The sequence below is a fragment of the Quercus suber genome, unplaced genomic scaffold, assembly GCF_002906115.3.
Source record: "Quercus suber isolate HL8 unplaced genomic scaffold, Cork oak 2.0 scaffold_45, whole genome shotgun sequence".
NCBI classification, from domain to species: Eukaryota; Viridiplantae; Streptophyta; class Magnoliopsida; order Fagales; family Fagaceae; genus Quercus; species Quercus suber.
This window is the reverse complement of record NW_027069510.1, coordinates 1129842-1201930: the sequence shown is the minus strand read 5'-3', so window position 1 is coordinate 1201930 and position 72089 is coordinate 1129842. Positions and strand designations below refer to the sequence as shown.

Sequence of the window (72089 nt, the reverse complement as noted above, 5' to 3'; positions counted from 1 at the left end):
ACTAAATGCATTAATTCCTCATCCTCATAAGGAGGTGAACTCCAACTTGAAGTGTAAGTTTCTTTGATGTATATAAAAGTAAGATCTTGTATGGTTAATACTGCAATAAAGTGAGATTTTTGGTAGTACCATGTAGCATTATGGGAATAATATTTTTTAAGATGGAATTCATGATCTTGTTAATAGAAAAGAAAAACTTGTTTGAGATAGATTTAATAGGAAGTGATTATTCAAAGTATCAGGCTTGATCATTTTAGTAAGGAGTTACTAAAATTTATATTATACGAAATTGGATTCCAAGAATGTAAGAATAATTAATCAAGAGATTAAATTGGGGACTCAATGACTTAAGATGTAGTCTTAATACAGTGAAAATAACTATTTAACTTTGTTTCAGGATGAATATTTCATGGAGGGGATAGATATTATTTTAAGTAGTCAAGGAATATCTTGTTTAATTAAGTAAATTTGAAATTGCAATTATGTTTTTATAGTATAATAAAATATAATTAATGATAACTTTAGACTAATTACAAGAATCAAAGGCACATTGAAGCTAGGTTTTATTTATTTATTTATTTTTCTTTGGTCCTGTAGGCCGTAAGGTCCTCAAGTCTCAATTTCAACCCCTTGTACAAGTTGGGGTACATAATCTTAGCACCACTGCCCTGGTCCACCAACACCCTCTTCACATTCTACCCCCTTAATATTGAGTGTGATCACTAAAGCATCATTATGGGGTTGGATGATTCCGATCTTATCCTTACCCGGAAGCCAGAATCGGTTGGATTCCTATTCTAGCCTTCTTTGGCCCCGGACTAGCGCCCTCGGCAGGTAGCCAAGCCATAAACATCACTTTGGAAGGGCAAAAACCGGTCCTCCCTAGAGCAGCAAAGATGTCATTTATCGTTCCCAATGGCAATCTTGAAGAATCGTCTCTTCTAGGTTCTAAGTTTGTCCGGCCCCCCTAACCACTAGAGTGATGCAAGAGTTGTTTTAACTTTCCTTCACAAACGAGCTAGTCAAGATGGTCCTACAGACTTCTGCAATCTTCTGTAGTGTGTCCTGCCTCTTGGTGGTACTGGCAGTAAAGGTTCTAGTTGCATCTTGTAGGGTTTCCTGTCATCTTATTTGACCATTTGAAGAATGGTTCGTGCTTAATCTTCTTCAGAACCTGTTATATCGATTCTTGAAACACAACATTAACCGTCTGAGCATTGGCCGATACTAACTGCCCTGCAAAATCTCTTCACGACCGGTTGTTACTATATCGGTCCGACCTGAAATCCCTCCTCTCCTGAGGGATAACCTTCTCCTTGCCCTTCCCTTGTAGTTGGTCTTCCTCAACTCTTTTATACTTATCAATCTGGTCCATGAGTTGGCACACACTGGTGACGGGTTTGCCAGTCAGGGATTTCCTCAAACCGTGCTCGGCTGGGAGACCAAGCTTAAAAGTACTGATAACCACCTCATCAAAGTCACCATCTATCTCGTTAAACATCTCCCAGTATCTATCAAATATATTTTCAAGGTCTCATACTCTCGCATGCTTAAGGATAGTAGGGAAGCCAAGGGCCGAGGAACCCTGCTATAGGTGATGAAGTGGGAACCAAACACCTGGATGAGCTCCTTGAAGGAACTTATAGAATCTACCCTTAGGCTATCGAACCATCTCATCATAACGAGTCCTAAACTGGATGGGAAAACCTTGCACATCAAGGCTTCGTCTTTGGAATAGACAACCATTCTCTGATTGAAGTGGCTCACATGCTCCACGAGGTCTGTTCTACCTTTGTACATGGTGAACGTTGACTGGTGAAAACTCTGAGGAAGTGTCGCCACTTCAATCTTGTGCGTGAAGGGTGATTTGGAAATTTGGTTTAATGTCTTGCTCATAGCGTCATTTCCTAGACCTTTGCGAGGTGGGCTCCTATGCCTACATTTGTGGTTACGCTCCTCATCATAGAAGAAAGACTCGCTGGGTGGGGTCCTCAACCTTCGTCTATAACTAGCATCCTCTCTATCATCAAAAGAAGCGCTGGAGGTGGTGGGGGTTCATTTTCCCTGTGCAAGGCGCAGCTTTCTCTTCAGCTGGTTAACTTCCAGTTGTAGGGCTCTGGTATCCTCCTCACGAGAGGGATGGCTCTTACCCCCAGGAGTGGCTCTTACCGGATTGGACAGTATGCTCACTCCCCTCCCGGTCTCTTCTACGTTCAAGGTTAACGAAAGGATTTTCACGTTGGGATCCTACGAATTCTCCCTGGTGTGGTCCTGAACCTATCATGATTCAACGTTGCACTCACTATCACCCAAGTATTCTTCCCACAAACGGCGCCAATTGTATGGTCCCAATTTGAACTTTAAGCCTAACAGGGGTGTAGGCTTTAACCCAAAAAGCCCAAAACAATAAATTTGTAGAGGATTAGTTAGAAAACTGGGTTATAGTGAATCAAATAACAAGCTAATAGATTTTGATGATAAGGAAGGAAAGATAATAGCCATTTCTTTAAAGAAAAACATCCTCGGCCAAGTTCGAGGAGATTGATTCTTAGGTATTTCCCTTAAAGCTTTGTTACAAGTCTGGTTCTAGGTTGCTGTAATGTTTCTTTCTTGATTCTCCGATCCCTCTCCTTATGGGGGGTCTCTTACATTATATAACTCCTTTCAAACCATCTTAACCCTATACTTGTTGATCATCTGAGCTCTCACTTGAGTGTCTGTCCCATCAAACACCTCATTTGGCTTTCTGTGAGTTGTGGTAGCCAAAACAGTATTGTTCAGGGTCTTCTTCACATAAATCGGCCAGAAAAGTAGCTGTTATTCATTCAATGCGGTGGTAGCAACTTTACCTTAGATTTCTCTGAGCTTCCATCCCTTTGGCACGATCATATTGCCTGTCTCTTTTAGTAGATCATCCTGGAAGGTTACCTTGAATGATAAGGTATACATTTGATCCATGCCTTGCTTATCCAAGGAGATGATCCTCCTCAGACCAGTTTTCTCAGCCCTTCCATTTGTATTTTCCTTACGGAGTTCTGAACTTGGCACCCTCACGACTGTTTATCCTCCTTAGATAGACAAGGTTCTTGGCTAAGCCCAAGGCCCAGTACATGAATTTGGGTCCTTGTCCCTACAGGTCCCATCTCAAGCTATATATATATATATATATAAGCCCTTATTAAGTTGTTGGCGATGTTCCCTCCTATGTCAGGGACTCGCACCAAATTTAAAAATAAATAAGAAGAAGTGAAGCATGTAGTTTGAAAAGAAAAGAATAAGAAAATGCAGATTGTGTTAAAGTTTTCTAGAAAATGAGTCATTTTTCTAAAACTATTTCATTTTTTTTATGTTTGATAGCAACCTTAATGTGTTAAAAAAACAATTTCCTAACTTGCCTTATTTAACTTGCTATGAGATAGAGTAGTTTTTCAAAAAAAAAATGATGAAAAACAATCTCTAAAAAATAAGCTTCACTTTTATATTGATCAAAGATTGTTTTTCTTTGACTTTTTTTTTTTTTTTATATGCTAATAAGTACTAGAAAATGAGAAAAACTATCTTCACATAAGGTTTTCCATTTAAACAAACAAAGCGTTAGTGTAACTCGAGAGAATAGTGAGAGAGAAACATAATTTCTTATGCAGACCAACCTCTTTGAAGCCAAATTGTAAGGTCATTTCTACTCCAATTTTGATGAAATTTCAATATGTTGTTCCTAACGAAGAGAGCTTCGTGTTGACTTGTTTGAGTGCTTGAAATTCCTCTCCATTTGTTCAAATGATTAGACCCACTTAGTGAGATATTTTCTGTTTGCTATAGTTGAAATCCACCCTTGTGATGAATATTTATAGTGAACTAAGAATGGTGTGTTCTTGATGTTTTGGTAGCTATAGCATTTGGTTCTAGAGAATATTGTTATATACCCATTATTTTATAGAGAAATTTTTTACTGGACTGGATCCCATAGTTTTTCCTTTCTTGTTGAAGGGTTTTCCATGTAAAAATTTGGTCTCCCTTTTTTTTCTTTTTTTTTTCTTTTTCTTTTTTAGAAAGAAATTTGGTTTTCCTGATTGTGGGTTGTTACTGAAAATTTTTGTTTATATTGATTATTGTGCTTGGATAATTTATTTTGGAATATCCATTGAATTTTTATAGAGAGAAGAAAATAATTTCGTTAGGTATTGTATTAAGAACAAAATTTAGTTACAAAATTGGTTGTAGCATAAGGCTACAACCTTATTCAATAAAAGAAACATTACTACATATTTTTAAAATATAACCATTGAATTACATGTTCTTTACGCTTTTAATACACGTGTCAAATTTTGTGTCAATCGGATATTATTTACTAAATGATCTATAATCTTATATTTTATACATAATTTTAAACTACAAAACTTGCAATTTAAACAATTTATTAATGACATAACTATTAATCTTTAATTTTCTAAAAATTTTGCAAGCATGGAGGATATAAGAAGAAAATGTAATCCAACAGTGGATTTGTCAAAATTCACCTCCAATAAAAAGATATTAAGTAAGATTGTAACTTTAAACTATAATCAATTTTGTGGCTAAATTTTGTCATTGTATTATTTGATTAATTTTCCGAAGATAAGGTAGCCAGCAACACACAATAAGTGCGTAGCCAGCAACACACAATAATTGCATGGTCTTACGTAGTAAGTTTTGTTGAGATGAAAATTCTCATTCCATTTCGGCTTCACAAAATAAACAAAAAAATCAGACCTTTTTCATTCTCTCAAGCTTGCAAAGGTCTAGGGATTTTTTAACAAACGAAGAGTCCACTCTCTTGGTCACAGATATAGTCATTGAGGTGAAGATCAATGTGGTACAAGGATTTATTAAAGTTTTTTTTTTTTTTTCTCGGTTTTGAGGTTTAATATTGTTTTAGAGTATAAGATAGCCAAGTGGTGTAAACCCCTCCCCCTTCTCCCCCTCCTAAACCTTTTCATTTTGGGCAACAGAAACACAGATATTCAAGAAAGCAGAACTTTATTATTTCAACCTTATTTATTGCCCAAATTGTGGTTGTAACTTGTAAGTAAGGTCATTCATTGTCTAGTGCTACAGGGGAACACCTTGACTCTCACCCAGCTCCCAAACATCAACATCTTACATCAAAGTGACACTGTTGTGAACAGAACTCACACAATACGCCTCAGACAAAACACGGCTAAATAATTTAACAAAAAGTAAAAGTAGCTATAATCTTAATTGCATGTGTGGAATCTTATTCTGGATAAATAAAAAATAGATACCTTTGTGTTACACTGTTACTTAAGACAAAGATGTTATGGGCTATTGTCTAATTTTTATTGACCACAAAAACCTATGTAGAGCGGATTCCATGTCCAACTTTTGGACACTTTCGGTCCATCTAAAAAGCTAGGTCCATGACTTCTCAAAGTTGGTATCCACACCAATAATTCAAGAAAAGTTACAGAAAGTGTTACCTCTTCTTACCTCTCTCCCCCACCTGCGCTTCTTTCATCTCTTTTTGCTCTCAACAAGTAAAAGAGAGGGAATTTAAACTCGAATTTTTTTTCATGTGAAAGATCGGAGAATATACTACTGAATCACAGAATTCTCGGCAGACCCTTCCATCTCTTTATAACACCCATTTTTGTAGGTGCATACATTGATTTGAGAAATCCAAATTATAAAAATATAAAATAAAATAAAAGACACAACCTTGCATATTTTGAAGTCAATACATATTTGGTTAATTGTAATTCTTCACCATAAATTGTGGGATCATTTACAATGTCCACCCCACCATTCAGACTTCAATGTTAAAATAAAATAAAAATATTAGGGATGGATAGAAATATGATTGGAAGTAATATGTCAATTTAGACATATCAATGCATACCACCACCCCCACCAACCTCTTAAATTGTTAATTTCAAAACTAATTAATTTGAATGTCAAAATGGATTGCATACTATTCTTGAATAAGGACAATTGTAAAAATGTATAGTTTAGGGTACAGATTGCACATAATTACTATAACTTAAAATGAAAAGGATGTATCTTCATCGAAATAGAGCATTTTATCAATGCCTCAACGAGACAGATTTAGTTACCTAGGCTCTTCTATCAGCTTATAATACTTTCACATTGAGCTGTATTTATTATAAGGTGCTTTTGATATGGGTTGGAAACAGTGTGTGGGGGGTCGTAACTTGTAACACTGTATGCTGACATTTTTTGTATACTAGATTCCTTACTAGTAGATTCTCCCTCCCCAACCCCCTCCCACCACCACCAACACACCCCCCCCCTAAAAAAAAAAAAAGGAATTGAAATGCTAAGTAATGAGTTTATTACACAAAGTTCTGCTAAATAGAAATATCATTGTTGATATTAATCATAGTGAGGCTAAAAGGGAATCCATGTTGTAACTGCTGATGTTGACTCAACTGTATAATGGTAATGATTCAGAAAGAAAGTCAGACCATTAAAGGCATTCAGTGTTGCATAGGCCTCAAGCTTCAGAAATTGATGACAGAATGAGGCACAACACTCCACACAACGCCACGAAGCACTAGAGAGTAGAGAGTAGAGACCCATCACAGTTGTCCTCTTTGGTGACGCTTCTCTCATTCATCTTTCCAATCACGTGTTTCCTTTATAGTTCTTTCTGTACAGTAGTCCACTGTGCTCGGATGAACTCAACAAATGATACCCTTGAGAACATAAGAAACAATTTCGCAATGCATGTAACTTCTCTCTCTCTCTCTTTCTCTCTCTCTCTCTCTCTCTCTCTCTCTCTGTGTTCGTCATCTTATTACAGAGCAACATTTTTCATAACAATTGATATAGTCAGTTCTGATATGAAGAACATCATTTTCAACTGGTTTAACCAACCAAGATCTTTAAAAATATACTAATATCACAATAGGTCATGTTAGCAATTGTGGAAGAAAAAATTGTGATAAATGTTGTATTAAAATTATGAAAAATAACTTCTTGCATATTACATCCGACCTTTAACCTTCCAATCTTCATTCTACAACTTATTCATCAAAGCCATACTTCCAAATTAGAAGTCCAACATTTCAAGGAAATTAGACTAAATTATTTGATTTCTATAATACATAACTATTTCCCAAAGAAGGGTTACAAATCGCAGGGCAAAAACCATACATTGTTGTTTTATAGGTAGAGGAACATGAACACCATATCCGCCATTCACAGTATCTAGATTTTAGAGAGAAAAAATGCATATTTTTTTGATATAATGAACTTCTCATTATCTTTCTCCCCTCACATTTTTCTGAATCTAGGGTTCTCTTTTCTCCCCTCACATTCACAAATCTAGACTGCAACTTGCTCATGTATTAGACAACACTAGAAGGTCTAAGCAAATCAGACATCCGATCTATCACATCATTCTTTTTTTCTTTTTCTTTTCTGTTTTATGTAAATATACCTCATAATTCACATTCAAAGTATTAATGCTCCAATCCAAACAAAACCTCGTAGATTTCTGGGGCTGCAAATAACAAATAATAGATATTGCACTTGTTAAGTGGGTTGCTTCTTAAATAGAGTTCACACATCAGTCAGCCCTGAAAAATTATACTTTCACCTTCCTTGAAGCAACGTAATTAGTGTGAAACGCACGCATTACAAAAGCTTGTAACATCGTTGGATCAAATCTTGAAAACAGAACTAAGTAACAGTGATAAATAAAGCATATGTATTAGTTAAATGCATAAAGCAAATCTGATCAGAGTGTAGAACCTAAGCCACAGAGAGAGTATAAGTAGTAACCTTATAAGCATATCTCCAAAGGATCTGGTTGATATGCCCGTCACTTCAGCCATGAAAAAAGCATCAGTTAGTAGAAAAGTAACTAGTTAATCAGAGATAAGGCCAGAAAAAAAATAAAAAAGGGGCGGAGATTACACCGCTCCAACAATCACCCACTATCTCTTGCAGCATAAAAGACAAAGATGTGAAACCAAGAATTATGGCATATATCCGAAATATTAGTATTATAAGCTTGTATGTTTAACCTTATAATAAACTTATATCAAATCCCATTTAAGAAAAAATAACTTGTATATAGATATGATAGAGGAAATGTCAAAATAAGGGGTTTCAAGTTTCATATCATAAGAACTGCATCCAGATATAGAAAAACCCTAAGCAAAAGTAGTGCTTTGGTGTTGAGGCTAGCTAGGAGTGAAAGTGGAAGCTTTAGAAGAAGAAGAAACCAATTATGTAGTAGATCAGGGGAGAAAAGAAACAGACAGAGAAGATTCTTGGAGCCATGATGAAAAAATCCAACCCAATGATGAACCTGAAAGAGTTAAAGACTGACACAGAGAAAAACACAAACAAAACCTGCCTGATCCATGAAATTTAGAGATAAAAATAAAAGAGTAATGATGATCCTTTCCCTCTTTCAGTCAGAAAAAGAGTGATAAAAAGCAGTCAATATGTATAATCATTACACCAATCTGCTCATGCCCAACAACCATAATTTATCTAATGACAAAAAAACCCATGAATAAAAACACTTCCAAAAACCTACAAGCATGCCACATACATATATATAGTAGAACAAAATTTGAAAAAGCAAGAATATTTAGTTACTCACCAACAGATCAAGGCAGATTAAGCAAAACATTGAAGAGAGAATTATCAAAAGGAGATTGTGATGATCAGTGTGAATAGAGGGAAGCAATTATTGGGGGGAATGAAGCCTGGTCCGAGGTCATTAACTTATGATCAAAAATATGATCTTTCTCAACTGGGTATCTCAAAGATCTAATAAACTGGAAAAAAAAAATGTTAAAAATTGAGAAAAAGATCATAGATCTAGTTGGTGGCCTCGAGCCAGACAACATTCCCCTCAAAACAACAAGCCTCCTCTTCTTCCTTGTTCTCTATTTTCACATACCCAATTATCTCTCTATATAGAGAGAGATATATGGTTGTGTGTGAACTGCGATCATAGTGGTGGCTAAGAAATAGAATGAGATGAAGAAGTGGATGAATGAGATTGAGATATAGAGAAGTGAGAAGTGAGAAGGGAAGAGATAGAGGGATAAAAAGGCTAGGGAAAGAGAGATAGAGAGGTGAAAAGGACAAACAAAGTAATAAAAGTAGCTGACCCCTCCTGACCCTACCGACTGGTCTTGGGTTCCAGAAATGACCACGACCCTCTCTCTCCCTCTCTCTCTCTTTCTCTCTCTCTCACTTCTATCACTCATCTTAGTCATCTATCTCATCGTCTCTACTACCATGCAGTATATATAGAATTCAGCTCCCTCTTTCTCTCTCTCTCTTTCTATATATCTCACGCATACTTTTTCTTTTTACACGTTGATATCAAATCCCTTGTCTACCGCGAGAGATCATCATGACCTAATCACACCATCAGCTATAATATTTAGCACTAACTTTTTCTTAACAAACCCACATCAATTCTTTTTATCTCGAATGAAATTTGAAATTAAAAGGGTCAATTTCATAGTTAAGATTTCATTTTTAAAATTTGAAAATATATATATATAAAAAGCTTACATTATTTAAAATTTTAAATAAAATAAATTTCTATATTTTAATCCACTTTAAATGGAAAAGATTCTTTAAAATATCTTACTTACTGAATTCAAACAATATACCTTAGACCATTACTAGGTTTTTGTTTTTTTATCTATGTTACGACTATAAAGTTGATAATGATGACATAATAACCCTAGACACCGCAAAAACATACGATTAGGGAGACACGATGATGATGATGGATGGTGATGAGACACGAAAGAAGTAAACCAAGGAAGAGTCAGAGAATTAGTTGAGCTAATTTACCAACCCAATATTGGAAAATTAGGTTCCTTCTTTTCGTTTCTTTTTCTCTTTTTTTTTACTATTATACAAACTTTTTACATTTTCATAGGTACTGTAAAATTTGGGTAACACTATAAATAATAAACGTGAAAAAGGGAAAACCCCCTCGTTCAGTGCAAATTTTTTTTTTTTTTTCACATCTTTTACTAGGCTTGCGGGGGATTCGAGATTACGACAGAGAGAGTACAGACACATAAAAGAGTAGAGAGTCAGCGTACTGTTCTACTTCTATAGATTTTCAGGTGCTCTACGGTCCACCATTGATATATGGTCTCCTCCCATTTTGATTCCAGGAACTTTTACTTGAGCGCCACCATTAAATTTAGTGCCACTAGTGTATTGTTCTTATAGCTATATAACCATTTTAGAATGAAAACAATTTTATAATCAAGTACTGTTTAGTATTTTGATATGTTAAGTTAAAACAGTCTGTATTTGGGGCTATCCATAAAAAATAAAAATATAGAGTATAGTAGGGGTTATGATGCTCGCTTAAAGTTCTTATTTGATGTGCAAAGTTACTATCAAATGTGATTCTATTATTATTTATTTAAAATAAGTATAAGTTAGAAAATATGGGTTATCATGTGATATGGTGGAATTTACCATCAAATTTGACTTAAGATCTGTTTGGATGTTTAAAAAATGAAGGGGAGGGGAGTAGAAGAATGAAGAGTAATTCAATTACCTTATATGAAGGTTTTTTAAGGAATGAGGGAAAAGGATTTTGAGGGGTTTGTAGGGGTTTCAACTATCTCTAACTTTTCATTTTTAATTCTCCCAAATTGGAGAGATTTGGAGGGAGAGGAGAGTAGATAAATTATTGACCAAATGAATTCCCTAATTTATCCTTTCTAAATTAACAAAATTACAAACCGATTATATAAATAATCTTTGTTTGTTTCCTGAGAAAATTTAAAGTGAATGAAAAAAAAAATTTGAATCTCACTATTTCACTAACACGACCGATTCGAACCACTCCACAATCAGACATATTACAATGAAAATCACACACACACAAATATAAAAACATGTTAGCAACTCATATTCGAACCCAAAGACAGCAAATTTGGGTTCGTCAAGTCAGAGAGAGTGAAGGGAAAAATGGGTAGAGGGGTTAAAGTGCTGGGTTGAGCAGTAGTGGCGGCAACATCGATCCAAACCCAAAACCCATGCAAGCAAGCAAAACCGGGCCTTCACTAAAGCATTGATCTAAACCCAAAACTCACACAGGAAAAACCCACACAGACACACAGAAAAAATCACTATCTACTATCTTCCTCTTCTTCTTCTTCTTCTTCTTCTTCACTATACAACAAACAAAAACCCTAGAAATCTCAGTGCCTCTCTAACAAAAAATTTTCTATCTCCTTTCAAAAATCCAAGCCCGTTGTTTAAACCCATAGTTTACCTATCTATCTATCTATGGTTTCTGCCACGTGGTCATCGAGCTCACTCCAGCTCCGACTAGCTTTGAATTGTAGGAATTGCAGGAAATCCCCTGCAATTCTGGTACGGATGCAACTGGGGAATCTGGGTCGTTGGGTTTAGGTGTTCTGTGTGGCTCAAGACGAAGCTAGAAATGAAAATGGAGTGGAGCGGCATCGTAATGAGGGTTCATTGGTCGGGTCAGATTCTACGGCTGTCGGGTTCTCCGATTGGTCCGAGTCCAACCCTGTTGATTCGTAAAGTAACAAGTGGTTTGGAGGTAATAATAAATTTTATTTTAAAAAAAAAAAATCTCTATTTGGCTTCTCGAAAAATCCGAGGTATTGAAATGAAATGAAAATAAAATGTTCAATATGCATATAGTTGAGTTGTGGTGTTTGTTCTGTTGGAATCTAAAAAATGGGAAAATGTTAGAACTTTAAAAAAAAAAATTTTCTTATTATATCTGGGCACCCAAAACTCAGAAATTCCTGTGGAATGAGAATAATGATTAAATAATTATTTAATCTAACAAACCAATGTTGCAAGTCCATTTTCAAATAGGGGTAAATTTGTCTATTTAAATTATTTCCTCTCATTTCCATCCTAATTTTTTAAAAATCCAAACAAGAGAAAGGGCTAATTACTCCCTTCCTCCTTACTAATTTTAAAAACATCCAAACAAGATAGAGAATAACCATTCCCCTCTACTCTCCTCCCCACTACTCTCCTCTCCTCTACTCCCCTCTACTCTCCTCCCTCTCTAAACTTCCAAACAAGCCATTAGTCACAATTTAACAAGAAAAATTAAAATAAAATAAATACTAGAAACTTTGGAGTTATATTGATTGCTCAACGTAACATGAGTGAGTGACCAATATATGTGACAAAATAATTATCATGTGTAACCCTGTATGCATTAGTAGAGGTGTTATAGTCACAAACAAAAGTGTGGGAATCATAAAATTTCCCCTTAAATCCAATTGATGTGCAAGATATCAATACAATCGGAATAAAGGAAAAACACGAGAAAGTCTAGGAGCATAACAAAAATCTCATAAGAATTTTCACATCCTTGTTTTGAGTTGTGGTAGATTTGGATATAATTTTTTTTTTTTTTTAATTTCTGAACTATGATGAGTTGACACCTCATTTTGTTGTGAGACTTTTTTGTGTCCGTAGAAGAACTCAAAAAGCATCCTACACATAACTCTCTAATTAGGAATCCAAATCCAGGATGAAAAAAATTTATTTCCAAATCGATTTGGAGGAAAATTCCTCAGACCCACTATGTGGCGAATGATAAATCAATCCACATGTACTTTTAGTTACATGACTTATGTATTGGAGGAAAACTCATAGATGGGTTTATGAATCACCACATAATGGGTTGAAGAAAATTCCTCTAAATTGGGTTGGAGGAAAACTTTGTTCATCTAGGATATATACCTCACGACACAACCTCTCTTCATTCTCTATTTGTATCGTCCACCACAAAGTACAATGTTTGCTACAAACTTGGTTGTAGTCAATGGTTGCAACTTTCACTAAAAAAATTAACATTGTTACATATTTTGAAAATCTTACAATTAGATTGCATGTTCTTTATATTCTTAACACACATGTCAAAATTCATGCCAATAGAATATTATTTACTATTCGATCTAAAATATTATTTTTAATGCGAAATTTTAGACTACACAATCTTGAAATTTAAACATTTTATTAATAACATAACTATTAATTTTTTATCTTCTGAAAATTAATATAAGAAAAAAAATGTAATCCAGTGATAGATTTGTTGAAATTCACATCTAATAAAAATATATTGAGCGGGGTTGTAGCCATTAGTTATAATCAATTTTATAGCCAAACTTTTTTCCATCAAAAAACAATCACTAACTCAAGTATCAAGTATTAGGTTGATACCACACTGGTATCGTTCTAAGCTTTCTCTATTTTTATAGGTATCCCATTTGCCAATCGTGTTTCTAACCACTGATTCGATTATCACGAACCATTTCATAGGATATTCAAGGGGAAAAAAATACACTACATAGCGAAATAACATTTTAAAAATATACATGTTGTACTTACCCATTCATATTTCAAATGGCACAAGATCCATGTCACATGTCAATAAGGTGTTGAAATGAAAGCTTATTCTGTGGTTGTGGGATTTGAATGATAAGATATTTAGAATAATTTTAACCATATTGCTTTGTAAAGAAAAGTTTTTGCCATAAAAGAAAAAATCGCATTAAGCAAGCTTGGCCTACTTTTGTGGCACTGTCAATGCCATAAAACATGTGCTAATATGTAAATTGGTTACTTTATTTCTATTTTAGAATAACTTTGTAACTTTTTTTTGATAATCAGAATAAATTTGTAACTAGTAAAAAAGAAAAAAGGAAGATGGAATTGTCAAATCCATGCCAACCACCAATATGATTATGTCATGAAATTAAGCTTTATACTTTTTTTTTCTTTTTTTCTTTTTTTGACTCCGTAAAGCTTTATACTTGAGATGCACTCTAGCTCCTATATTTAAAGTTCATCAGTCAGTTGAATCTTCAATTTTAATGTGAATATGATGCCTATGGACTTGGAAAAAATCAAAGGGTGAGATCGGACTATTCTCTTTATAACATCCAAAATGGAAAGGACAAAAAGTAAATACTACTATAATTTAGAATTTAGAGATATTAAAGATTAAAAGCACTAACTTTTTTTTTTTTTTGAGATAATTTATTGAACCCCAGATCTCTTATTCAATCGTCAAAGATTTTACTAGTTGAGCTAACTGGAACTTACAGCAGTAACTATTTTTAAATGCACAAGAAGTTAAGTATTATTCCCAATATATATTGATAGACAAAATTTAGCTACAAAATTGGTTATAACTTAAGGCTACAACCTTAATCAATATTTTTTTATTGGATTTGAAATTTGACAAATCCACCATTAGATTAAATCTTTTTATTATATCCTCCATGTTTACAAAATTTCTAGAAAATTAAAGATTAATAGCTATGTAATCAATAAATTGTTTAAATTGCAAGTTTTTGTAGTTTAAAATTATGCATAAAATATAATCTTATAGATCATATAGTAAATAATATCTGCTTGTCACAAAATTTAACATTTTATATTAAAAATGTAAAAAACGTGCAATCCAATTATTAGATTTTCAAAATATGTAGTAATGTTAATGATATTAAGTAAGGTTGTAGCATTAGGCTACAACCAATTTTATAGTTAAACTTTGTCTTATATTGAATTAAAGGGATTTCTTAAAAGTCACGTTAATATTCCATTATTCCAATATAGTGAGTGCCCCAGAACCAATTAATTTAGTCAATTCTAACTACTATATATATATATATATATATAAAGCCATTTTCCAATCCAGACACAATTATAAAATTCCAAAATTAGTAGCTAATTTTTGTGCCGTACTATGTGCATTCACAATTATATTAAGGGATTTGAAAGCTAGTGTTTGAATATTTAGAACCCTGAACACTCAAATTGTTTAACTTAATATAATGGCCAAGTAGTTACTTAGGTTTATTATACAGATCTAGGTTAAACAATGATAATCATATCACAATAGCAAAAAAGTAAAGAAGACAAATGATACAATGAGCTAGAAAAACTAATGAAACCATCCAGGTTCAAGGTAAAAAACTTAGGGAGGATTTAACCTAAACAATTTACAAGGCAACAAATTCACTAAATAGAATGGAAGTGTTTACAATAGATTTTTCCCTAAATCTAATTCTACCTCTTGTAGTACTTACATGACCACATGCAACTCCAAATCCATGGACTCTTCTATTTGGATTTGTTGCACACAAACACTCCAGTTTGTGATTTTGAGATCTCACTCAAATGTTTAGATCATCAACAGTAGTTGATCTTATATGCAACAACTTATCTCTACTGATTCATGCAATATCAATCTAATATTCGGTCGATGCTTGTTGAGTTAATTAGAAAGTTACAAAACCTCTCAAATCTCATAGGAATAATTCACAAATCTTGGAAAATGTGTATTAGGGTTTTTCTTTTTTACGTAGCAGTGTTGAACTCAACCCTAAACGTTTCGTGTGTTTTCGAGCTTTTTTTAAAATTTGCAAAAAACGCATCTTAATCGGTCGAAGGTGTCTCTCAATCAATCAAGTAAGGCAGATTTTGACTGTTCTTAAATCTTGAATTGAATTAACTTAAGCAATATCTAAAATTGTTTTAAGACATAAATATCTTATACTAAACATGTTTTTATACTCGGTTTGCCAACTTACATAAAATTAGAGCCTAAACATTTAATCTTAAATATTTAAAACCTAACAGCTAGGAAGCATGAATATTCGATTTTTGCTCAAACACTGGTATCTAATATATATGTATCCATATTGGATACTTCTAAACTTTTTCTCCAAACTATTTTGGAAAGAAACCCTTCAAACTCTTCCTCTATTTTTTTATTAGATGTAAATTTTGAAAATCTAATTATTGGATTACATATTCTTATTATATCCTCCATGCTTGAAAAGTATCAAGAAAATCAAAGATCAAAAGTTATGTCATCAATCAAATGTTTTAATTTCAAGTTTTTGTGGTATAAAATTATGCATAAAAAATAAATTTATTGCTCAAATAATAAATAACATCCGATTTGAACGAAATTTTACATGCATATTAAAAACATAAAGAACATGCAATATAATGGTTAGATTTTCAAAATTCACATCCAATAAAAAGTATACGAGGAGATTAAAGGGTTTCTCTTTAAACTAGTTTGGAAAGAAGCCTTATCCCTTCTAGGATACCACTACATGCATGTCCCAACTAATTTTATTTATTATTATTATTATTATTTTAAAAAGTGCTGATACATTCAGGATATGCTAGTGACACAGCCCTGATATGACCTAGATACAGTCGTAACTCAACCTCCCAATAGTGAGAGATAGGTAGAACTTGTGAGGATTTTTATTTATATTTTTTATATATTGGTTTAAATATTGAACACTTCTCTAGTTATCTTTTATTTACTCTTTTGAATTTTAATTTATATTCTAAACATCATTTAATAGCTATATATTCATTTTATTATTCATTATTGTTATTAAATTGATATATTATGAAAAATGAATTAAACCAAAAATGTGAAAAAATAATGCTAGAGATACAAACTATTTTACAAAAATTTTTACAAACCGCTGATGTAGTGAGTGGTTATTGATAAATGAAAATGTGATATTAATTATGGGTTTAGATGAAAACTAATAAAAGGTTGGCTACATTAACATTTTGTAAAAATGTTGTAAAATAGTTTGTAACTGTAGCATTACTCAAATGTGAAAACTTACTCTGGGGTTCTTGCCCACATGCCCTACGTGTAGAAGTAAATGGCCATGTGAGGAGCCAAACTAATAAAGTTGGAGAATGTTGAACATTTTGAACTTTTTTGTTACCAATCAAACAAGACGAGTCTATGACATTAACATATCATAGAATTAGGCAAGGTCTTGATTGAATTCGTGTATAATATATGCCTCCATTGACCTTGTCACCTTTTTGACCTAAGACATGAAAATATGAAAGCAATAATACTGTTAATTTCTCTTTTTCTAAGGCCCTAATTTCTTCGTGATTGACCTAACCCCACCTTAGGCACCAAACTTTACCTAGATTTGTGTTCTTTCCCAATTCCCACCATACACATATTAACGGCATTGTCTCCTCTTTTTCTTGAAAATTATTACTAATAACAACTTTTTTTAACCCTTAACATATCTATGTTTCTATATGGTTTGACCAATCTCTTGTCACAGCCACATTGTCATCGTTAATTAGCGAACCAATGACTATTTACATATATTTATGACCTCCATTGACCTTTTGCTTTTCTTTGATTCAACCATGATGAGAAAAAATTGTGAATCATTGTTGTCACAGCAAGCTGTGATCCTAAAAGGCCTAAAAAACTAGTACCTCTAAAATAGTGAAAAAAATCTTCTTCAAAGAATTAAAATCCTGTCCTCTTTCTCATGCAAGTAACCTTTAACTCTTTAAGAAATGAATATGCAAGAGTGGTTGAAAAGTGAAAAAGATAAAGACCCTTTTGTGTTAGCTTTTTGGCCACCCAACCCGAGTAGAGGTTGATTGAGAAAAGAAGATTCTTTGTGAACTAGACAACGTAGAAAATAGAACCAAAGCTAGGTGGGTGTTTATTGATGTTTGAAACTTCAAACTCAAAACATACAAGCCACGACACATTGAATTTCGTTTTTAATTTAATTATAATGGAAGAGCAGGTGTTGGAGACTGTTTTTACTGGCAATGTGAAGAGTATTATTATTATTATTATTATTATTAAAGCTTATATTACTATTTTAATTAAAGCTAACAACCAGTCAGCTTTAATTTTGTCTTTAGCAGAAATTTGAACCGATATGCAAGCAAGTCTACTACGCTAGGCCCAAGACTAGGTTAAAAATAAATAAATTGAAACTTGACCTGAAAATTATTCAATGATTAGTCTATGTTAATCATCAATTCATCAATTAAGCAACAAGGTCTAAACCAATAAAATGCGCCCCACCACCCCACCCCCCCCCCCAAAATTGACTCTCTAACATGATGTTTGCGTATTTGGATTAAAGTCCTTTATGCGGATTAAGAAATGATCCATGCATGAACCCAATAGCTTTTAACTGGACACAAAAATATGGAAGTTAGGTCCGTCTTCACTACAAATCACTGCTTTTCTTATTTCGTGCCATCTTGCTAAAGTCATCATATTATTACTGACCATATTTCTTGGCATTCTTGCAATATATTGCACAACTTGTCAACATTGTCTTCAAATCGAAGTAATAAATACCCAAGGGTACCAGTAATATTGGTCAAAATGCTTTTTAGCGGCCAGAAATCTGGTATACTTAACCCTTGAAACATATCAATTTAAATACTAAATAACTTCAGCATGTACATTTGATTGGTTCAAATTCTTGAAGGTTTTTTTTTTTTTTCCTTCTTAAACATAAGAGAATAAATTTCTTTTGATTTCATATAATGAGTATGTTCTTAAAATATGAGTTCGATGTAATAGTACCAAATTGACATATATTTGTGTTAACTAGTACCAAAATATTTTATTCTTCTAATAAAACTGAAATAGTCTCCCAATGCAATACTTATAACTTTGTTCCATCATTATCTTCACCCTATATCCAACCTATGTTGGAAGCCAACAGTAAAAAAAGTTGATGTAAGCATGTATCTTTTTCTTTTGACTTGCCACATGTCAAGAAGGGATTGGGTGTCCCTTGGGCCTGGGTTCAAGATGGTGGAGTCAATTAAGTTCAGAACTCTAAGCTTTACGAGCCTTCGTTCAGCTGCTACCAATGCATCTTGAGCCCAATATGCACACCAGAGACCAAGTTTGAGAAAAAAACAAGAAATCAATTAAAGTAATACTCTAATAAGAATATCTCATATTCAACAAAAGGAAGAATTTTATATTTAGTTGTCGGAAATTTCTATATTTAGCAGAAAAAAATTTATATTCCATTGTGGTGATGCCGAAATACAAGATCAATGACCTCAAAGCAGAGAAATGAAACACCTAAAATGGTAGCATAAGAAATAAGAGAGTATAAGTAGGTGGTGTATGCTTAAATTAATTCGGCATGAAACACTTCTATAGTTGTTTAAGGATGGGAGAGTTTATTTAGATAGTCTTGGGCCAAGCCACCAAGGGCCCAATTTTGCAAAATGCATAGACTTTATGGGTTCTCCTTCAGCCAGGGGTGATCACCCAACTAGTGCACGCCCATGTTGTCCTGGGTTGTATTGGGCTGGCTAGGGGAATCAAGAGCCTAGTCCAAGTTGAAAATCACATTAACTAGTCCATTTATTATTTGGTAAGATCTATATTTATAATCAAATTAGTGAGAGAATGTTTTGGAAAAGATGAAAGCTTTTAGTCTCAGTATTTTTTACAAATAATCTAACTATTAACTTANTCCACCCCCCCCCCCCCCCCCCCCCCCCCAAAAAAAAAAAAAGAGAGGAAAGAAACACCAATACAGCAGACTAAACAATCTCTGGGCTTATGATTAGTAAGTTTCAAATTCGCTTCTTAAGATTAGTCAAAATGTCCATTTCCTGCCTAAGTGTTTAGTGAGCTGCTTAATTAGTTGGTACTCAAGAGTCAAGACCCAAAAAAGAATTGGTGCTATCGTGCCCAAAATTGACTCTCTAACATGATGTTTGCGTATTTGGATTAAAGTCCTTTATGCGGATTAAGAAATGATCCATGCATGAACCCAATAGCTTTTAACTGGACACAAAAATATGGAAGTTAGGTCCGTCTTCACTACAAATCACTGCTTTTCTTATTTCGTGCCATCTTGCTAAAGTCATCATATTATTACTGACCATATTTCTTGGCATTCTTGCAATATATTGCACAACTTGTCAACATTGTCTTCAAATCGAAGTAATAAATACCCAAGGGTACCAGTAATATTGGTCAAAATGCTTTTTAGCGGCCAGAAATCTGGTATACTTAACCCTTGAAACATATCAATTTAAATACTAAATAACTTCAGCATGTACATTTGATTGGTTCAAATTCTTGAAGGTTTTTTTTTTTTTTTCCTTCTTAAACATAAGAGAATAAATTTCTTTTGATTTCATATAATGAGTATGTTCTTAAAATATGAGTTCGATGTAATAGTACCAAATTGACATATATTTGTGTTAACTAGTACCAAAATATTTTATTCTTCTAATAAAACTGAAATAGTCTCCCAATGCAATACTTATAACTTTGTTCCATCATTATCTTCACCCTATATCCAACCTATGTTGGAAGCCAACAGTAAAAAAAGTTGATGTAAGCATGTATCTTTTTCTTTTGACTTGCCACATGTCAAGAAGGGATTGGGTGTCCCTTGGGCCTGGGTTCAAGATGGTGGAGTCAATTAAGTTCAGAACTCTAAGCTTTACGAGCCTTCGTTCAGCTGCTACCAATGCATCTTGAGCCCAATATGCACACCAGAGACCAAGTTTGAGAAAAAAACAAGAAATCAATTAAAGTAATACTCTAATAAGAATATCTCATATTCAACAAAAGGAAGAATTTTATATTTAGTTGTCGGAAATTTCTATATTTAGCAGAAAAAAATTTATATTCCATTGTGGTGATGCCGAAATACAAGATCAATGACCTCAAAGCAGAGAAATGAAACACCTAAAATGGTAGCATAAGAAATAAGAGAGTATAAGTAGGTGGTGTATGCTTAAATTAATTCGGCATGAAACACTTCTATAGTTGTTTAAGGATGGGAGAGTTTATTTAGATAGTCTTGGGCCAAGCCACCAAGGGCCCAATTTTGCAAAATGCATAGACTTTATGGGTTCTCCTTCAGCCAGGGGTGATCACCCAACTAGTGCACGCCCATGTTGTCCTGGGTTGTATTGGGCTGGCTAGGGAATCAAGAGCCTAGTCCAAGTTGAAAATCACATTAACTAGTCCATTTATTATTTGGTAAGATCTATATTTTAAAAAAAAAAAAAAAAAAAAAAAAAAAAGCATTTAGTTTTTTTTTTTTTTTTTTTAACTAATGAATGCTTGAAAACATTAGTTTAAGAAATATTTTTATGAACTTTTTATGAAAAAAGAAAAAAGTAACTGATTTTTTTTTTGGCCATTTTTCAGAATTCTAATAAAGACAATATAAAAACTTTTTTAAAGTAACCTATTAACAAACGTCATAAATCCTAAGTGTACCCATTAACTGAACCATTTGTTTTTTGTCACGCATTTTAACAAAAATAAAAGTTAATAAATGTTATTTCTTTTGATAAGCTATGCAAATAAGTTGTGATACCAAAACAGACAACGAGAATCATTTCCCTTGGTAATTTATGAAAAAATGAGTAGGAAGTAGCTGCAGTCCACTGAAGTGATTTGGTAAACATCGAATCTTCAAGAATCACTTTTTATTCTCCCATGTTTTGATTTGTGTCCAAAATGGGACTTTGGGGCAACATTTTCAAAGGCCAATGTATTTTGTTTAACTCACGTGTCCAAACAAGTCGTAAGCTAAAGTGGTAAACCACAAGGTTGTTGCCACGTTATGACGGAGACATCATATAAAACATCGAAATAAAACCACATGGGTGGACCCAAAGGGTAAGGCCATAAATAGGGGTAGGGTATTGTCAATTTGTCATTGGCTGCTAGGGACATCACACTTTGGCTTTGTCCTAACGCAATCATCTGGTGCTCTAAATATGCATAGCGACTTTAGATCAACGTGGCAACCAAGCATTGCAAGATGATAAAGAATTTTCCTATTTCATATTTTCTTATTCCTCAACTTTTAAAAAATAATAAAGTAATTTGAAAAACATGAACCTAAAAAATAAAAAAATAAATTTAAAAATCTATACTCCAAAAACTTTCCTGCAAAACCAACATATTTCCTGCAAAACCAACTAATTGATGGGTATTATTTCAACAAATTATATAACTCATTAAATAAGTAATGTGAAAAAAAAAATACCCATAAATAGTTTTATCAAACCGATTTGGGGATAAACCTTTTCCTTAAAAAAGAAATATTCATTAACATAAAATTTCACCAACCACAGAATGACAACTATTGAAGTGGCAAGTTATAATTAGTTTCAATAAAAATGTTGTTTATAGTTTGCTCTAATTATAACTTATCACATCAATTGGGGATTTTTTTTTTTTTTTTTTTTTTTATAGTAAGAGTATATATGTAAGGAACTCAGCTGAAAAGTATAAAGAAAAACAAAAATAAAAATTCCAGAACCTTATTAGATACAGAGAACATGGAAGCAGAAAGGGACGTCCCAACCCCTTTACTTGACAAGCGTCCGCATGGAACAGCTAGTGGGATGTTTTCTCTCTAGCAAGTACATTAGAAAATGCTCCTATCAAGACCAGCCTCAGGCCCACACTTTAGATATTCTTTACATCACTTCCCTCATTACATTTCTTTCAGTTCACACTCCTACAAGCAAAGTCTCAAATCTATTACTATAAGGTTATAACTAGTAAATGTTGGCTGAAGTGTGCATTGGTAGCAATAGAGAGTTCACATACTATGGCAAGTAAGAGGAAGAACAAGAACATGCAAAGATTCAGTGATGAACAAATCAAGTTGCTGGAAATTATGTTCGAGGAAGAGTCAAGGCCAGAGACTCGTATAAAACAGAAGCTAGCTAATGAGCTTGGACTACATCCTCGCCAAGTTGCTACTTGGTTCCAAAATAGAAGGGCCAGATTGAAGACTAAGCAGATTGAACGAGAGTACAGCTTATTAAAAGCTAGTTATGACACTCTAGCTTCCAACTTCGAGTCACTTAAAACAGAGAATCAGTTATTACTCCTTCAGGTACCATTATTTTAGTTGCTAACAATTATTAAGAACAGTTTTTTATTAGAATAAGTGGGGGTGGGGAATTTGAATCCAGATTCTCCCTATAGAGAGAACTGGATGTTATCATTAAGTTACAAGGTTTTTGACATGTTAAGAACAGTTAACTACAAGCAGTTCTGATAAGTATTTGTGTTACACAAACAGTTGCAGAAACTGAAAAATATGCTGGATAAGCAACATGGAAAAAATGGAAAGAGTAGTGACAACAACTCAGTGAAAGGAGATTCTACTTCTAAATCAAAAGAGAAGCCCAGCATTCTATCAGAAAGTGTCAACCATAACATCAACATGTTTATAAGTGATGCTAATTGTGAAGATGCTGAGTGTACTGAGGAAGAACCTGGCATGCTGAACATAGCAGAACCAATAGATGGTTCCTTAACATCATCAGAAGATTGGTGCAGTTTTCTTGACCAGTCAAGTGGTAATTCACAATGGTGGGAGTTATAGTTTTGAGCAATTGCACTATCCCTACTATTAGAGTAGCAAGAATATGTATGAAAATAATTTCCTAGAGAGTAAGGTAATATGATCAGCATTGCATTAACACACTGTTCATTTTTGTACAAGCTCGTCCAATACCCATTGGCCACTTCACTCACTTTCGAGTTGGTTAACAAAGATGGAAGGAGTCTACTCAAATATAAGAATTCCAAAGACCTCAAATAACTAAAAAGGATTTACTGACTCCAGATTCCATAAAGTGCATCCACAACTAAAAAATGACCATCAAAAGAATAACTAAATCCAGGACCTCTACAGTTGTCAGTTCTATAAGTTTAGACTCTCCACCTTATATCCATGTAGCATATCTCAGTTTCCTAGAGAGTAAGGTAATATGATCAGCATTGCATTAACACACTGTTCATTTTTGTACAAGCACGCCCAATACCCATTGGTCACTTCACTCACTTTCGAGTTGATTAACAAAGATGGGAGGAGTCTACTCAAATATAAGAATTCCAAAGACCTCAAATAACTAATAAGGATTTATCTGACTCTAGATTCCATAAAGTGCATCCACAACTAAAAAATGACCATCAAAAGAATATCCAGGATCTCTACAGATGTCAGTTCTATAAGTTTAGATTCTCCACCTTATATCCATGTAGCATATCTCAGTTTAGTACAGGTTAAAGAGAAGGGAAATGTTAGGAACATAGCTATTTTCACTTTTTTTTTCCTCACAACTTATTTAGATGGTAAATTATGATTGGAAATTGGAGTGACATCACTTTCAGATCAACCCACTATTGACACCACTTTATTATACCCTAATCACAACATGCCATATTGACAAATGTGAACATTTGCGTCCCAAGACTTATTGTAAGGAGAATTTTTCACTCAGCAAGCTAGCTTCTATTCATGCAAGTGCACACAAACACGCCCATTCGTACATATAAAGTCAAGTTGTTACACAAAGATACAGTAGGAAGAAAGAGGAATATCAGCAGATATGTGTGCTTCCTTGCACATGTTGTGATTTATTTATTTCCTGAATAAGCATTAGTCTTTAATAATACTGAAGCTGAAACAAACATCAATTCGTTAGAATCTGGTGGAAAATTCAAATCATCATATAATTCTCAGAAATATATGCAAGAAAATTCAGGTCCCTTGAAGAACTGAATTTGACTGATAATGAGGAAGTTAGAGCCTTGAAGAACAAAATTTTTATAATGGCCACACTAAATTGCAATCAGTATTTCTTTAAAGGCTAAATTGCATATTTGGTCCTCAACCTTTGACCTTTGTTTCAAAATCGTCCTTATATTTTAAAATATTTCAAAAAGGTCCTCACTGTCATCTAATAGATGGAAAGTACTGCCACAACAAACGAAATTAATAAAACCAAGGTCACTTTGATGACGTTGCATGAATCCTGCTGGCCACATCAACATTTTTCATCCAACAAATGACAATTAGAACATTTTTTTACACAATTTTGAAAGTATAGGGACTAAAGTGAAACATTTTAAAAGTATAAGGACGATTTGCAATAACAGTCGAAAATTGAGGACCAAATATGCAATCTAACCTTCTTTAAATTTGATGTGGCTTTATGGATGGATTTAAGAATGGCCATGCAAGAGTCTGCATATGGACTCTCTTACATGCATATATTACACTGGAACTGTCTATATATCCCCTGAATTAGGACTCCCTTGCTGTGAAACCATATTAATAATTAATGTCATACCACTTAATTTTTCACCCTAACAAAAACACCAAAGATTCGGATATCATGCATTCTATGACTTTTGTCCAAAAAATACACAATCATTACAAATTACATTCGCTCTCAAATAGTAGGCATGAGAGAGAGAGAGAGAGAACAAAAATCTAGGAAATCCAAGTTTATGTTAGTTGAGTAAGAAAACTTCTAACTGCAGTTTATAATTTTTCATCAAACATCAGTTGAACATTTGAATAGTATGCATACTCGTCCACAGAGGATATTATAAAAGCTTAAAAGCCAAAACTTGTCCCATAGCTAAACACTTTAGATAGCGTTGAAATGATCACCACAAATTTCTCTATTAATTACCTTGAATATTTTCAGCCTCATTCAACGTTCTTGGTAGCGTCTTACATTTAAGCCTTAATTTAAGGCAACAACATAGCATATTCTCAATAAAGAAAGTTAACTATAAATAAAAATAGATACTCTATCCTATTATTCCAGTTTTGTAGGTGAAAATTAATACCATAACATGCTTTACAATTTCCACTCTACTGATCCTACTAATATTGAAAACTAAAAATTCCCATGTTAGTATGTCCCATGACAACATACTTGGTCCCATATTTCCTTAGTGTAATGTATCTGAAACAAACCATTAAAATAAAATAAAGGCCAAGCAGACACAATTGGATGAGATGTATACTTTTGTAAAATACATTGAAGTGAAAGGAAAAGTTTCAAGTTATTCAAAGTGTACACATACAACGAATGGTCTGTTTTATATATTTTCCCCCACAAAGATCATTAGAAAAAATTAAGAGAAATGCTAACAAGTGCTCTCAGGGCACTGGTTAATAATCCATTTAAAGAAAGTTTTTTTTTTTATAAGTAAGAATGTTATATATACGAATGGCTACTCTATGCATGAAAACATAGAGCAAACCCAGAAAATATAAGAAGAAGAAAACTGAAAAAATTAAAAAAAACATAAACCAAACAACAGAATAATTACAAAAGAGAGAGAGAGCTTAGAAAAGAGGGGAGAGAACCACTAGTCGTGAGTCCCCATGCCCTAGACCAATCAAACAAAGTCCCACTAAAAGAGGCAACCATCTGAACACCTGAACTATCCAAATCCTCAAAAATCCTCTGATTCCGTTCCTTCCAAATACACCATAGGATGCACAACGGAACTAAATTCTAAATCTAAGACGAATGCTTCCCCAATCAATTCCACCAGCCAAAAAGCAAATCTGGGATCAATCTAGGCATAACCCAAGACAAACCAAAAGTTATGAAGACAAAGCTCCACAACTGATAAGCCATCTCACAATGAAGAAGTAAGTGGTCTACCGTCTCTCCACAATGCCGGCACATAATGCACCAGTCTACAAAATCCAATCCCCTCAATCGTCTCAAGTTACCACCCGTTAGAATCTTATTCCAAGCTACATACCAAACAAAAAAAGAAACTCGCCTAGGAGCCTTTACTCTCCATATTCCTTTCCAAGGAAAGACAATTGAGGGAGAATCCCACAATTTGTTATAATACGATTGGATGTCAAACTCCCCATTAGGCTTCAACTTCCATCTCATCCGGTCTCTAACATCCATTTAAAGAAAGTTTTTATGGGAAATGAAAAAAAAAAGTAATTAATATTTTGACAATTTTTTTCATTTCCCATAAAAGTGGTATCAAAACTTTCTTAAAATGGATTATTAACTAATGCCCTAAGGGCACTCGTTAGCATTTCCCAAAAAAATTAGAAGTGTGCACATGTCCAAATTTTTTTTTATCAGCATGTATTGAAAAGGAAGTAAAGAAAAATAACTCTGCTATAATAAATTAATGTATCCATCTGGAATTTTAACAACAATCACAAAATTACAGAAATGCTAAGAGATGGATATTAACAACCAAAGCAATACTTACATGAACACCTACAGCTCGGATTTGACCTTCATATCTCCATTTGGTAACATGCTTTGTGCCTGCGCAAGCCGCTTTGATTCCTGCATTAGATGTAAAAAGCAAAAAAGCTTAATATGGTAAACACAAAACATAAAAAGAAAAATACGCTAGACTTTTCTCCCAGATAGGCTCCAGCTCGGTTTACTTCTAAAGTAAAAGGTGATTAATTACTTGAATCAAGAATTGACTTCAACGTTGGGTGTTTGAAATTCTCATGCCATACATTCAATTACCAATCTCCATTCAAGTTAATGCACATAACTGTTTTTAGCATTTCATTCTTCATTGAGTAACATAACTCAAGAAACACAATTGCTTGAGGAATGAGATGCACATCCAGAATCTTCTTAAAGAATCTTCTAAGACAAATTCTTCACATTTTATGCAACAGCAGAAATAATAATACAGAACTAACAAATAAAGAGGCACCCTTCACAATTTTTTTTTCCTTGATTAGTAAGTTACATAGGCACTTGGAGGGTTTTGAACCTACAACCTCACCTCCATCTCATTATTAAGGTAGGAGGAAGTGCTAGTTGAACTATAGCTCATGGGCATGAGGTAACTTTTTACAAATGGAGTGGTTTTGATCTTATCCATGGCATTAAACGGAATTGGGGGAGAGCAGGTTGGAAGGAGGTTCTTCACGTAATAATGGCAAAAATAATAATAAATGTTGAATTTAAGTAAATTTATGGAGTGACATCTACAGAGAACCATTATAAGAAATCAGTGCATCAACGCAAATATAACTTACAGCAGCAGAGGCTGCACGTATCTCTCTATAAGATTCAACTTCATCAGGAAATGTTTGTTCAAGTTCTTCCAGAAGATGTTTGCGTAAACCCTGAAAAAAGTATGTAAGGTCAAAATAAAACCACAAATAAACACAAAATCCAATATTAAATCTCAAATTAACATGACGAAATAGAACTGAAAATATATAATTATATTAATATGTCATATCAGGAACAAAAGCAACCTTAAAGGCATCAGTTTTGCCTTTGGTGATCTGATTCTTGGCAATACAGCTGTTTATGACATCCCTTGTGAATTCATCTGGATTCTTTCCATCATCAATCAAACTAAAAGAGAAAATAAAATATCAGCGATCAGAAGTAAAGAAAACCTGAATTTGGTTCTAAAAGAATATTTGCAGTTGAAAAAAAAAGGCTAATCATGGGATAAGACTCACTTTAGCACTTCCATAGGAATTTGAACATTGCACTTCTCAGCTAATTTAACCATGTTGTCAAGCTCTGTAACAAGAGAATTGCTGCAAAACCAAACCCACAGTGGTTTATGTCTTTGAAAAGGAAGTAAAAAATATAAAGAACTAATTGTAATAGATAAGACAAAAGAAACATACAGGCGATGGAGAAGGGGAAGCTGAGAGGCAGCATTGAAGGAAGAGACAGTAAGGTAGAGCTGGTGAAGAAGGCCTAAAGTTTTCTGAATAGAGTTGATGACATGGTTCAGGTTTTGCTTTGGATCGTCCACAGCAGGTGTAGCTGCCGTATCATTGGTTTGAGAGATCATCATCCCATTGCCACCACCACCAGTCCCTGCTGTTACTGCACTCTGTGATGAATCCATTATTGTATTTTACTTCAAAAACCTCACTAAGACTTTCGAAAATGTATCTGTTGCAAAGAAATAAAGAATGTACAATATGAATATAAAGAAATTAAAAGTAGACAATTAATTGTTAAACGATAACTTCCTGCGGATGTCAAAAATTTTAAGGAAACCACAAAAATAATTCAATAAATAAAATAATGAACATGCCTGAATATATATGCAAAAAAAAAAAAAAAAAAAAAAAAAAAAAAAAAAAAAAAAAAAAGAAGAAGAAAGAAGAAGAAGAAGTAGAAGAAGCTGTCTTAAAGGTATATTCAAATGGATTTTTATCCAATCCTCCTCTCATTCAAATTTTCCATTATTTAAGAAGCAATTTTTTTTTTTTTTTTGGGATAGGTAAGAAAAATTATATTAAGAGGAAACTAGTCCGTTAAAGAAATGAAGTAGGCAAAGAAAATATGTACAAGAAGAGAGGGAATCTAAGAACAATATAGATTCCCTAGAAGTAAATCCCCACGCATGTGACCAATCAAACAAGGTTCCAACAAATAAAGCTAGGAACTTGTCCCCAACAAGCAAAAAAATTTTAAGAGAACAAAGTTGACTCAATTAGTGATTTTATAATTATTTTAAAATACCATCATTTATTAAAGGGAAAATTCCAGCACCCTCCCTTGAGGTTTTACAAATACACTACCAAGGAACATTTCATGAAATGATACTCCCCCCTCCTTTAAGGTTTGTATAATTGCAACATTTAAGTTCATACCCTCTCAAACTGTTATTTTATTAACAGGATATTCAATTTTTATAACAGATTCTTACCCAGGCAATGCACAAAATGACAGTCCCCTCCCTTGAGGTTTGTGGATGACTAACGCTCCCCCTTAGGTATGTATAAATTAATAAAAATCTATTTTAAAAATAGAAATATTCCATTAATGAAAACTAAACTTTTACATTTATATAAACCTCATGTCACCACCCAAACCCGAATTCCAGATTTGCAACCATGAGTGGCATGTTAATATCAAGCCTAAACTTGATACACTAAACTTGTATGCAATTTCTTTTTTAACTTCTTACTACTTGCTAGTCAGAGCATCTAACCTTAACCTTTTTCTCCAATGGATAACAAAGCCATCAATTATTTAAAATATCACAAGTTCATAACATAAAATCTCCAATTACATCAAAGGTTCCAGCTCTCAACAGTTGATTTTGATTCTAAGGTACAAAATCTCTACAGAAATAAGCGTAAAAATACCTAAAATAGAAAGCGATACTACATAAACCTAAAACTGGCACAGGCAAAACTCAACTAAGGCTCTTGCTGCTCCTCCATTGCATAAAACATGCTCACTGAGAAGTTTTTAAAAAGAGGTGAGCTGAAAGACTTAGCAAGGGGGGTTAGGAAGCATGAAAATTTAAAAAGAAAACATGAATGCATGTATATCAAAGGCTTTTCTTAACACATGGATATGCTTCAAGATAAAATTCTTTGAACATGCACAAATAATTTTTCATAAACTTCATGAACAAATCTTTTACATAACTTTAAAAAATAACTTGCATACTTTCTTTAAAAAATAAATCTCGTCACATAGAGAAAACACTTTCCTTAGAAAATTATATCTTATTATATAAAGCAACTGTTTTTCCTTAGAAGATTTTTCTTTTTAAATAAGTATTTTTCTCATGAGAAAACTTTTTAAGACCTGATGTGGAAAACTCTTACTTCAAAACTTATTAACATGAAATCTTCATATTTCATGATTTAACATCATATAACACATTTCCTGATCACTTTAAAACATAATTGCTGATAATTAAATAATTAATAATTTCCTTTACCATAGCATAAAACATAATTATTTAAAATTTAACTTTGGTCAATCTGTCAAGTAAGCATGTAAAGCATGAGGCATCCAACCCTCTTGGGCCAGGCATCCAATAGTCCCTAAAGTGTCGGGTATTCCCAAGTATACACATACTCATATCATCAATCACAAATGGCCTTGGCCCCTCATGATGATCCTTCATCAATTGCAGAGATGATTAGCGTCCACCCAGGTTGGTCATGACCAAACAAAGGTCGGCTACTTCACTCATCTCACAATTTGGCCTAGGCCACATTCCATGGAAAGCCAGTACCGTTATCCCTACCGGAGAAGTTCAAATCATGTCATGACCTTCCAAATATTTTAAAACATAGTTTCCCTAACCTCAGAGCAGAAGAAACGCAGGCCTAAACTTGAAGGAGCTCAATCCCGGGTACTAGGAACACCTAATCCAAAGAATAAAGCTTAATATTCTTAGTTCATTAATTTAAGGAAAATCAACATATAACTCTTAACCTAAAACACTCATGCAACTCAAGAAAATCCTACCCACCTAAAGGAGGTTCCCCAAAAAAGCAAGTTACATACATCAAACAATTTAACGTCCTACTTCAAAACATGCAGTTAACAAAGCAGTATCACACATCATTCATGAAATTGAGAATTATTAAAAATAGAGGTAGTAAAGCTTGTGCCTTTCCTTTGGGAACTAAAACTAAACAAAACAAAGGAGTAATAAAATTCAACTAAGTAGTAACTGAATCACATAAGGTAAATACAAACAAGAAACTACAAGTCTTTTAACTTACATCAACGGCATAAGATTATACAATCTGGGAGGCTTTATCAATAGCTCACATTACAAAAATAAAAATAAAAATAAATAATAATAATAATAATAAAAGACTTCTTTTAGACCCATTGGCATTACGTTTGATAGTAAAGGCCTCAAATTCAACATGTAAACCTTTGTCTCCTATTTAATCATGCTCCAGAGCTAATCTGATCTCAAGTGTCAAGGCTCCAATAATCATTTATAAACTTAAGCCACAATAGTCTAAAATTCATCTTACTTTAGAAAATACTCCTTTATCTTTCACAATATTTTTCCTGCTAACGAATACAATGACCCTCCAATGAAGAAATATAAAGAAAACACATCATAAACATTTCTCTGGACAGGTTAACAATTCACTACTCTTAGTTCAACTTTAGGAGGTCCAAAACACGTGGAAGAAAACTTATATCTAAACTACACATTATTTCCTGTCCATGAAATGAAGATGAATACCCTTTACTCACTGTCAAACAAGAGTGGCAGTGTAGTTATAAATTAAAATAAACCTACATACAAATTCAAATTTGAAAAGTGAATATGAAACCAAATTCATATAAAAAAATAAATACCTAACTTTGGCACCAAAGCAACCCCTAATCAATTTCATACACTTCCAAATAGCACCCTAGTGCTGATTTTCTATTATAAGGACATAGTCAAGTTTTCACTTTTCAGTGTAACTTAGCTACATTGTTAAGTTGGTTCCTACCAATCTCCTTGTTTCCCATTCCTTTAGCAACTCCAACATACCAACTAAAAATCTTTGAAAACTCATTCAATTACTAAACTCTAAAAGCATCAAGTCATTAACACCGAGGGATCTAAATAAATAAATATATATATAAAACTAGCCATATCTATCGACAAACAAGACAATAATTAGCAAGAACCTATTGTCTATCATCTCATAACATATTATTTCAATAGACAGAGGTTCTGGCCTTGACACAGTTACATAATGACATTTGCCAACACGGAGATTTAGTTCATAGGCCAATAATGCCTTTTGGGTGTTGCAAAGAAACTGAATATATATATATATATATATATATATATAATATATAAAACAAAGCAAAACAAAACAAAACAAAACAAAAACTAATCTAATCATATTTGGGCAAATTTTAAGTTTCTTGACATTACCTCAATCAATGGAAATTCACAGATTCAGTAGAAGATGATTAGGAGTTCTATCTTACAAAGAAATTGATGTTTCAGTTTTATGATACAACCCACAATTTGAAAATAGTTAATAACATTAAAGAGTTGAAAACCAGGGCAACTTGGGAGTTCCGACCATCACTAGATCTACAAAATTCAAAATTGGATCTTAAGAACAATAAACCCAAGTCTTGAAGGCATAGTTTTATGGTCTATTTGGTTGGAGGGGTGAAAAAAGGGGAAGGGATAGAAAATTGAGAGGATAGAAGAGATTTAGTTCTCTCATATGTGTTTGGTAGGGAGGATGGAAAATGAAGTTGGTATATATTTACAATTACGTTCCTATTAAATAAAACAAAAAGTAATACATTTTTTTAAATTAATAATTGTGTATGGACACTTCAATTTTATTTTTTATTTTTTAAAAATGACCACAAGACAAAGGATCCAAAATAGATGAGAAGAAAAAACAAAAACAAAAACGAAAACAAAAAAACAAATGAGAATGTAAGAAACGGATAAAGCAAAAGGAAGAAAAAGACAAAAAGTGGAACCAAAAAAAAAAAAACCAAAACCAGTGAACAATGATAATAGGAAAAAAAAATAATAAAAATAAAAATAAAAAGAAAAAAAAAGAGAAGGGAAAAGATTAAAAAGTTGCTAGTTGTTGGGGGAAGGAAAACTATGTCCAAAACACACTTCCCCCTTTTCTCTTGCATTTTCTCTCCATTTTGTAGAGATTAAGTGATGCGGGAGACACAAGAAGATTATTATTTAGTATTATTTATGTTTGCAAGTCCATTGTATTTTTATGTTTTAGGTCCTATTAGTTTATTGGGCTTTTAGTATTTTAATTTAGAATGTTATTTTTGTAATAAGGCAATTAGGGTTTCCTAACCAATTAGAACTAGGGTTTAGCAATCCTTTATAAGCAACCTATTGTACTCCTTGAGGAGATAGCTGATATTTTTTATGAATGAAAACAATGGCCGTTTGGTCTTTCTTTGGTCTGGTGCTGACTCCTAGTGGTTTTCCCGCTTGGTGCTGACTCCAAGCAAGGCCTAGGTGCTGACTCCTAGGTCATATCCCTTTATTTTTCTATTGTCTAGTTTTTGTTCTGGTTGTCCTGCGTCATATTTGGTATCAGAGCAAACACCGATCCGTTGAAGCATCACCGCAGGAAAGAGCCAGAAAATCTCACCCATAAAAAAAAAAATTAAAAAAATAAAAAAAAAAGAGGCAACCCATGCAAGCCCATCAGCCACCAACCGCCGGAACCCACAAATCAACAGCCACCGCCCCAAAACCCAACAGCCACCAGCTGCCAAACCCATTACCACACTTGACCACCGCTGTTGAGGACGTCGACCACCGCCGTTGAGGACACCGACCCACTCCGATGCCAAGGCCCGAGACAGCAGCCGCCACTCCCCATGCTTCATGCCGCCGTTGTCTTCCTCGACGTTGCACCGCCACTAGTCGTCGATCCCTAGCACCAGTCAAGTCCATCGCAGAGAAATTGTTTTCCAATTTTGAGTCCGTAGCTTGTTTCTTTAGTTTCTATAGTGTCTTTCTAAGTCTGTAGATTCTTTCAAGTTTTAAGTCCGTGTACTGTATTTTGTTATTTTTTCATTTAAAAAGAAAAAAGAAAAAAGAAAAGAAAAGAAAAGTCAAAAGGAAGGAAAAAAGGTAACGTGTTCTGCTGCCAGCCCAATGCATGTGTTGGGCCCTTAAGTTGCTTATCGCAGATCTATTTTGTGCAACCAGACCCACTCACTTGAGGAGCCAAGCCTCTGACTGTAGTGCAGCAAGTTGGCCACTGACAAGGAGAAAATCACAGCAGCTATTTGTTGAAGCATTATTTTAGAGAATCATGGTAATATCTGACGCGCCTTATTTTAATGGTGATGATACTTATCCATGAGATTTTGTCAACTGGATAAATGGGATGGAGCAATTCTTTGAGCAAGCAAATTGGGCAAATAATAAAAAGGTTAGGTATGCCAAGTTGAAGTTAAGAGGTCACGCACAAAGGTTTTGGAAGAAGCTTGAATATTTCCGCTATGTGGATTATGAACCTGCCATCAGTGTGTGGGAAGATATGAAAGAAAAGCTTTGTGATGAGTATTTGTCACCATACTATCGAGCTAAGTACCTACCCCAATCTCAGTGTGGTATTTTTCAAGTTAAAGCAAATACGATGAATCCTCATCCTCATCCTATTTCATGTCCTCGGCGCACTTTTGAACAATCTACCAAGGAATTATCTAACAGGGGAGTAACAGACTTAACTGTAAAGCTCATGGAAGATATTCAAGACAAGATTGCTCAATACAAGAAGACTCAATCCGATTCAATTGGAAAACTAAGGACACTAGATCACAATGAACTTCTTGCTGCCCCAATAGAGGACAACATTGATGATGATATCTTGGTCATTGAGAATCCTCCAGCAACACCAAAGCCTAATGTTGACAAAGACGTACATGCCTCAACAAATGTTGCTTTAACATGCATGCAAGGAAATGAATCTATTGAAGAGCAGCAAGGTGAAGAGATGGTGCCTAAAGAGAGTATTACATTAGAGGGTGCACATGATGTGAAAGTTGAAGTTGTTGAATGTGCTTCTGATCAACCCTCCACAATCCTTGAAGATCTACATCTTGGTGAAGTCGAAGAGGTTAAAACTACAGTGCTTCCTATGGTTGATAAGGTTCAAGACGAGATTATACTGATTCCACACATTGATTTTGTTATTCCAAATGAGTTTGATGTGGTAGAATTCAAGGTTTTTCTTTTCCCTGTGCTTCCTAAGGTGATTCTAGATTTGAAGCAAGTGTTACTTGTCAGCATCCTAATCCTTCAACACTTTAGAACTCGAGGTCGAGTTTTCTCCAACCAGAGGAGAATGATGCGGGAGACACAAGAAGATTATTATTTAGTATTATTTATGTTTGCAAGCCCATTGTATTTTTATGTTTTAGGTCCTATTAGTTTATTGGGCTTTTAGTATTTTAATTTAGAAGGTTATTTTTGTAATAAGGCAATTAGGGTTTCCTAGCCAATTAGAACTAGGGTTTAGCAATCCTTTATAAGCAACCTATTGTACTCCTTGAGGAGATAGCTGATATTTTTGATGAATGAAAACAATGGCCGTTTGGTCTTTCTTTGGTCTGGTGCTGACTCCAGGTCTACCCTAGGTGCTGACTCCTAGTGGTTTTCCCGCTTGGTGCTGACTCCAAGCAAGGCCTAGGTGCTGACTCCTAGGTCATATCCCTTTATTTTTCTATTGTTTAGTTTTTGTTCTGGTTGTCCTGCGTCATTAAGTTTTGGTGGGTTTGAGGGAAAATAGCCAAGCCCTGCCAATTTTCTCTCCTCCTCCCCCTCCCAAACAAATACCCCTCCCACCAATTTTCTCTCCTTTTTCCATCCTCCCCAAAATCATCCCAACCAAACATACCCTTACATCCTCAATATAACCCAAGAAGAAATCAAATTTATTTCATAACTAATATGAAGAAAAGAGCTTTTACCTTGTCTTCGTAAAGGACCAAAAATAACATGGCCTGGTGGTTATTGCTTTTAGAGGGGATAATAGATGATGGTGGATTTGTTTGAAATTGAGATGGAGGGGAATTGGGGCTGAAATTGAAATTGAGATGGAGAGAGAGAAGAAAGAAAGAAAGACATAAGCAAGAAGATCGGGATGTTACACCTCAAGGGGGCAATGTTATTTCATGAAATATTTGGGAGGAGTGTCATTTAATAAAACCTCATGGGAGGTTGGTGTAATTTATTCTTTATTAAATGAATCCCATTGGCATCAATACCACATGTAGACCAATTTGGCAACATCAAACATCATTTTATATCTACACAATAATAGTTTTGACTGACTTGACTTCAGAATTCTAAGATATTTGCATAAAATCTATAGTATCAAAGGTACATTAATACCATTTCAACAGCCACTTATCTGTTACATTTACTTTTTAGTCTTCCCCCAGTTTTTACAGTCTAACAGATGAAGATCACTGCAACACTGCCAAACTTATCCAGCCACTCTAACGGTACATTACCATTCACCCAATCATGTTGAAGAATTACCTAGAAGTACGTTGACAGAGAGACAAAAAAAAATCTAAATTTGATATTTTTTAGATACAATACTCTTTCAGGCCAACTTCTCTTAAATTTTAAAAAATATTGTACCTCCATCGCTTCTAAAAAAACAACACCTGGGACAGGACTATCTAATAAAAGGCCTAAAGCCGGAAGTGACCAAAGAAACCAATCATGTTCTAGTAAGAAATCTTGTAAGAGCAAGGTGAAGGATGAGATCGTGTGTTGAAGTATGTGTAACTTACCAATCAGGGAAAAAAATCATAATCGTTTAAAAGGAAAAAAAAAAAAAAAAAAAAAAAAAAAAAACAACTGAGTTTTTATTGTCCATTTCACAGGGTCTCTGGTGGAGCATGAAAACTCTAATAAAAATTTTCCTATATAATTACAGGTTCCTACAACTTAGTAGGTCGGTGACTGCAATATCACTCCACATCAAGTACCAATAAACCAACCTAAATTTGTGTTAAAGAATGTATTACAACACATAAATTTCCAGCAGCCATTAATGGAGGTTTGACTGGCTACTTCAAAGGAGGCAAGATCAAAAAGGTGTTGGATGAATTTAAGGCCTTCTCAGGGTGGGAAACTGAAGAACAAAAAATTGAAAATTTTGTGCAGGTACTTCCCCTATCCTTAAACAGAAGATTCCTATTTTCTTCACTTCAAAGAAGCTAATCTCCCAGTTAGATATTTCAGAAATCAGAATGCCTCTCATCTTGGGTAGGCTATGTTATTGTAGAGTCGTAACTTGATAATATTACAACTAGAATGAATTTTTTTCCTTTTTGGACCTCAAAAAATTTGTCCTTTGCTGGAAGATTAAAGCTTCTTCAGTTGGTTTTGTACAGCATCCAAAATTTTTGGCCTGGGATGTTTAAACTGCCTAAAAAGGTCATTAAGATTGTTGAACAAAAGCTTTACAAATTTTTTTAGAATGGTCCTGATGAAGCAGCAGGCAATGCCAAAGTTGCTTGGGAAAGCCTTTGTGTTTCTAAGAAGGGTGAGTTAGGCTTGAAGGGGATTGAGGAGTGGAATAAGCTGGATTGTTTTCTGGAACCTCTTTGCTCAAGCAAGTTCAATTTGGGTGGCATGTTTTCATATAAAACATATTGAAGGGGAAGACTTTTGGTGTGTCAAGGCATCCATGACAGTACATGGGGTTGGAGAAAATTACCGAAGTTAAGAGGAATGGCAGAAATATCTGAAATTTTCTATTGGAGATGGATCCCAAATATCCTTTGGCATGATTCGTGGCACCCAGATGGAATTTTATATGAAAAAAAAAAAAAAAAATGGCTAGGGTCATTTATGATGCTGCTAGTAGTATGGATACAAAGTTGGCTAGCTTGTCGAGGGATGGGGATTGGAGATGAAAACCTGCAAGATCATATGAGTGTGTAGCCATTCAAAGAAAATTTTGCTTGATTGAGAATGGAGATAAAGACTAGCCTATGTGGCTAACCTCAAAGAAAGGTTAATTCAATTGTGCCATGACTTGGTGTGCAGTTAGAGTGAAAAGGCAACAATTCCATGGTTGAAACTAATTTGGTTTCTCATGGCCATATCAAAGCATGCTTTCATGGATGGCTTGTGTTTAAAAGTAGACTTCACACTCATGATAGGTTCCATCAATGGGGCAACAGTGGGTTTTTTTATTTTTTTTAGAAGGGTCTCGAAGAGAAGAGATCATTTATTCTTTGATTACTTGATCGCTTTCTAAGAGCATATGGAGTGAAGTGATGGTATGCTGCCTTGTTGGAAATCCTGCATGTTGTTGGGACTTGGGATGATGTGGCAACTGGGGATTGCATAATTTGAAGGACAATAATCTTAAGGAAGTGTTATGCAAGCTGAGCTGGGAGGTAGTCATGTATCATGTTTGGATCCGGAGTAATGCCAGAATCCATGCTGGGAATCTAACGAGTGAAGAGTCCACTATCCAGGCCATAAAATGGGAAGTTAAAGACTCATGTCCAATCTGAACGAGGCTTCAAAAACACAATCTGTAACAAATTCCTATGCTGTAATTGGGAAATATCTTCCTCAGTTCTTAAATAGTTGCCGTAGTTTAGGATTCTGTTAGCTGTGCTCCTGAATTATAAGTGTTCTTATGGGATTATTTCCTTACTGTTGTAAATGTTTTTCATGAATGAAATTCATCTAATTTATTGGGAAAAAGAATAATAATAAACCAACCTAACAAGAGTAGAACCGTACAAGAAACCCATATAAAGAATCAAAGAGAAGTGCTGAACTGGCAGAAGGTCAAAATGTACAAATATATAAGTCATGTTCAAGTTGCACCTAGTGTAACTCTTTGCAATGTTAAACAAATAATTTGACAAATCAATCATTGAATTATATAGTCGTGCTATACTCTCCATACTAGCAAAATATCAAGATAATCGGAAACCAATAATTATCTCACCATAAAGGGTTTAAATTTCAAGTATTTTTTAACTTCAAAATTATATGAAAAACATGAATAATGGATCAAATAGTAAATAACATCTAGTTAACACAGAATTTGAATGCATAATCCAAAGGTGTAATTCTCAAACTATTGATATAATAAATAAACAAAAAGTTATGAAGCAGTGGAACATTGCATGGAGTTACAACAGGTGTACCGCTGAAAACAAGGCCAATTAACAAACTGAAAACCCCAAAATTCTTCGTAGCTTCTAATTTAGATTGTTAAAGGCACAACATAAGATCAGCCCTCAATCTCCTTTAAAAATAAATAAAAAATAAAATTCTTACCATTTAGTAACTAAATTGAGAAAAAACCAAAACATAGCACTGATTTCACAGAATATTTATATAAAGAAATAAGAAAACTCAGAGATAAATTGCCTAGAAATACAAAGAAATAAGCAAATATAGGAGTACAAATTGAAGTTGTGTTCGTTGTTTTCTCATATCTTTGGAAGGACTCACCTGAGCGAGCGAGAAAGAGAGACCTAACTAGAGAGAGAAACAATTGAATGGGGGAGGATTAGACAGTTTAGTGTAGAAGGAAAAGGTTATATATGTACATACATAGGAAAATTCGAGAAAGGAACAGAAAATCGATTAGACTTACAAATTTGGTTCGAATTGAAGAAGTCCAACAAAGAAGACAGGTTTGCAGAGGTAAAAGTTGCCGGAGTATTCTTTTCTTGTTGCCTACGAGGTTCGATAGGTAGTCGCCGGAGTGTTCTTTTCTTGCCCTCGTTGGAGGGAGCCACAGACTCGATAAGTAATCCTGTTGGGGTTTATGGATTTGGTGGAGGAGAGCGAGACTGATTTTGGTTTGAATGGGTTCCAAGTTTAAACGGGGGTACAAATATTCTGCTCCACTTTTCCTACTTTCACTCCATATTTCACTAATAAATATTTACCATGTATTTACCTAATTAATTAAATACTACTATTAATTAATAACTGTATTATTAATAAGTCAATAATGATAGTATTTAATTAATTAGGTGAACACGTGACAAGTATTTATTGGTAGAGTATAAAGTGGAGCAGAAAAAATGTGACAAAAGATTTGGACCCTTTCAACAGGGCAAAAAAAAAAAAGAACAAAGATATTGACAGTGTTAAACATTGTTTGCTCTGTTAAAATTTTTTTTAACTAATAGACAGTGGGATTTTTTAAAGAGAAATGATATATCTACAACAATTTTACAATATTTTTACAACAAATTCTAAGTAGCAGGTTGTTACTAGTTGTTATTATTGGGGCAAAAAAGTAATCTTAGTATTAGTTTCAAATTTGAACTAATAACAACTAACCACCTGTGATTTATTATAAAAATGTTGTAAAATTATTGTAGACGTAGTATCTCTCTTTTTTTAAAAAGGAGTACAGAACATTGGCCAAAATTGGCAATTAAAACCAATCTCTAGGTAATATAGTTAGTTAGCAATGTTTCAAAACTATATACTAAACTAGCATCTCGAGTTTAAAAGACTCGATTTACCCCTAAGAACTCGAGCCTCAAAGGCTCAATTACTGTGTTTTGATGTAAATGATGTGGTTTTTTTTTCCTTGTGAAATCCACTTAGAACTCGATCCTTAGAGGCTCGATTTCCATATCGACCCTTAGAGACTCAATTTCTGTGTTCTGAGAATGACGTGGTTTATCCACTTGGAATCCACCTGAAAATCGACCCTTAAAGACTCGATTTATTAAAAGCAAAATCAAGCCTTAAAAGCTCAATTTGCAAACAGTGGTGGATATTAATCCACATAGTTTCGTTAGGTCCCTATTTCCTCATAAAGGTCATTCAGACCCCAGCTCTTTCTCTGTTGTGGGCCTCTCGGGCTGATAAAGAAGAATACCTCTCTTCATTCTTGTACTCTCTCACTCTCTCATACAGTCCTAACACTCACAACTCATAAATCCACATGTCAGGTAAGAGTATCTGCACTTTAGAACTTCTACCAATTTCATTGATTTATTGAGTGAGGTTTTTAAGATATTATTGTAAATACTGTTCATATGTATCTAGTTGTTAGTGTATATATTTGCTAGGTTTTTATAAAAAGTAAAAATTATTTAAGATATATTTGTATTGTTAAGTTTTTATCCTGGGTAAGTAATGGATCATGGGTGTGTTTGGATTGAGCTTATTGTTGCTGAAACTGAAAACTGAAAACTGAAAACTGAAAATACTGTAGCAAAATAATTTTTAAATGTGTAAATAGTACCGTGGGACCCACTTTTAATATTTTTTATTACATAAACAGTGCATGAACAGTACGTGAACAGTGCACGCACTGTTCATGCACAGCTTTTTTGTCTCCCAAAAGTAAAAAAATGCGGCAAAAAAAAAAAAAAAAATGGCTAGGGTCATTTATGATGCTGCTAGTAGTATGGATACAAAGTTGGCTAGCTTGTCGAGGGATGGGGATTGGAGATGAAAACCTGCAAGATCATATGAGTGTGTAGCCATTCAAAGAAAATTTTGCTTGATTGAGAATGGAGATAAAGACTAGCCTATGTGGCTAACCTCAAAGAAAGGTTAATTCAATTGTGCCATGACTTGGTGTGCAGTTAGAGTGAAAAGGCAACAATTCCATGGTTGAAACTAATTTGGTTTCTCATGGCCATATCAAAGCATGCTTTCATGGATGGCTTGTGTTTAAAAGTAGACTTCACACTCATGATAGGTTCCATCAATGGGGCAACAGTGGGTTTTTTTATTTTTTTTAGAAGGGTCTCGAAGAGAAGAGATCATTTATTCTTTGATTACTTGATCGCTTTCTAAGAGCATATGGAGTGAAGTGATGGTATGCTGCCTTGTTGGAAATCCTGCATGTTGTTGGGACTTGGGATGATGTGGCAACTGGGGATTGCATAATTTGAAGGACAATAATCTTAAGGAAGTGTTATGCAAGCTGAGCTGGGAGGTAGTCATGTATCATGTTTGGATCCGGAGTAATGCCAGAATCCATGCTGGGAATCTAACGAGTGAAGAGTCCACTATCCAGGCCATAAAATGGGAAGTTAAAGACTCATGTCCAATCTGAACGAGGCTTCAAAAACACAATCTGTAACAAATTCCTATGCTGTAATTGGGAAATATCTTCCTCAGTTCTTAAATAGTTGCCGTAGTTTAGGATTCTGTTAGCTGTGCTCCTGAATTATAAGTGTTCTTATGGGATTATTTCCTTACTGTTGTAAATGTTTTTCATGAATGAAATTCATCTAATTTATTGGGAAAAAGAATAATAATAAACCAACCTAACAAGAGTAGAACCGTACAAGAAACCCATATAAAGAATCAAAGAGAAGTGCTGAACTGGCAGAAGGTCAAAATGTACAAATATATAAGTCATGTTCAAGTTGCACCTAGTGTAACTCTTTGCAATGTTAAACAAATAATTTGACAAATCAATCATTGAATTATATAGTCGTGCTATACTCTCCATACTAGCAAAATATCAAGATAATCGGAAACCAATAATTATCTCACCATAAAGGGTTTAAATTTCAAGTATTTTTTAACTTCAAAATTATATGAAAAACATGAATAATGGATCAAATAGTAAATAACATCTAGTTAACACAGAATTTGAATGCATAATCCAAAGGTGTAATTCTCAAACTATTGATATAATAAATAAACAAAAAGTTATGAAGCAGTGGAACATTGCATGGAGTTACAACAGGTGTACCGCTGAAAACAAGGCCAATTAACAAACTGAAAACCCCAAAATTCTTCGTAGCTTCTAATTTAGATTGTTAAAGGCACAACATAAGATCAGCCCTCAATCTCCTTTAAAAATAAATAAAAAATAAAATTCTTACCATTTAGTAACTAAATTGAGAAAAAACCAAAACATAGCACTGATTTCACAGAATATTTATATAAAGAAATAAGAAAACTCAGAGATAAATTGCCTAGAAATACAAAGAAATAAGCAAATATAGGAGTACAAATTGAAGTTGTGTTCGTTGTTTTCTCATATCTTTGGAAGGACTCACCTGAGCGAGCGAGAAAGAGAGACCTAACTAGAGAGAGAAACAATTGAATGGGGGAGGATTAGACAGTTTAGTGTAGAAGGAAAAGGTTATATATGTACATACATAGGAAAATTCGAGAAAGGAACAGAAAATCGATTAGACTTACAAATTTGGTTCGAATTGAAGAAGTCCAACAAAGAAGACAGGTTTGCAGAGGTAAAAGTTGCCGGAGTATTCTTTTCTTGTTGCCTACGAGGTTCGATAGGTAGTCGCCGGAGTGTTCTTTTCTTGCCCTCGTTGGAGGGAGCCACAGACTCGATAAGTAATCCTGTTGGGGTTTATGGATTTGGTGGAGGAGAGCGAGACTGATTTTGGTTTGAATGGGTTCCAAGTTTAAACGGGGGTACAAATATTCTGCTCCACTTTTCCTACTTTCACTCTATATTTCACTAATAAATATTTACCATGTATTTACCTAATTAATTAAATACTACTATTAATTAATAACTGTATTATTAATAAGTCAATAATGATAGTATTTAATTAATTAGGTGAACACGTGACAAGTATTTATTGGTAGAGTATAAAGTGGAGCAGAAAAAATGTGACAAAAGATTTGGACCCTTTCAACAGGGCAAAAAAAAAAAAGAACAAAGATATTGACAGTGTTAAACATTGTTTGCTCTGTTAAAATTTTTTTTAACTAATAGACAGTGGGATTTTTTAAAGAGAAATGATATATCTACAACAATTTTACAATATTTTTACAACAAATTCTAAGTAGCAGGTTGTTACTAGTTGTTATTATTGGGGCAAAAAAGTAATCTTAGTATTAGTTTCAAATTTGAACTAATAACAACTAACCACCTGTGATTTATTATAAAAATGTTGTAAAATTATTGTAGACGTAGTATCTCTCTTTTTTTAAAAAGGAGTACAGAACATTGGCCAAAATTGGCAATTAAAACCAATCTCTAGGTAATATAGTTAGTTAGCAATGTTTCAAAACTATATACTAAACTAGCATCTCGAGTTTAAAAGACTCGATTTACCCCTAAGAACTCGAGCCTCAAAGGCTCAATTACTGTGTTTTGATGTAAATGATGTGGTTTTTTTTTCCTTGTGAAATCCACTTAGAACTCGATCCTTAGAGGCTCGATTTCCATATCGACCCTTAGAGACTCAATTTCTGTGTTCTGAGAATGACGTGGTTTATCCACTTGGAATCCACCTGAAAATCGACCCTTAAAGACTCGATTTATTAAAAGCAAAATCAAGCCTTAAAAGCTCAATTTGCAAACAGTGGTGGATATTAATCCACATAGTTTCGTTAGGTCCCTATTTCCTCATAAAGGTCATTCAGACCCCAGCTCTTTCTCTATTGTGGGCCTCTCGGGCTGATAAAGAAGAATACCTCTCTTCATTCTTGTACTCTCTCACTCTCTCATACAATCCTAACACTCACAACTCATAAATCCACATGTCAGGTAAGAGTATCTGCACTTTAGAACTTCTACCAATTTCATTGATTTATTGAGTGAGGTTTTTAAGATATTATTGTAAATACTGTTCATATGTATCTAGTTGTTAGTGTATATATTTGCTAGGTTTTTATAAAAAGTAAAAATTATTTAAGATATATTTGTATTGTTAAGTTTTTATCCTGGGTAAGTAATGGATCATGACTCTTTTTTTTTCTTTTTTTCTTTTTTTGGTTTGGTTTGATATTTTTCTTTATCAAAACTTTTGTTAGAATGATTTGAAATTTTGTAATGGGGGTGAGTTTTGTCATAGTTGAACAGCCAAATTCAATTGCAGCTGCATCTTAGGTTTTTTTTGGTTTTGAGTATGAAATTATAATGATTGAGTGTGTTTGTATGTGATGTGGGGTGAGTATATGGAAGTGTGAGGTGTGTTTGTATATGCATATGATGTAACAAGTTGTAATTTTAATACTTTGTCTAGATAAAAGGTTTTGTAATTGATGTCAAATGAAATAGATAAAATATGTCACTAACATATTACACTTTACTCTAATAAGTTCACTATCACAACTAAAAATGATTGATATAAATATATACTACGGTGGACCCCTTATCAATCTTAAGGAGACTAACGAATTCCCATTTAAAGGGCCAGGTATCGAGTGCTATTATATGATGACGTTGAAGACGTTGAATGATTTGAAGATGAAAATTATGGAAGAATTGAAGTTGAACATTGCTTTTTATAACATAAAGATTATTTACCGTTACCACAAGAAGTCCTTCATAAACGGATATATTACAGGTATATAGAAATCAATGAAGCCCAAGATTTTCAGACCCGGACCGTTCATTGAACAGTAAAAAATAGAGGTTCAAGGTTTTTGAGGTCGAACCAAGGTTGAACCGGGGTCGAACCGTGATGATGTCATAATTAATTTAATAATTATTTAAATATAAATAAATATATTAAATTAGTATAAATAGAAAAATTAAATTAAATAATCCAATTAAAACTATAAATCCATATTTTAACTATGTCTAATATATCCATCTCAAGCCCAAATATGAAATATCTATCCAATAATAATAATAATAACCATTTTTTTATAAAAAGAAAATTAAAAACATCCATTTGTACCGGCAAGTGGAGAAAAGAGGATGATATGCATCAGTTTGGGTGATAAAACCAAACACATGCCTGCCTGATGCCTCTTGCCAGTTGCCTCCCACTCCCACCTCTATTATTTTCTTTTTCTTTTTCTAATCCACATCACACGCCTAGGACCTACAAGTACAACCTATTGTCATTACAATTTCCAACAAGCCCTCATCTCCACATGATTAAACTTATCACTTCAAATTTCCAACAAGCTTCATCTCCACACGATCAAACTTAGCCCTCATCTCCACACTATCAAACTTAGCACTTCAAATTTCCAACAAGCCCTCATCTTCACACGATCAAACTTATCACTTCACTATCAAACATTTCTTTATTTATTTTTCAAAACTCTTTCACTTCAATCGTAGCTCTCTCTATCTTTCACCTTAGACTTTCTCTTTCTATTAAAGATTCAAACCTTCAACCCCTTCTCAAGGACTCAAAGCAGAAAGTATGACTGGCATGAGGGGAGGGAAAGAAGCATTTTGTGTGTAATTTTGTACCGGTCTGGTATCCATTAACCGGCTGGAATTCGGTATATATCGCGGTATGGTGCCATTTAAGGCCTTAAATTTTTTTTTTTTAAGAGGGACCTATAAGAACCAGAGAACCGTTCATGGTTCTCAGAACCGTGAGGTCTGACCGTGGTTTACACAGGTCCCTGTTTTTTTCCCATAGAATGGTTCTTAAGACTAAAAGAACCGTAAAGATAAGCGGTTCGAGGTTTTTCCGGTTGAACCGTACGGTCCAGTCCAGGTATCAAAACCATGATGAAGACAAATATGTGAAGATCATGTTTAATAGGATCCATAAAATGCCCAAAATAAATGCTACTAAGTTGTACGTCAATTTGAAGCCACTTGCAAAAGTTGGTGCCAAGGTGGTGCAACAAACAACCACATCTTTACAATTTACAGCCCTAGATGATGGATGCACTACAATGGGAGGCTATACACTCTTACATCAAGAGACACATTTAGGGGAGAAAGACGAAGATGAAAATCATGCTGCCAATAATGGTGAAACACTCTCATCTCAAGAGACACATTTACATGAGGAAGATGAAGACGAAGATTATGCTACTAATAACGGTGAAAATTTTGATGATATAGATGAGTACGAAGTGAGGATTGAACGAGGCGACTTTGACAAGGATGTTAACGACCATGAATTTGCTCCCAATTTTAAAGATGAAAATATAGTTGATTGTGATGAAGGTGATACGAATGATGATATTGGTGTCCAACATGTTACAAATACGACCACTGCCTACACACCTCATGCATCGTCATTCTATGCAAATACTTGGAAAAATATGGTTGATCCTTCATGTCTTCAGATACCATTTGTTTGTACTTGGGAAGAGGGGATGAATGTAAAGGGTTGACTTTTACAAATAAAGAGGCAGTGAAGCGTGCATTGATAATCTACACTAGGAGTGGCAATTCATGTTCACGGGTCGGGTTCATGTCGTGTCGAGCCATGAGTATTAGGCTATATGGGTTAGCCCAAACCCGACCTGTTTAGTAAATGTGTCAGGAATCCTTAACCCGAACACGACCTGTTTATTAAACAAGTCGACCCAACCTAACACATTCAACTCGTTTAATTAACAAGTTATGTAAAGGTCAATACAAATTACCCATTTAATTATCTATTTGATTAATAGGTCATACCAAACCTATAAAATTTTTTGTCAATTCCCATATATCTAAAATTGAAATACAATTACAACTATAAATATAGTAATAAACATATAAAAACAACCATTAATTAAGTAATAATATCAAAATAACTAATAATTTTATAAGCTAAATGGGTCAAATAGGTCAGACGAGTTCGCCTGTTGAACATGAACATGACCCGTTTATTAAACGGGTTAGTCATGTGCAACCCGAATATGACCCGAACCCATTTAGCCTCAACTCATGATTTGTTTATAAATAGGTTAGTCGTGTCGGGTTTACAAGTCGTGTCAAATTTTGTCACTCCTAATTTACGCAGCAAAGGATAATAGAAATTTTACAATTAGTAGGTTGACCAAAACTAAATTGTGCGCAAGGTGCATTGATGAGTCATGCAAGTAGTACGTTAGGGCATTCATGAAGCCAAAACTTAATGGTCTATGAATGGTCACATCTTATATGGGTCTACACAGTTGCATACCCCTTGGCCTGCGAAGAGACGGTAGAATGATGGGTTCTAATTTTGTTGCATCAGAAATTGTTCCAAAATTGCGATAGGATCACAGTGCTTATATTGATCAACTATGGGATATCATTAAAACGAAGTATAATCATGAGCTTTCTTACTATAAGGTATGGGATGCAAAACAAAAGACAATTGTGAAGATATTTGGGGATTGGGAACAATCTTACCAAAAGTTGCGAAAGTTGTTATTGTCATACTTAGTTCAGGATCCAAGCAAGGGAGTCAATACCGTACCGGAGGCTGTACCGGTTTGTCTAACGGTACGATATATTTCGGATACCGGTCAATACCGGTGTACCGTTTCGGGTTTACCGCTATTTTTTATATTTATAAATATATATATATATAGATATATATATATGTATGTGTGTGTATATATATTATAATAAATATAAAAGCTTACCATAAAACATTTCCTCAATTCAGAACTAATTATTCATGATTTTATACTTTAGTATCAATTAAAAGAAAAAGAAAAAAATAAAAAAAAAAAAAAAAAAAAAAAAAAAAAAAAAAACTTTTTTCTGTATCGGCCGGTACGCCCGGTACCGGCCGGTATTGCCCGAGATTGGCCGGTATGGCCGGTACGGCCGGTATTTAAACCGGTACGAAACGTTAATGTTTCGATACCAGTATGCAGCCGGTACGGTATGTACCGGCCGGTACCGGTACGGTATCGACCACCTTGGATCCAAGTACCCGGTACTTCTATCACACCATACCCAAGAGTGCACCTGGTACTACATTACTACGCTTTGTATTTTGGGCATTCACTCCACGTATTGATGGATTTAGATATTGCAAGCTAGTAATCAATATTGATGGAACCCATTTATATGGTAAATATCGAGGGGTGTTGTTAATTGCAATGGCAACCAATGCTAACAACAAGGTTTTTCCTCTCACCTTTGCCATTATGAACAAGGAGTCAGGACCTAGTTGGGGGTGGTTTTTAGAGTGCCTCAGGATTTCGATAGGGAATGTGATACCCGATGAGGGCATTTGCATTATTTCTAACCGGCATGCCGATATCAAAAGCGCAATTGCAACGTAGCCTAGAGGTGATGACAGAAGAGTACGGGTATTTCACCGATATTTCCTTTGATATGTGGCTAGAAACTTCAACACACAATTTCAAGACCCAATTCTAAAGGCATTGGCCTTGAAAGCTAGATATGCTACTCAAGAAGCTAAATTTAACTCCATAATGCAAACCATTAAGGAAGTTGAGATTAATGCCCTTAGGAAGAATGTGACGATACAAACAAAGAAAGGCGATATAGATAAATGGACCCAGTTACATGATGGTGAAAGACGTTATAGGACAATGACAACCAATATCTCAGAGTGCTTTAATGGGGTACTTAAAGGGCTTGTCCATTGATGCAATGGTTGAGTTCACTTTGTGCAAACTTGTTGCATATTTCCATGATCAACAGAAAGAAATTTCTTCTGATCTCTCTCAAGGTAAGGTATGGAGTAAATATGCCTTGGGGATCTATAGCTCAAATCTACACAAAGTTTCAGGACACTCTATGAGGGCATATAATCATGAAGCTGGTATATATCAAGTAGTGACCCTATACAACGACTATAGCGGTGAAGGGGGAAACCACAGTCATGAAATAAACATAGTGGCTAGAATATGTGGTTGTGGAAAATGGCAAAACATTAAAATCCCTTGATCACATGCAATTAGAGTTTTTTAGTGTTTGTGAATTAATCCAACCAACTATATTGACCCATGTTACAGTTTAGACAATGTCATTTACACATATTCACATCAATTTGTGGTGCCAAAGTCAGAGTCATTGTGGATGGAAGTTAACGGCCCACGGTGGGTGCCTAACCCAAATCTGTTAAGGGCCAAAGGTTGACCTGTGAAGTCAAGAATAAGGAATGAGATGGATGGGGTACAATGAGAAACGGGAAGCTAGAGGGAAGAGTCGAACTTGAGGGAGATTCAACCAAAGCAGTGATGCGAAGTGTGTCATGAAGAGGGGCATAACTGTAAAAGATGTCTCAATTCCCATGGGGCTTCGACAAGCTGTGATGTTACAAACTAGGTATATGCTGTTTTTATATAATATGCTCGGATTGTACAAAGTAGCTGAAATATAAAGACCGGATTGTATAAATGCATAGAATTTCATCTGCTTTTTGTTCTTCATATTTGGAAACTAACGACCATATTTAAATGTTTGTCAGGCGAGCAAAGACTCGATTTTGGAATGGCATTGTGGCTAGATGTTATGGTTATCTTCAGTATGGACAAGTGCACTTATCAAACTAGGCTATGTTGTATCGACACAATTATTATTTTGGTTATCGCTAAATGTATTTGTAATCGAACTATTCTCTACCCATTGTACTTGTTGGATTCGTTGCGTTTTGCATCTTTTTAATGCAATTGACTTCAAAACTTATATATAAATATATATTGTGTGTGGGACTGCTATGCTCTATTTTCTCTGTTTCTGCTGTTTGTTCTGTTTTTGGTTGTTTGCTGTTTGTGTGTTTTTGGTTGTATCCGGTTGTTTGATGCCTGCATGTGAAAAAAAAAAAATTCCTAGCACAAATCGAGGCTTTAAAACTCAATTTATGGAACTTGAGTTTTATATACTCAAGTTCCACTAACATGTTTTTTTTTTTTTAAAAAAAAGGCATAACTCTTTGCCTAGATACTCAATTTGCTTGAACTCGAATAGTAAATAGAACTTGAGTTTAATATACTCGAGTTCCACTGAATTTTTTTTCCTTGTAAAACAAGGCATAGCTCCCTGTGTGAATAAAAAAAAAAAAAAACCATTTCAACCAAAATCCATTTTAAACAAAAGTCATTTCCCTGTATATTCATAATCAAATTGTACTTGTTCACATAATAAAACACATCAAAAATGCATTTTCTATATTACAACTACTTGTTCACATAATTTGATACATCAAAAATACTAGAGACATGCCTAACTTTATACACTTGTTCACATCAAAATACTAGACTAATGCCTATTTTTCTTCACATCAAAATGCTTGTTCACATAATTTCTTTGTCAACTACCTTTTTTGAAGCTTATGCTGTCTCGTATGGTATTTACTTTACGAAGGAGGAGGTCTTGCATGTCCTTGGTTAGATGCCTTGTGCCCAGCTTTATGTCCATGTTTGTGACCACCTATCCCACAAGGAGGTGCCTTTGATGTGCGTTTCAGTCGACCTTCTAGCTCTGTAGGTAACCCAATAGCCTGCTCAGTCTGCACATGCATATGTACTTGCTGAGCTTCGCTTTAAACATGGTCGACATGGAGTGAGTCGATGCTCGAACTAGGGCCAGTAGAGCTAGTGTGGGAGGGTGGCTCCGTGTGCATGACAAAAGGGGTTGGATTGAAGTTAATACACAGGTTAAACGATGGAATGGGGGAAAGCTCAGGAAATGAATGTGGGGTGGGTGGAGGAATGTTGGACCCAGGACATGGATGTGGGGTAGGTGGAGGGATGTTAGGGCTAGGAGATGGATGTGGGGTGGGAGGAGAGGGATCAGGGCTAGGGAAAACTCGAGGGGTTGCAACACGTTGACGACGGCCACATCCGGCAGGAGCTGTGCTCGTGCTTGGCCTCTTAATAATGCTTAGCCTCTCAATAGCCGCTGCCTCAGGAGTAGTTGCCTCCTCATTCGAGGCCTCAATAATATGACCACGTACACGCTCAATCTAATTCACTGTCTTTAGCATATCAGTAATGTCCTTGTAGTCTGAAGTGCCCACTCTATGACACCTCAACAAACGGAGGTATCCTTCAATCTGCAAGTACGTTACTACTATTAGTAATACAATATCAAAATGATTAAATGACGCAAATTTTGAAAAATGATTAAATGACACAAATGATTTATAGAAGATTAATAAATATGAATGAAATTAATTCAATCATATTGGATTGAGGCCAATACCCAAGTCATATGCCCATTTATTTTACTATATATTATAATTATCATATCTTGGATCCTATCTTATTAACTAGTTTATCCAATTTTGCCATGATTGTGAATCCCTATTCTATACGATTAAAAATAAAAACAATTAGGAAAGTTTTATTATAAGCTCCTCTTAGTTTAACCACTCTTCACATTCCCTTCACAATCTTGCAAATTTCAATCTTAGGCTAATCACTTTAAGTTGACTCATGTTATACAGCTTGCCCCACCCTTTCCTAGTAAAATTCCTCTTTATTATGCAAGTTCTTTTAGTATCAAAGCTCTGGATCTCAGATTTCACAACATATGAAATGCAGTCACCTAGAGTACTTGGCATAGAGTATTTTGCCTCAAGTTAATAATGTTTCAAAATAATGTAGGAAAGAATACCAAAGAATGATGAACATACAAGCAATATCCAACAAATGTCAATCCTTCATAATATAAACTTCTCCTTTAGTTTCCAACAAGATAAAATATTATGATTAAGTAAAAAATTAAGCTTGTATTTTGATGATAAATCACAACCCCATACCATGTTTTAGGGGTCAAAAAGAATGAAAATAATTAACAACTAATTGAAATACAAAATTAAACATTCATAATATCATACATATAGTCTACTCATCCTCAAGCCAATATGAATGGCCTTACAATAACAGAAAAGGCTCTAAGCTTTTATAAGGTGAATTAGTATACTCATGCATGCTTACCAAACAAAAATCATCCCTAAATGATAATTTAATAAATTAAAGAAAAAAAATTGCAAATCATATGGAATTTTCCATTTTCCAATAATTAATGTGAGGAAAAGATCATGATTGCATGCCAAAGTCAAGATGGGTTAGCTAAGCCAAGATGTTATCAGATCCTAGCTAGCTATAGTCATGCCTAACTCAGAATGCAAAAGGCTCCCAAGGAAACAAATTCCAAGACTAAATAAGAAATGGAGAAATGAAAGAACTTACCATTTTAATCATTTTAGTGCCCCCATGATCGATGAACCTCTAAGTTACACTATGGAACCAATCGAAGTACTCATGGTGAAGAGGCATATCACCAAGCACTGCTTGACACCGTCGTTCAAATCGATTACCCCAATCGAGGATATGTTTAGCATGTTTCTGCGTCCAATTGACACCGACCTTTCCCCTCAAATCAATCCTATGAAGCACTATATCAGTATTAACGTGTTGGGGAATTTCTTGGACCATCCCAAACTAAGGAACAACACGATCTAGTGTATGTTTCTCTACTATGTGGAAACATACAAATAGCACTGTTGCTGTCCACACTACCCTCCTTGCAACGCAATACTTAGGAAGGTCGCTTAATTCAACTTCATATGGTTGTCACACCACCTACAACAGCCAAAAAACAAGTAGGCAACACATAAGGCAACTTTCCATCTTTTCGAGTAACAAACAATTACAATGTGTATATTTCAAAGTTCATCAAAACTATATCCAATTCCTAAACATGTCAAAAAACATATTTTGGTACCTAGTCCGGCAACATTGAAGCTATTTACTTGCGATACTGGAGCAAAAAGATGTTGGGGGGCCTGTTTTTCTTGCTTGGGACCCACAACCACCTACAATCAAGAACGAGGGGATCAATATCTACAACTTTCCTACAAACACACTCTTATGATTAAAACTATAATGTAATCAAGTTGCATGGTTAGGTAGTGATCATAGAATGTATATGAGGTGTCTAAGGTAGAGACTTACTTCAGGGACAATGGACCACGCACTCGAGGACAATAAGCACCTACTGGTGAGCCACGCTCAACACTCGGGCACAAAAAGGAAACTCAACCCATGCCCAATATTGGACCAACAACAAGGATCCACCAATTTGACTGGCCGTCTTATCACTTGCCTTGCATAACTCTCTGTACAACCGTGCAAGGCAAGTGCTTCCCCAACTGTACCTTCATGGGTTACAAAGGTCTTCCAATAATTGCACCCACATTAGATGCACCCTATCACCAGACTTGTCCATGAAGATTGTGTCCCCTAGTAATGCTAGAATGTAGCACCATGCATACTTATGCACCTAATCCTCTTCAGCATTAGGTGGCAATGGAACTGCAACTTGCTCCAAAAGCTGTTTAATGACAATTCTCTAGCCTTGCAGCACCATTGTGTTATCCAAGGGAACACTAAAGCCAAGGAAGTACCAACGCATGTCCCTCTAAACTTTCTCAGTGCTCCTAGTTACAACCTCACCATCAATAAGAAGCCCAAGAATAAACTCCACATCCTGCAACGTGATGGTCACCTCACCATATGGCATATGGAAGGTGTAAGTCTCAGGCCGCCATCACTCCACTAAGGTCGTTATCAACCCATGATCAATCTCTCTACCAGGGGTCCTGAAGAGTCCCTCCAAACCAACTCCCTTAATTATGTTAACCACACGGTCATCCATCATTGGCTCTAAATTGATAAACTCTTCATTATGACTACGGTAGGTAAGTACCCCTAAATCCTGCACACGATAGAACCATGAATTAATATATAATTTACATAAAGTTATACTACGAAAAGTTATATGATATAATGTGTGTCTACATTCTATGAATGAAATTGGGTACCATATGAAAGATAGAATTCAAAACATAACAACTGGTTTTAGTATTATGTTTTACCTACCCATTCCAAATATCATCTGACCAATGTTAGGCTTGCAAAGTCAACACCAAATCATCAATGGGTCCAAGCCACGCAACCCCAATCTCGTTAGCATTCGCAGCAGTCATATTGCACAAGAATGACAAGCAGTTAGTTTGATAAATGAGTGACTTGCAAGGTATTAATTGTTTATAGCTCTGACAATGCTTGTATAGATTCTACAAATATTCAACACTTGAATTATGGGGACTTTTGAAAAAATAGACATTACATGATTTCAACCTCCCATATCATATTCTAACAGCATCCTTCTCTTAAAGAGTAAGGTGGAGGATAGGGATGAGGTAGTGACTTGTGTGTTCAAGACACATTAGATGAGCGATTAACTTACTAATATAAAAAGTGTCCAAACATTCATGTCCATAGTGGTTCTAAACATATAAAATAAAATTCAAAATTTTCAAATTCCTATGCGTGAAAAAGAATATCATAAAATCTCATCCAATTTCCCTTCCTTAACCACTTCAATCACTTTTTCAAGAAACACTCATCTCAGATGTTTGCCGAACACTACAATGGTGAGAAGATGAAGGCTAAAGTAAATTAAGTCCTATCTATTAAAATTTTCACAATACTTACCTAAAAGATCAATATTTATATTCGATGTTAGCCTGGACTCAAAGGACCCATTAAGTCCTAGATGGAAATGTTATCTCACTTTACCAATTCTTCAACTCTTTCCCCTCCCCTTCCTAGTTCAAACTACATCTCTTATAATGTCTTGATAGTGTGGCAGCCACCAAAGTTAACTAATCCCTAGCACACTTCCCTAGGACACCTTCCAAAAAGGTTCATGTGTTTGCTTAATGGTTAAATTCTGCAAAGAATTGAGCTTAAATTAAGACCCCAAAAGAAGCCTTATATAAGTAGGAGAGCCCCTACTCAACAATACTTATAAAAGTGTTGTAGTCTAGCTAGATTAGCATGCAGCCCTAAAACCACTTTCAAAAAAGTCATAATAGAAAAGGGTCACCCTGCTAATCCCTAAGGAGCTCTAAACAGAGCCCCAAAAGTCATTGATACAAAAATAGCAGCAACAACACAGAAAATATAAAATATCCCCCAGTTTTTCATTTTTTCTTTTTGAAAAAACGTTAATCAATATTATCTTAATCTCCATGAGTATGATTTTGGATATGATAGAATGGAAGAGAAGAATACATGTGGTCTACTTTAATAAGTCTTTTGAGGATCCATGGCTAACCCCAAAAGTTTTAGGACTAAGGCCTTGTTGTTGTTGTTATATCTTAATCTCTATGAGAGTAATTTCTTTGAGTTCCTTCAACTATCACCCCACCTTGATGCCTAATTTTCTAGAGGAATACGTCCAACTCTAGATGCATTATTGTTTAAGAAAATTCAAATTAGAAGGGAATGTGATAATATCAGAAAAATATTTTATATCATATGTTGCCACATTTTGGTTATATTAATTGTTCTGTCTTACTTGAAAAAACTACATGATTAACATGCTTAAATTACTCAATGTAATTTAACAAACACACAAGTCAGACGTAATAATATAGAGCTAGGCATATATTAACTTTGGCAACGAAATCATTTAAGTCCTTTCATTTATTACTGATGAAACGATATCATTTCAAAATTAAACATTAAATTAGTGTTTTTTTTTTTTTTTTTTGGCTAAACAATGCGATTAGTGTTTCTTTATAACAGACAATGGCAAAAGGAACACTATATACTAAGTCAAATTTAAGTCTTACAAGCTATTACTGAAGTGAAATGCATATCACAGAACAAAGCATAGAAATTTGATAGAAGATCCATCCAACTCACATTTCATATCACAGAACAATGCATTTCAAATTTGATAGAAATTTGAAATGCATTCCCTTTTTTTGACAAAATACAAGATAGAAATTTGATTTGCCTAATTCTTTTTTTTTTTAATAGTGAATTTTAGGACAGTGAGGATCCGTATATCAATATATACATGATTCAATGATTTAAGCATATATCAACAGTTCAACCCACAAACACAAAAAAGCATAAAAATAAAAAAATAAAACCCACAAAAAAAAAAAAATCATTTAACAAAGAAATGGATTACCTGGTGTTTCATGAGCAAAAGCTATGACTTGTGGGTTTTAGTGATACAAAAGCTACAACTTATGGGTAGCGGGTTTCAGTGAGGCAGGGTGGCCGGAGTGTTTGGGTGAGTGTGTGGATTTAGGGTTTGATTTAGGGGGAAGAGCTGAGGGAGAAGAATCCTTGTTTGGATGAGGAATTTGGTGGAGGACGAGGAATTGAGAGTGTAGAGAAAGAATCAGAGTGAGGAATTGAGAGTGTCTCTATGGTGAGTGTGAACAACTGAGAGTGGAGAGTAGTGAGAGTGTGAGTGAATAATAGTACGAAGGGAATTTTGCTTTTATGAAATTGAGCCAGAGCATCCACAACAGAAATCTTAATCTCATCTTATTTTACCTTTTTTTTTTTTAAGCCACTTTACCAATTATATAATATAATTTTACAATTTTCCTTCTCCAACATTTCAACTTTTATTTCCCAATCTTACTTATTAAAATAATATTTATACCCAATAAAATAATATATCTCACAATTACCATTATACAATACAACACATTATTTATTCTTTCTCTCTCTTTCCTTCTGTTCAAGAACTACAATCACCACCACCGTTGCACACCACCACCACCACCACCAGCAACCCATAATCTACTGTCAACACCAAAAAAAAAAAAAAAAAAATAAAAAAAAAAACACTAGAACCATGCCACTGCACCTACTGCCCTTCGACCATTAACACCACCACCACCCTATCCGTCCATCAACACCACAAAAAAAAAAAAAAAAAAAACACAGCAACCCATGGTCAAAAACCAGACCCACCACCGCCGAAGCTTGAAGGAAGCGGATTCGCCGCTGAGAAGCTTGAAGGAAGTTGATTTTGTTGACCCACGCGGAGAAGGAAAAATGAAAGAGAGAGAGAGAGTTGCCGGAGAAGGAAAAACATGGAGACCCACCACCAATCTAGAACCCCACCGCCGATTTAGAAACCTGATGCCTATCTAGAGAGTTGTCAGAGAAAGTGAAGATATTGAGAAGAATCAAAGAGCAAGAAGAAGAGAGAGCAGAAAGAAAGAAAGAGAAGGAAGAGAGAGAAAAGAAAGAGAAAAAATGAGAGAGGAGAGAGAAATTGCCGGGTTAAATTATTTTAATGAGAGGGAAGCATTAAATTTTTTTATACCATTCAGCTACAGTACCATCTTACATTTGAGATGGTACTGTAGCTAAATCTCAAAAAAATTTTGGCATATGCGATATGACCTTCCCATTGTTGAGCAGTTTTGAGGCTTAAATGTCAAATGTTCCTAACATTTGGCATATACAAGCCCCACTGTTGATGCTCTAAGGGTCGAGTTCCTGGTGGATAAAAATATCACATCATCTATGTCAGAACACAAAAATTGAGTCTCTAAGAATTGATATGGAAATCGAGCCTCTAAGGGTCGAGTTCTAGGTGGATAAAAAAACCACATCATCTACATCAGAACACGAAAATCGCCTTTGAGGCTCGAGTTCTTAGGGGTAAATCGAGTCTTTTAAACTCAAGATGCTAGTTTAGTATATAGTTTTGAAACGTTGCTAACTAACTATATTGTCTAGGGATTGATGTTAATTGCCAATTTTTGCCCATAACATTTTCACAACACTTTCACAATAAATCCTAATTCCTAAGTGGTAGGTTGTTATTTACTTATTTATTTATTTTATGGAAGTGGTAAGTTGTTATTGATTGTTATGGGTGGAAAAAAAAAGTAATTTTAAGTTATGGATTTTAAAAAAGTGTGTTGTGTGTTTGTTTGTTTCTCAAAAAAAAAAAAAAAAGTGTAATTGACCCACATTTCTTAAGAGAGTGTATTGTATGTAGTATAACTTGCCACACCCTCCCTTAAAAGTTACTATAGCTTTTGAGTGGAGTTTGTGGTGTGCTTTTATATTAGAACTATGAAAAGTGCTACATTCACAATATTTTTACAATATTTTCATAACAAATCCTAGGTAGTAGATTGTTATAAGTTTTTAATTTGAATTTATCACTAAAATTATTTTCTTGCCCACTAGTAATAATTTGACACTTAAGATTTGCTGTGAAAGTGTTATAAAAATGTTGTGAACGTAGCATTACTTCAAGAAAAAAAATCACAACTTTTGCTATAACGGTCCATGTGGGAGATTGTAAGTAGCGGAAAAAAAAAATCATGGAATACATGTAAAGGTAACAAACAACTAGCCACAATCTGCCACGTAAGGTAGTTGTGGCAAAAGTTGTAACTTTTTTATATGGTACTAGAATTACTCTTAAACTTATCAAAAAAAGATTATAAAAATAAAAAGAATTACTCTTTAAAAAATTTTCTTTTTTAAAACTTTTTTTCTCATTTTTTTGATAAGTTATAGCATCTTTCTCACAGGGGTGGACCTTATAAATGTGGGATCCCCATGGGAGATAGATGTTAACACCAAATATCAAATCTTTTTATAAGGACCTGTCGAAGCAGTAGTATGTGATCTAATACCCAACCCATATAATTTTGTTAATTTTTTTTAATAATTCGATAGTTACAACAATAGAAGATGAGGGATTTACATCCTAGACATTTTTGTTTGAAACACAAAGAAAAAAGAGAAGTGTTGAAACTAGCTTATTAGAAAATCAATCAACCAAAATAACCATGAGCAACTATGATATTTTAAGTTTCTTCCTATTGAAAAGATTTGTAATATTCATTAGCAGGTTGATTTTATGTGGTTTCTCTAATCAAACTAAAGTTACCAAGAAACCATGCATAAGAGTTTTATTTATTTATTTATTTGATACCAAAGAAAACAGATACAGGATCCAAGTTAGAAGACAATAGGAGAGATCCAACAATAATGGATCGGGTTGTGAACAGCTAGAGAAATAACTTCTAACACATTACACAGGATAGGTCTTGGTACAAAAATAGTGTGAAAGTTTAAACCCTAAGGGTTATAAAAATGCATAGCACTTAATAGGGAGCTACCGAATACAACAACTACACCTAATATTTCAGCTAACATGTGAAATGGTTGACTCTTGGCAATTTGTTAATTTCTTTTAATTCTACTGATTTCATACATTTTCATTGAAAACCAAACAAATCATTGAGAGAGAGATCATATTCATAATCATACCTCAAGCTTGTGAGGATCTTTTGAGTTTTGACTTGGGAAGAGGGACATTTGGGTTTTTCGACTTGGTGTCACTTAAGCAAGAGTCATGTGATTTGCATGTTTTTGGATTTTTTTGTCAAATATAATAACGATATCAAGGTGCAAAAGATAATACAGATTATAGTTTAGGGCAGTAAAATGTAATTAAAAAAAAACTAGTATCTAATCCATGCTAGGTCCCAAATAATATTATCACAAATATTAGCAATCCAAAAAAAAAAAAAACAATCGCACACAAGAACACAAAATTTACGTGGAAAATTCTTTCTCTTTGAAAGGAAAAACCATATGACAAACTCCAAATAATTTCACTATTATCAAATTAATTACAATAATTCTTGTGTATGTCTTACGGCTAAAGAAAAAAACTATCTTGTTTTCTTTGCTCTCACACACACTAATTATCTTTCTCAAATGCGGCAACACTTTGCTCTCTCCTTTTACTTTCTTCTCCACGCACAACTCTCTTTCTTGGCTGTCTTCTTTCTCTAAGTGGCTCACTCTTGGCTGCTCTCTCTCTTTTTCTCTTGTGTGGCACCTTTTTCTTTTTTCTTCACTATGCGGCACCCTTTTTCAGCTTGTGTGCATTCTTCTTTTTAGCTCACGCATGCCTTTTATATACAAAAGAAACTTTAGCTGCCTTACACTCCTAGTAACACAAACTCTAATTCTTTTCCTAGGAACACTTGGATTCCTTAATCAACTTCAACTAAAATTCTTGTTATGCATTAATTATTCAACACACTAACTCCTAAATACAATAAGAGTAACTTAGCTCATTAAAGATATTTCACGTGGGCTGGACCTTAGTGCCAGCTTGCACCCAAAAATCTCCCCCTCCAACCCATCGATAAGAGGAGATTTTCAATCTATCTCTTCAATTCAATTCCATGTCGGTCAAGCCAACTCCGAGTTTGACCTTCTTCATTATCTTCACCAACACTGAGAACACCTCATCAATGTCAATACCTTTTATTCTCAAAGAATTCATCTTATCCTGGATTTCCTTAATCCAATCCCTTGGCTCACCGTTATCAAAAGCCCAATTATTCTTGAAACTTACAATTCGATGTTCTCTAGCAATCCTCTTCTCATGAGGTTCACCTATCTCTAGTGGAGGATATTGCCCCCCCTGCTCAAGACCTCCAAGGTCTTTCACTTTATTAGCATCCCATGCAACCTTAACATCTTCATATTCTTCATCACTTACCACTTCCTCTTCTGAAGCACTATTAGGCAATGAGAATTTCACCCTTTTGGTATCAACACCATTAATTCCAACTTTCAACTGTGGAGTCTTCTCAAATTTTTAACCTTATTGAACTTCTTCTTACGAGTCTTCACATGAGTCCTGTACATACCGCAACATACATGTCCTCTTGCAACAACCAATGGCCCCTTAGTAAGTTTCCATCTTCAATTACCAAGGTAGTTACAATAACCAGCTCAATCAATTGCCAATGTAAAAAACACATTCATTCTTAAATCTGGAACATGTTGTACATCTTTCAACATCACAGTGCTACCAACATTTGTTCTGATGCACACATCACCAATCCCACAATTTTTGAGTAACTAGAATTACCCATCTTCACTGTACCAACACCTGCTTTGTACGTGGTAAACAACTCATTTGTAGGGATAACATGGTAGGAAGATGCAGAATCAACAATCCACTCAACATTATTATTAGCAACATGCTCACACTTTTGTTCTTCAATAGAAAGCACCATAACATCCTCGGCAATCATAGTAATGGGAATGGCAACAAGTTGGGTTCGGGCTGGGTTTCTTTATGCCCAAACCTGACCTACGGGTCTACCCCAAAAACCCGAAACTACCCCGTTTAATATATAGGTTTTTCTTTGCGCCCCAAACCCACCCTGTCGAGCCCCGCAGGCCCTGCGGCCCTGCCTAACCCATGCCACTTCAAGGCCCAATTCGTGGCCCAATCAAAAAAAAAAAAAAAAAGGAAAAAGGTTGCCTAAACCCCTAAACCTCCACAAACCTAGATCAGAAATCCCCCAAAAAAAGAAAAAAAAAAAAAAAAAAAAAAAAAAAAAAAAAAAAAAAAAACCCAAGACGCCAAGATCTTGTTCATTAACCTAGCTCAGAAACCCAAAAACAGAATCCCCAGGATCTTATTCTTCAATCGGACTAGAGTAGCAACTAAAAACCCAAAAACAAACAAAAATATTTCAGATTTTTTATTTTCCCTTTCAAAATCACAAACACAAATACAAACACAAACATAGAAATCACAAACCTAAACCAGATTTTCAAAAAAAAGAAAAGAAAGGGAACTTAAACCCTAACAATCCCAAAGGTCCCAAACTCTAATGAACCCAAACAGGAATGGCAAAAAAAGAAAAAAAGAAAAAAGAGAAGAACATATTGTGATGTTGAAGGTGCAGGAAGGAGGGAGAGTGGAAGCGATTGAAGGGGGCAATGGTAAGGCAGTGAGTGTGGCTGTGCGCATTGGTGAGAGTGACGACTTGAGGAGTTGAGGGTGACGGCAGCGAGGCGTGGCTGTGGCCGTGAGAGTGACTGGAGTCTGGAGATTTGAGAGAGGGAGGGTGGCAGCTCAGAGATGAGAATGGGAGAATGAGATGAAAAATGAAATGAGACTTAGGGTTGTTTATAACTATATATATATATATATAAGGGTTCTTAGGTCATTTTATATGTAACCGGGTCTAGTTCAGGCCGGGTTTTGATGAAACTTGGACCCAGTTTGGGTTTTTTGTTTTAAACCCATACCCGACTCTATTTTTAATCAGGCCAGGTAAAACCCGACCCATTAGGGTCGAGTCGGGCTAGGTACCCACGGGTCAGGCTTGGATTGCCATCCCTACATAGTAGCTGTAGTATTTTACTTAATATCATTCTTTTCATATTTTCCTTTATTTTGTTTCTTATTCCAATGCCAACAATCTCTTCTTAAGCGACCATTTTTCCCACAATGCAAGCGTTCTCTAGTTTCCTTGAACTGGGATCTATCTCTTGATTGTGACCTACAATTGAATTTTTGGTCATTAGGTCCTCTGCTTATGCCTCTGCTCTTGTTCCTCGCGACAAAGGCTTGATCTTGTGCATTGTCAATATTCTCATCTCTTTTGTAAACCTCTTCACTTAAAATCAAATCTCAAATATCATCATATTTGAGTTTGCTTTTTCCTGCAAAATTGTTCACTGCCATTCTCATGGCTTCCCAATTGTTTGGTAAAGAAGCCAAAAGAATCAATGCACGAACATCATCATCAAATTCAATTTTCACCGTGGATAATTGATTTGTGATTGTATTGAACTTATTCAGATGCTGCACTACAGGAGTGCCTTCTGCCTTCTTCAGATCAAATAACTTCTTCATCAGATATACCTTGTTGTTAGCTGACGGCTTTGTGAGAGACTGGGGAAAATTTAAGGCCTCTCAAAAAGAGATTTAGGTGCTTGTAAAGGCACTTCTTTTTTGGGAAGTGGTGTAGAGTCGCCACTTATTTATATACAAAAAAAATAAGAAAAAATAAATACAAATTACATGTTCAAAAGACTACAAAGTTTTGGTCCTAGTTACAATCTACCAAAATTAAAAGACAAAACACTAATCTACCTATCCAAAATCCAATGCTCAGGGGCTAGGTTACTGAATAGGAAGGTGTTAAGCATCCATTCCGCCCAGACGGAGTCTAGTCTTCTAGACTCTAATGACCAATATACCATTTTCTGAATGATGTTAAATGATATGATATAATGCACATGACAAACACTTGACAAAAATTAACTTAAATAAATTTGCCTTATGGATGTGTCCTCTTTTTAAAGAAAATTTAGATCTGTCTTAGAAATTAAAATAATAAGACTTGGTTTGTTAAAAAAATTAGATCTGTTTTTGTAAAGGGTAAAAAGCAAGATTTTATCAAGAAAAATCAGATCTGTTTTGTGTAAAGTTAGAAAAAATTTGGTTTGTTAAAAAAATTAGATTTGTTTTTTGTAAAGTTAAAAAAAAAAAAATGATTTTGTTAAAAAGAATCAGATCTATTTTTGTAAAGTTAAAAAAAATATTAATTTTATCAAGAAAAATCAGATCTATTTTTTATTAAAAAAAAACAAAGAGAGAGATTTTGAAAAGAATCAGGTCTGATTTGTGTAAAGTAAAAAAAATGATTCTATTTGTAAAAAATCATATCTGTTGTTGGACACAAAAAAAAAAAAAAAGAAAAAAAAAGAAAAAGAAAAAAAAGAGACTTTTGAAAGAGGATCCAGATTCATGAGACAAATTTATTATGCATGTATCACATATTAAAAAAACTTTAACCTAACTTTCAATCCCTTCTTTTGAATTTCAAAATTTGCAATTTTATAACAAAGAAAACTTTTCAGAAAAAAATTAAATCTATATTTAATGAAAATACTGATCAATTTTGTATTTAGAAAAAAAAAATCAGAATTGTATTTAATGAAAATACAGATCAGTTTTGAGTATAGAAAAAACCAGATCTGTATTTAATGAAAATACATATCAGTTTTGGGTTTTGAAAAAAATTAGATCTGTATTTAATGAAAATACAGATCAGTTTTGAATCTTCATAAAGACTTTTGATAGTCATAGCAGATTTCAAAGTCAAAAAGAAAAAATTGAAATAAACAATCATCTACAATATCTAGGCATGGCAATTATATATTAAGAATAAGAACAAGACGTCATAAAACATAGTAAACATACATCAAACAAAAACATACTAATCAATGGAAGAAGAAAAGAAAGAAAAAAAAAATAGAATACTTCTTGCATAAGCGTGCTCTTCTAATGAAAGAATATTTTAGAAATCAAAGAAGTTTGTTCACCTCTTTGAAGTCTAAAATAATTTACTTACAAAAAAGAAGTTCTTGAAGCAAGAACCTCAAGAACGTCTTTAACGTAAGGGGAATAGAAAAGTCAGAAAAGAAGAGCCCTTAATTCTGATTTTTTTCCCTCTATTTATAGAGGTTGGGATGCTTAAAAAATAAGCTAAATGAGATCATATACGAATTGGAACGTGTCCTTATCTCTAAAAATCCGAAAAAGATAGGCTTTATCTCAATTAGGGGGTCCTCTGGCTAGGCCGAGCTTTTGGGCCAATCGACACCTAGGAAGTGCTGATCAGCACTTGCCATGTGCCGATCAGCACTCCAAGAGTGCCAAAAGGCCCTCTTGGGTGCCAAGCCCGCGTTTAAGTTTTGGTCTAATTTGGACTCATTTTTTGAGAATTGTTTAGTCAGAAATTGCACATAGACGCGTTTTTAATCCGTATTCTAAAAATTAATCACTTTTTCTTGATATTTAGGTCTTTAAAGTGATAATTATCTTGTAGATATATATTTTAAAAAGACTTGATTATCCACAACCTCTTTGTGATCTGATTATCCACTTTATTCCCACGCAAGCAGGCTTACTTTTGACACTAACCAACAACCGATCACAAAATTATTTAATTAATTTTAATTGTCTAACTAATCAAAATTAATTTAAATTGATCATGCGTGATCGGCTCCACCCAAACAAAATACATGCAAACCGTGAAAACTTGATCCTGTGATATCTTTCAATTCGACGATCCTATTTGGAAATCGGACATACCATCATGATTGTTAGAATCTCAAGATCATTTTTATGATATGAAATGAATGAATTAATACATGTAATGCAATTCTAAATTTTGCGGTATATGATTGGTCACTCTAGTCATCTTCCAAAATTAAATTATGGGTGCAAAGTCGAGTGTCTACAGGTTTTTCATACACGCTTGACAAAACCTTGATCAAATCCACTGTAGTATTTTCTTTCACAACATTGTGCACAACTGATCTTGACAAAGTTAATCGAATAACTCCTAATACCTGTCTATCAAGAAGGTTCAAGTCTTCATCCTTCATAGTTTCAGGTATCTTCCCCAAAAGAGACAGATGCAATTTCTTCCCATAGAGATAATCTTCAATCTACATCCTCCAATACCCGAAGTTTGTTCTATCAAACTTCTCAATTCTTGAAGCCTTGCCTTCTTCTCCGGCCATCGCTTCTACTCTAACCTTAGGTCTGATACCACTTGTTGGGTCCCAAATAATATTATCAAAAATATTAACAATCCAAAAAAAACAACCACACACAAGAACACAAATTTACGTGGAAAATCCTTTCTCTTTGAAGGGAAAAGCCAAGGGACAAACTCTGAATAATTTTACTATTATCAAATCAATTACAATTATTCTTGTATATGTCTCACGGTTAAAGAAAAAATCTCTCTTATTTTCTTTACTCTCACATACACTAATTCTCTTTCTCAAAGGCGGCAACACTTTGTTCTCTCCTTTTATTTTCTTCTCCAAGCACAACTCTCTTTCTTGGTTGTCTTCTTTCTCTAAGCTGCTCTCTCTCTCTCTTTTTCTCTTGTGCGGCACCTTTCTTTTTTGTCTTGACTATGCGGCACTCTTTTTCAGCTTGTGTGTATTCTTCTTTTTAGCACATGCATGCCTTTTATATACAAAAGAAACCTCAGCTGCCTTACACTCCTAGTAGCTCATAAACTCTAATTCTTGTCCTAGAAACACTTGGATTCCTTAATCAACTTCAACTAAAATTCTTATCATGCATTAATTATTCAACACAAAGGGTCCGCCTAGGATCCACTTATTTTGCTGAAAATACTATAGGTAAAGGTAAAAGTTAGCTGAAATAGTACAGTGGGACTCATAAATAGTACCAAAAAATGCACTAGGACTCATAAATAGTAGCAAAAATAAGGTGAATAATAAAATAAGTTAGCAAAAATAATTTTTACCAAACACACACTAACTCCTGAATACAATAGGAATAGCTTAGCTCATTAAAGAGCTTTCACGTGGGCTGGACCTTGGTGCTATCTTGCACCCAGCAATCCAAACCACCCAAATCTTAAATTCATCAAATCAGTAAAAAACTAATTCACATTTTTTTGTTCCAATTTTGTCTTCTCCATTTCAATTATCAAACCGGTTTGCTCCTCACTTCTTGATGGAAGACTATTTTACCAAACACACACTAACTCCTGAATACAATAGGAATAGCTTAGCTCATTAAAGAGCTTTCACGTGGGCTGGACCTTGGTGCTATCTTGCACCCAGCAATCCAAACCACCCAAATCTTAAATTCATCAAATCAGTAAAAAACTAATTCACATTTTTTTGTTCCAATTTTGTCTTCTCCATTTCAATTATCAAACCGGTTTGCTCCTCACTTCTTGATGGAAGACTATTTTAGAATTTTAAAAAAAAAAAAAATCCTTCCGGTTAAGTAAGTGAAAATTGAGATGAGTTGATTATCGAACTTATATATGTTAGTTCTAAAATCACTTCCTAAAGTATACGTACTCTAATCTGCAAGATGATATGTGTTAGTTTTCAATTTTACTTTACTCTTTGTTTTGTTTTGTGCCGCTAGACTAATTTTCTGGCAAGTGTGTATTAGTTAGTTAATGGATATAAATTTCTTTAAGACACTTGATCAAACTCAAAGATCTAACCAAAGTAAGGCCATCATAATCGAACTTAGAAAGAGGAAAAATGGACCAGGAGTTTTTTTTTTTTTTTTTTTGGAGAAAATGGGCAAATGCCCTTTTAAAAAAAAATCTAGCATTTTGCCCTCTTTTCCAAATTAATTAGAGAAATGTCATTTTTTTGAAACTCGATTTTCTCAAAATTGAGTTATAAAAAATTTTAAAAAAAAATTCTGAGCCCTGTAATGGCATTTTAAGCATAGTTTTCATAACTGACCAGACCGGGAGATTGGACTGTGAAATTGGAAACCGGAATGGAAACCGTTTTTTCAGCCTAAAGAACCGTATTTTTAGTTAATTCCGTGAACCCCTAAAATCGGGGTGGACCGCACGAACCGGTGGCAAGAATTGTGCGGTCCAACCCTTAGCAATTTTTTTAAAAATTTATTTATAAAAACAACATAACACAATTTTATTCCACTTAATTAAATCATCAATCTCTTACAAGGAATAAATAAAAATTATAATTAAAATCCTTCAAAGATATTTAACTTTACTTAAAAAATTAATCATAAATTTTAATGTTTTCATGGTTATTATTTTATTTTATTAACTTTATTATTTAATTATTAAATATATGCTTGAAAATCATTAAATTTCCTCACATATATAGATATATTAGTTAATTTTGCTAGTTTTATAAATTTAATATCTATATTTAGGCTTTAATTAATTATTAAATTAATTATGACGTCATCACAGTTCGACTCTGATTTGACCTCGGTTTGACCTCAAAAACCTTGAACCTCTCGCTTTTACGGTTCAATGAACGGTCCGGGTCTGAAAACTTTAGTTTTAAGAAGTCTATAGTGACGTTTTAAGGACCTATAGTGGCGTTTTGTAACTCGATCTCCATGAAGTTGAGTTACATGCAATTTTTTTTTCTTTTTTTTTTACCTATAACTCGACTTCATAGAGATCAAGTTACAAAACACCACTATAGGTCCTTAAAACGTCACTATAGGTTCCTTAAAAACGCCACTATAGGGCTTAACTCGATTTTGAGAAAATCGATTTTCAAAAAAGGGGCATTTTCTTAATTAGTTTGAGAAAGATGACAAAATGCTAGATTTTTTTAAAAAAAAGGGCAAAGGCCAATTTTTTTCCCTTTTTTTTTTTTTTTTTTTTTTTTTTTTTTTTTTTTATAACTTAAGTATATTATCCGATTCTGCAAACTAAGATTTGAATCCTCCCTTCCGCGACTTGTAGTAAGCCAAAAAATAATAATAATAACCCACTGTATAAGTAGAATTGTATATGGCTTTGAGTTTAGTCTAACATTTTGTTATGATTAGGCAAAAACAGATGGCTTATTATGTGATACTTCAAAATAAAGTTATTATAATATGGAAAAAATCACAAACAAAATAAAAATTAGAAGAAAATAAGATATCTGCATTAATTCCTTTATTAAATGGATTGAGAATTTAATAATTTTATTTCAAATTCAGTTAAATATTTAAATTTTAAACATTTTGATTGGATGTTTTGTGTCATTCGGGTGTGTTAAACCAAATGGAGAAAAGTCAGGTTAAACAAATTCAGATTTGATCCATTTGGATTGAACTTCCATTTGATGAAGACTGTTGTTGGCACACAATTATGGTTTGGGCTTCAACATGAGTTGGACATTTGGACAGTGGGCTTCCATCAATGAGAATACTTTAACTAGAACCCGCTTAGCTTGGCCCAAAATGACCAAGGAAAATGTCCTTGGACATATACAGCTTGGACCCAAAGAAAATAGCTATTACGTGCGCGCGCGTGATGATGTTTTTTGTTTTATTTTTTGGTTTTACACGTTTTATTCATGATAATTTTATTTTATTTTTCATTTTAAGAAAAAATTGTATTAGTACTTGATTACTAATGTGAGAGAGAAATGTGGGGATAGAAAAAAATTTTAGTAATAAAAAAAATGGTATGTTTCTGGAAAAAAAAGTAGTTCTATTTTTTTTCAAAAAGAAGAAGTTATATTAGTACTTAACAACTAACGTGAGAAAGAAATGTGGAAATGAGAGAAAAAGCTTTTTTTTTTTTTTTTTTTTTTTTTTTTTTTTTTTAATTTAGCTAAAAATTAGGAGTTTTTAAATTACTAATTTTATATGTCTAACCCTATGATTTATGCATTAGAAACGAATGAATTTGAGAGTATTTTGGCATCTAAATTGAAAATCTCAAACAAGGGAAGCCCATTAAATAATAATATAGAATAGTCATTGCATTATCAATATATATAGAGAAATTAAGATTCAAAATGACTAAAAGGGGCAAGGAATTGGAGAATGATATAGATATTAAAGTTGCTAAACCCAATATATTTTACTGGTTACCAACCAATGCATTTTTAGATTGTACAAAAGTTTGTCCATATTATCTATTAGAGCACTCACATTAGCTCTTCTAAAATATAAAAAGTGTATAATTTTACACAATTTTACCTTAAAAATCTCCCGCATCAACTCCTCTAAAATTGTGCAAATTTCAAAAAAGTTATAATAACTGTGTAAAGATACACGGTTATAGTTCACTTGTGCATCAATATTTAATTAATTTCTCTCTTTTTTTTTCTATTCCATTTTGTTACTTGCTTCCTTCTTTTTCTTTTCTCTCCGTCTATGGCTTTTCTCTTTCTCTTTTTCTTTTCTTTCTTTATTTCTTCTCCTTAATCTACAGTCCTTGCTCATCACCTGTTAGCCACCACCACCACTCCAATTGGTGGCTCTCCTTTGTTTCCTACCCATTATCTTCTCTCTCAACTGAAAACCCATAATAGAGTAGTTCATTTTCCTCTTTGGTGCTCTTCTATTTTCTACTACCATGCCCACCAAGATTCAGAACTTTACTAGAAGTGCAAGTGACTGGGTTTGCTGATTTTGGTGGATCAATTTTGCCGATTTATTGATTTTGGTGGTGGTTTGCTTAGTGGTATCTTGGCTTAAATTTGTTGAGATTTGGATGTGGGGGTTTTGGCGGGGAAGAGAGGCTGTGATTTGTGTCAGTAGAGGCTGTGATTTGGGTTAAATTGTGTTTGTTTGGTGAGAAAACAAAGAAAAAAAAAAGGACAGAAATAATAGTAAAAAAAAAAATAAAGGAAGAATTAATATTATATTAAAATAAAGTGTAAAATAGATGATATGATATTGGTATTTTTACAAAATGATTGTGTAAAATAGAAAGAGTAGGTTTTAAGGCCAAAATAGACGGAAATTTTTAGACAGACTGATACAGTTGCTCTTAGTAGTAGTCGTCAATATAATAATAATCTAATGGGTCTTTGTTTTTCATTTTAATTTTTAAAATTTTTTACAAATCCTCCACTGTTGGTTAGTTCTAGTCTTTTAGCTAGATTCAAAGCCCTACCCCTACCCAACAAGCACTAGGCTGGCTGCTAGGCCAATAAGAAATGAATTCAACAAACATTGTAGACCATTCAAATGCTGAATCTACTACATTCTAGACAATATGCTTTCTAATATATTTAGTAACATCACTGGCGACTGATATCATTTTCAATTCTCAAAAAATTTATCCAACTTGTGATTAAGCTATTTTTGTACATATTAATAAATCAAGACCTAATCAACTTGCAGTGTATATAGTACAAAATTATAAAGCTAGGTTTAACTTTACGTGCATTATTTATTTTGCAATAAAATTAGATCTCCTCCTCTTTTAAAAGGGGTCCAGCTGTTTCCTCCAACAATTTAGTATGGGGACCAATACATTAAATAGAAAGCACGCAAAGCAGATATGAACTAACACATCATCCTTCATTTCAAGGAAGGTTCCCGTTGTGGTTTTATAATTTGTGTACATCTTAAATTCCTATCTCTCTATCTCTTTCTATGCGTGTACGTGTGCGTCTCTTCAAATGACAATGCGGAGGATGTCCATATCACTAACTAGCTTTCTAAGAAGTCCATTAGCCATATCATAATCAACTTTAGGTGAGCTATATTTCCTTGCAGTTATAGCTCGTGCATATACATCCACGCATGGACAATGCATTTATAGTGATGTTCCTAATAATTTAAAGGTCGATATGAAGCATATTCTTTGTTGATCTTTCTTTGCCTTTCGATTTTGATTTCTCAAACAATATAAACCATATTCTCCGATTTCTACTCATTTTTCTGGTAAATTTCTTTCGAAAAGTCTACTTACTAGAATCCAAAGGAGACCCTGATTCTTAAAGTAGCTTCTTTACACAACCCCTTCGCACTTGACCAGTTTAAAGTTTTGACTTTCTTTTTCCCATCTCTCCACCACAAGAAAATGAAAAAAGCGCAGATTTTCAGAGATTCTTTGAAAGTTTTTTAAGTCCAGGTGACTTTGACCAGGCAAACTCAGAGCACAAAGGTTATATGCAAATTGGGGTGGATAATTTTGTTTTGTTGGAGAATAATAGCGTAGCCATTTGTAAAAGAAATTGAAGTTCTGACATCTCAGTTTGTTGAAAAAGCATCTCTTCAGCTTTATTGGCTAACATATTCTCAATAGGAACATGAGGTTTTAGTCTTAACAACTATCAAAAACCATTTTTTTACTTGGCAAACACCATTATTAAGATCTCATCAAGATGATCAACCGTCAAAGTTTGACAGTGGAATGCGTAATCCTAAAAGCACAAACACCATTAGCTAGATACACTCGTACACATTTGCTTAGCATGGAATCTCTCTCTCTCTCTCTCTCTCTCTCTCTCTCTATATATATATATTAAAAACCAAAGGCAATAGAAAATTCAATTAGACTTCAATTGATTCTCA

The 72089-nt window shown here is 34.2% G+C and overlaps 2 protein-coding genes and 2 long non-coding RNA genes across 15 annotated transcripts; 1 reads left to right on the top strand and 3 right to left on the bottom strand.

The window, feature by feature from the left end:
- Positions 1–6326: 6326 nt before the first annotated feature.
- On the bottom strand, positions 6327–9275 carry LOC136066754 (uncharacterized). The gene is made up of 2 exons (XR_010628226.1): positions 8636–9275; positions 6327–7846 (listed from the first exon to the last, which is right to left on the bottom strand). It is a non-coding gene; the product is annotated as an uncharacterized LOC136066754 (long non-coding RNA).
- A 12657-nt stretch (positions 9276–21932) lies between these two features.
- LOC112022149 (mediator of RNA polymerase II transcription subunit 10b) lies at positions 21933–39719 on the bottom strand. 10 transcript variants are annotated; one of them, XM_024054725.2, is made up of 10 exons: positions 39606–39719; positions 39461–39487; positions 30781–30842; positions 29823–29917; positions 28344–28617; positions 28170–28250; positions 27957–28059; positions 27732–27821; positions 26936–27015; positions 21933–22385 (listed from the first exon to the last, which is right to left on the bottom strand). In XM_024054725.2, exons 5-9 carry the CDS (start codon positions 28568–28570, stop codon positions 26944–26946), a joined length of 573 nt encoding a protein of 190 aa, XP_023910493.1. In that variant the 5' UTR covers positions 28571–28617; positions 29823–29917; positions 30781–30842; positions 39461–39487; positions 39606–39719; the 3' UTR covers positions 21933–22385; positions 26936–26943. The 10 variants fall into 10 exon arrangements, with proteins under 10 accessions (XP_023910493.1, XP_023910491.1, XP_065627600.1 ...); XM_024054723.2 differs by lacking the exon at positions 29823–29917; XM_065771528.1 differs by lacking the exon at positions 29823–29917 and having other exon boundaries at positions 28344–28555.
- LOC112022148 (homeobox-leucine zipper protein ATHB-7) lies at positions 22381–23361 on the top strand. Its single transcript, XM_024054717.2, has 2 exons — positions 22381–22769; positions 22959–23361. Exons 1-2 carry the CDS (start codon positions 22479–22481, stop codon positions 23262–23264), a joined length of 597 nt encoding a protein of 198 aa, XP_023910485.1. The 5' UTR covers positions 22381–22478; the 3' UTR covers positions 23265–23361.
- Positions 39720–50665: 10946 nt separating the features above from the next.
- On the bottom strand, positions 50666–56901 carry LOC112022192 (uncharacterized). Of its 3 annotated transcripts, XR_002883869.2 has the most exons (6): positions 56580–56901; positions 54470–54552; positions 53543–54305; positions 53313–53403; positions 52778–53170; positions 50666–51636 (listed from the first exon to the last, which is right to left on the bottom strand). It is a non-coding gene; the product is annotated as an uncharacterized LOC112022192 (long non-coding RNA). The 3 variants fall into 3 exon arrangements; XR_010628225.1 differs by having other exon boundaries at positions 54466–56901; XR_002883868.2 differs by having other exon boundaries at positions 54470–56900.
- Between the last annotated feature and the right edge of the window lie 15188 nt (positions 56902–72089).

Excerpts from the sequence above, each read along its gene's own strand:
- LOC112022148 (XM_024054717.2), top strand. The coding sequence starts at position 22,479 with ATGGCAAGTAAGAGGAAGAACAAGAACATGCAAAGATTCAGTGATGAA. Across the intron at positions 22,770-22,958 it reads ATCAGTTATTACTCCTTCAG|TTGCAGAAACTGAAAAATAT; the intron begins GTACCATTATTT and ends TTACACAAACAG.
- LOC112022149 (XM_024054725.2), bottom strand. The coding sequence starts at position 28,570 with ATGGATTCATCACAGAGTGCAGTAACAGCAGGGACTGGTGGTGGTGGC. Across the intron at positions 28,060-28,169 it reads ATTCCTATGGAAGTGCTAAA|TTTGATTGATGATGGAAAGA; the intron begins GTGAGTCTTATC and ends TTTCTCTTTTAG. Across the intron at positions 27,016-27,731 it reads TACGTGCAGCCTCTGCTGCT|GAATCAAAGCGGCTTGCGCA; the intron begins GTAAGTTATATT and ends CATCTAATGCAG.